Raw genomic sequence first — 72,089 nt, 5'->3', positions numbered from 1 at the left:
TGGTAATGTTAGCTACGTGTTGGTATCATTAGCTACGTGTTGGTAATGTTAGCTACGTGTTGGTAATGTTAGCCACATTTTGGTAACGTTAGCCATGTGTTGGTAACGTTAGCTACGTGTTAGTAATGTTAGCCACGTGTTGGTAACGTTAGCTACATGTTGGTAACGTTAGCTACATGTTGGTAATGTTAGCCACGTGTTGGTAACGTTAGCCACGTGTTGGTATCGTTAGGTACGTGTTGGTAATGTTAGCTACGTGTTGGTAATGTTAGCCACGTTTTGGTAACGTTAGCCATGTGTTGGTAACGTTAGCTACGTGTTAGTAATGTTAGCCACATGTTGGTAACGTTACCCATGTGTTGGTAACGTTAGCTACGTGTTAGTAATGTTAGCTACGTGTTGGTATCATTAGCTAAGTGTTGGTAATGTTAGCTACATGTTGGTAATGTTAGCCACGTGTTGGTATCATTAGCTACGTGTTGGTAATATTAGCCACATGTTGGTAATGTTAGCTACGTGTTTGTGTGATGCACCTTTTATGTGGTAACACAATTGGGATTTTATACAAAATATGTTATTATAATAGTTGAGAGCATTCCTAAGAATCGCAGCTTTTATTGTGTTGTACAGCATTGATTGGGGGGGAACCAGGTAAAGCGGAACCAAAGTGCGAGTGGGGTTGCATTGCGCCGCCTAGAGTGACGGACGCCTTACTTTTCTCTCATATTCAGATTGAGATCTAAAGATGGCGGTTCGTTCATTCTCTCGCTAACAAAGAGATTCTGTTTTCCAGGTTCGTACTCAGTGGTAAAAGCAAGAACCGTGGGGTGTGTTGTAGCTGTTGCGGGTTGGAAGTTGAATGTTTGGTGGGTGGAGCCGAGGGGGAGAGCCGCGTTCGTGATCGCGGGAGAGGGCGTGTGTCGACTATAGCGCGCGCAGTTGCTCTGCATGTGCGTATTGATACTCAATGTATGGGTCGGTGCATTGGTGTCCTCACTCTCCAACGGTGCCTTGTTTCGAGTTTTTAAATATCCTGACATGTTGTAAATATGTTGAGAAAAGAGAGAGATGTTAAGATGTTTCCCTATGTGTATTATTCATGTTGTGACTGAAGTCATGTAAATATTCCTTTATAGCCGGAGAATGTTTGATGATGCACTTCTGAAGTTTAGCAGAAAACCAATAACTATAAATATAGATAACTATATAGCTTGAAGAAGGACTTATCCTGGTGATATGATTGCATTTATTATTGCACTTTAAGAGAGGGACATTTATTTTTGTTAAGACAGTATTTTAAAGATGAACGTTGGTTACTGCCGTTACTTCCCATTTGAAACCGGTAACATTGGCAATGTTAGCCAAGTGTTGGTACCGTTAGCTACATGTTAGTAATTTTAGCTACATGTTGGTAACGTTAGCCACATGTTGGTAATGTTAGCCACGTGTTGGTAACATTAGCTACATGTTGGTAACGTTAGACATGTATTGGTAATGTTAGCCACCTATTAGTAATGTTACCCACGTGTTGGTAATGTTAGCCACATGTTGGTAATGTTACCCACGTGTTGGTAACGTTAGCTACATGTTGGTAATGTTAGCTACGTGTTGGTAACATTAGCTACGTGTTGGTATCATTAGCTACGTGTTGGTAATTTTAGCTACGTGTTGGTATTGTTACCCACGTGTTGGTAACGTAGCTACATGTTGGTAATGTTAGCCACGTGTTAGAATCATTAGCTACGTGTTGGTAATGTTAGCTACGTGTTGGTATCATTAGCTACGTGTTGGTAATGTTAGCTACGTGTTGGCAATGTTAGCTAAGTGTTGGTAATGTTAGCCACATGTTGGTAACATTAGCTACATGTTGGTAACGTTAGCTACGTGTTGGTAACGTTAGCTACGTGATAGTAACGTTAGCTACGTGATAGTAACGTTAGCTACATGTTGGTAATGTTAGCCACGTTTTGGTAACGTTAGCTACGTGTTGGTAACATTAGCTACATGTTAGTAACGTTAGCTACATGTTGGTAATGTTAGCCACGTGTTGGTATCATTAGATACGTGTTGGTATCATTAGCTACGTGTTGGTAATGTTAGCTACGTGTTGGAAATGTTAGCCACATTTTGGTAACGTTAGCCATGTGTTGGTAACGTTAGCTACGTGTTAGTAATGTTAGCCACGTGTTGGTAACGTTAGCTACATGTTGGTAACGTTAGCTACATGTTGGTAATGTTAGCCACGTGTTGGTAACGTTAGCCACGTGTTGGAATCATTAGCTACGTGTTGGTAATGTTAGCTACGTGTTGGTATCATTAGCTACGTGTTGGTAATGTTAGCTACGTGTTGGTAATGTTAGCCACATTTTGGTAACGTTAGCCATGTGTTGGTAACGTTAGCTACGTGTTAGTAATGTTAGCCACGTGTTGGTAACGTTAGCTACGTTTTGGTAATGTTAGCTACGTGTTGGTATCATTAGCTACGTGTTGGTAATGTTAGCTACGTGTTGGTAATGTTAGCCACATTTTGGTAACGTTAGCCATGTGTTGGTAACGTTAGCTACGTGTTAGTAATGTTAGCCACGTGTTGGTAACGTTAGCTACATGTTGGTAACGTTAGCTACATGTTGGTAATGTTAGCCACGTGTTGGTAACGTTAGCCACGTGTTGGTATCGTTAGGTACGTGTTGGTAATGTTAGCTACGTGTTGGTAACGTTAGCCATGTGTTGGTAACGTTAGCTACATGTTGGTAATGTTAGCCACATGTTGGTAACATTAGCTACGTGTTGGTAACGTTAGCTACGTGTTGGCAATGTTAGCTAAGTGTTGGTAATGTTAGCCACATGTTGGTAACATTAGCTACGTGTTGGCAAAATTAGCTACATGTTAGTAACGTTAGCAACATGTTGGTAATGTTAGCCACGTGTTGGTAACGTTAGCTACATGTTAGTAATGTTAGCCATGTGTTGGTAACGTTAGCTACGTGTTAGTAATTTTAGCCATGTGTTGGTAACGTTAGCTACGTGTTAGTAATGTTAGCCATGTGTTGGTAACGTTAGCTACGTGTTGGCAATGTTAGCTAAGTGTTGGTAATGTTAGCCACATGTTGGTAACAGCTACACATAGCTAGCTACACGTAGCTAGTTAGCTACATGTTGGTAATGTTAGCCACATGTTGATAACAATGTTAGCCACGTGTTGGTAACATTAGCTACATGTTAGTAATGTTAGCTACATGTTGGTAACGTTAGCCATGTGTTGGTAATGTTAGCTACGTGTTGGCAATGTTAGCTAAGTGTTGGTAATGTTAGCTACGTGTTGGTGACGTTAGCGACATGTTGGTAATGTTAGCCACATGTTGGTAACATTAGCTACATGTTAGTAATGTTAGCTACATGTTGGTAACGTTAGCAATGTGTTGGTAATGTTAGCTACGTGTTGGCAATGTTAGCTAAGTGTTGGTAATGTTAGCCACATGTTGGTAACATTAGCTACGTGTTGGTAACAATAGCCACATGTTGGTAATGTTAGCTAAGTGTTGGTAATGTTATCCACATGTTGGTAACATTAGCTACATGTTAGTACTGTTAGCTACATGTTGGTAACGTTAGCTACATGATAGTAATGTTAGCCACATGTTGGTAACAATAGCTAAGTGTTTGTAATGTTAGCCACGTGTTGGCAATGTTAGCTAAGTGTTGGTAATGTTAGCCACATGTTGGTAACATTAGCTACATGTTGGTAACGTTAGCTACGTGTTGGTAACGTTAGCTACGTGATAGTGACGTTAGCTACGTGATAGTAACGTTAGCTACATGTTGGTAATGTTAGCCACGTTTTGGTAACGTTAGCTACGTGTTGGTAACATTAGCTACATGTTAGTAACGTTAGCTACATGTTGGTAATGTTAGCCACGTGTTGGTAACATTAGCTACATGTTGGTAATGTTAGCCACGTGTTGGCAACGTTAGCTACATGTTAGTAATGTTAGCCATGTGTTGGTAACGTTAGCTACGTGTTAGTAATGTTAGCCACATGTTGGTAACGTTAGCTAAGTGTTGGTAATGTTATCCACATGTTGGTAACAATAGCTACATGTTGGTAATGTTAGCTACATGTTGGTAACGTTAGACATGTATTGGTAATGTTAGCCACCTATTAGTAATGTTACCCACGTGTTGGTAATGTTAGCCACATGTTGGTAATGTTAGCCACATGTTGGTAATTTTAGCCATGTGTTGGTAACGTTAGCTACGTGTTAGTAATGTTAGCTACGTGTTGGTATCATTAGCTAAGTGTTGGTAATGTTAGCTACATGTTGGTAATGTTAGCCACGTGTTGGTATCATTAGCTACGTGTTGGTAATGTTAGCTACGTGTTGGTAATATTAGCCACATGTTGGTAATGTTAGCTACGTGTTTGTGTGATGCACCTTTTATGTGGTAACACAATTGGGATTTTATACAAAATATGTTATTATAATAGTTGAGAGCATTCCTAAGAATCGCAGCTTTTATTGTGTTGTACAGCATTGATTGGGGGGGGAACCAGGTAAAGCGGAACCAAAGTGCGAGTGGGGTTGCATTGCGCCGCCTAGAGTGACGGACGCCTTACTTTTCTCTCATATTCAGATTGAGATCTAAAGATGGCGGTTCGTTCATTCTCTCGCTAACAAAGAGATTCTGTTTTCCAGGTTCGTACTCAGTGGTAAAAGCAAGAACCGTGGGGTGTGTTGTAGCTGTTGCGGGTTGGAAGTTGAATGTTTGGTGGGTGGAGCCGAGGGGGAGAGCCGCGTTCGTGATCGCGGGAGAGGGCGTGTGTCGACTATAGCGCGCGCAGTTGCTCTGCATGTGCGTATTGATACTCAATGTATGGGTCGGTGCATTGGTGTCCTCACTCTCCAACGGTGCCTTGTTTCGAGTTTTTAAATATCCTGACATGTTGTAAATATGTTGAGAAAAGAGAGAGATGTTAAGATGTTTCCCTATGTGTATTATTCATGTTGTGACTGAAGTCATGTAAATATTCCTTTATAGCCGGAGAATGTTTGATGATGCACTTCTGAAGTTTAGCAGAAAACCAATAACTATAAATATAGATAACTATATAGCTTGAAGAAGGACTTATCCTGGTGATATGATTGCATTTATTATTGCACTTTAAGAGAGGGACATTTATTTTTGTTAAGACAGTATTTTAAAGATGAACGTTGGTTACTGCCGTTACTTCCCATTTGAAACCGGTAACATTGGCAATGTTAGCCAAGTGTTGGTACCGTTAGCTACATGTTAGTAATTTTAGCTACATGTTGGTAACGTTAGCCACATGTTGGTAATGTTAGCCACGTGTTGGTAACATTAGCTACATGTTGGTAACGTTAGACATGTATTGGTAATGTTAGCCACCTATTAGTAATGTTACCCACGTGTTGGTAATGTTAGCCACATGTTGGTAATGTTACCCACGTGTTGGTAACGTTAGCTACATGTTGGTAATGTTAGCTACGTGTTGGTAACATTAGCTACGTGTTGGTATCATTAGCTACGTGTTGGTAATTTTAGCTACGTGTTGGTATTGTTACCCACGTGTTGGTAACGTAGCTACATGTTGGTAATGTTAGCCACGTGTTAGAATCATTAGCTACGTGTTGGTAATGTTAGCTACGTGTTGGTATCATTAGCTACGTGTTGGTAATGTTAGCTACGTGTTGGCAATGTTAGCTAAGTGTTGGTAATGTTAGCCACATGTTGGTAACATTAGCTACATGTTGGTAACGTTAGCTACGTGTTGGTAACGTTAGCTACGTGATAGTAACGTTAGCTACGTGATAGTAACGTTAGCTACATGTTGGTAATGTTAGCCACGTTTTGGTAACGTTAGCTACGTGTTGGTAACATTAGCTACATGTTAGTAACGTTAGCTACATGTTGGTAATGTTAGCCACGTGTTGGTATCATTAGATACGTGTTGGTATCATTAGCTACGTGTTGGTAATGTTAGCTACGTGTTGGAAATGTTAGCCACATTTTGGTAACGTTAGCCATGTGTTGGTAACGTTAGCTACGTGTTAGTAATGTTAGCCACGTGTTGGTAACGTTAGCTACATGTTGGTAACGTTAGCTACATGTTGGTAATGTTAGCCACGTGTTGGTAACGTTAGCCACGTGTTGGAATCATTAGCTACGTGTTGGTAATGTTAGCTACGTGTTGGTATCATTAGCTACGTGTTGGTAATGTTAGCTACGTGTTGGTAATGTTAGCCACATTTTGGTAACGTTAGCCATGTGTTGGTAACGTTAGCTACGTGTTAGTAATGTTAGCCACGTGTTGGTAACGTTAGCTACGTTTTGGTAATGTTAGCTACGTGTTGGTATCATTAGCTACGTGTTGGTAATGTTAGCTACGTGTTGGTAATGTTAGCCACATTTTGGTAACGTTAGCCATGTGTTGGTAACGTTAGCTACGTGTTAGTAATGTTAGCCACGTGTTGGTAACGTTAGCTACATGTTGGTAACGTTAGCTACATGTTGGTAATGTTAGCCACGTGTTGGTAACGTTAGCCACGTGTTGGTATCGTTAGGTACGTGTTGGTAATGTTAGCTACGTGTTGGTAACGTTAGCCATGTGTTGGTAACGTTAGCTACATGTTGGTAATGTTAGCCACATGTTGGTAACATTAGCTACGTGTTGGTAACGTTAGCTACGTGTTGGCAATGTTAGCTAAGTGTTGGTAATGTTAGCCACATGTTGGTAACATTAGCTACGTGTTGGCAAAATTAGCTACATGTTAGTAACGTTAGCAACATGTTGGTAATGTTAGCCACGTGTTGGTAACGTTAGCTACATGTTAGTAATGTTAGCCATGTGTTGGTAACGTTAGCTACGTGTTAGTAATTTTAGCCATGTGTTGGTAACGTTAGCTACGTGTTAGTAATGTTAGCCATGTGTTGGTAACGTTAGCTACGTGTTGGCAATGTTAGCTAAGTGTTGGTAATGTTAGCCACATGTTGGTAACAGCTACACATAGCTAGCTACACGTAGCTAGTTAGCTACATGTTGGTAATGTTAGCCACATGTTGATAACAATGTTAGCCACGTGTTGGTAACATTAGCTACATGTTAGTAATGTTAGCTACATGTTGGTAACGTTAGCCATGTGTTGGTAATGTTAGCTACGTGTTGGCAATGTTAGCTAAGTGTTGGTAATGTTAGCTACGTGTTGGTGACGTTAGCGACATGTTGGTAATGTTAGCCACATGTTGGTAACATTAGCTACATGTTAGTAATGTTAGCTACATGTTGGTAACGTTAGCAATGTGTTGGTAATGTTAGCTACGTGTTGGCAATGTTAGCTAAGTGTTGGTAATGTTAGCCACATGTTGGTAACATTAGCTACGTGTTGGTAACAATAGCCACATGTTGGTAATGTTAGCTAAGTGTTGGTAATGTTATCCACATGTTGGTAACATTAGCTACATGTTAGTACTGTTAGCTACATGTTGGTAACGTTAGCTACATGATAGTAATGTTAGCCACATGTTGGTAACAATAGCTAAGTGTTTGTAATGTTAGCCACGTGTTGGCAATGTTAGCTAAGTGTTGGTAATGTTAGCCACATGTTGGTAACATTAGCTACATGTTGGTAACGTTAGCTACGTGTTGGTAACGTTAGCTACGTGATAGTGACGTTAGCTACGTGATAGTAACGTTAGCTACATGTTGGTAATGTTAGCCACGTTTTGGTAACGTTAGCTACGTGTTGGTAACATTAGCTACATGTTAGTAACGTTAGCTACATGTTGGTAATGTTAGCCACGTGTTGGTAACATTAGCTACATGTTGGTAATGTTAGCCACGTGTTGGCAACGTTAGCTACATGTTAGTAATGTTAGCCATGTGTTGGTAACGTTAGCTACGTGTTAGTAATGTTAGCCACATGTTGGTAACGTTAGCTAAGTGTTGGTAATGTTATCCACATGTTGGTAACAATAGCTACATGTTGGTAATGTTAGCTACATGTTGGTAACGTTAGACATGTATTGGTAATGTTAGCCACCTATTAGTAATGTTACCCACGTGTTGGTAATGTTAGCCACATGTTGGTAATGTTAGCCACATGTTGGTAATTTTAGCCATGTGTTGGTAACGTTAGCTACGTGTTAGTAATGTTAGCTACGTGTTGGTATCATTAGCTAAGTGTTGGTAATGTTAGCTACATGTTGGTAATGTTAGCCACGTGTTGGTATCATTAGCTACGTGTTGGTAATGTTAGCTACGTGTTGGTAATATTAGCCACATGTTGGTAATGTTAGCTACGTGTTTGTGTGATGCACCTTTTATGTGGTAACACAATTGGGATTTTATACAAAATATGTTATTATAATAGTTGAGAGCATTCCTAAGAATCGCAGCTTTTATTGTGTTGTACAGCATTGATTGGGGGGGAACCAGGTAAAGCGGAACCAAAGTGCGAGTGGGGTTGCATTGCGCCGCCTAGAGTGACGGACGCCTTACTTTTCTCTCATATTCAGATTGAGATCTAAAGATGGCGGTTCGTTCATTCTCTCGCTAACAAAGAGATTCTGTTTTCCAGGTTCGTACTCAGTGGTAAAAGCAAGAACCGTGGGGTGTGTTGTAGCTGTTGCGGGTTGGAAGTTGAATGTTTGGTGGGTGGAGCCGAGGGGGAGAGCCGCGTTCGTGATCGCGGGAGAGGGCGTGTGTCGACTATAGCGCGCGCAGTTGCTCTGCATGTGCGTATTGATACTCAATGTATGGGTCGGTGCATTGGTGTCCTCACTCTCCAACGGTGCCTTGTTTCGAGTTTTTAAATATCCTGACATGTTGTAAATATGTTGAGAAAAGAGAGAGATGTTAAGATGTTTCCCTATGTGTATTATTCATGTTGTGACTGAAGTCATGTAAATATTCCTTTATAGCCGGAGAATGTTTGATGATGCACTTCTGAAGTTTAGCAGAAAACCAATAACTATAAATATAGATAACTATATAGCTTGAAGAAGGACTTATCCTGGTGATATGATTGCATTTATTATTGCACTTTAAGAGAGGGACATTTATTTTTGTTAAGACAGTATTTTAAAGATGAACGTTGGTTACTGCCGTTACTTCCCATTTGAAACCGGTAACATTGGCAATGTTAGCCAAGTGTTGGTACCGTTAGCTACATGTTAGTAATTTTAGCTACATGTTGGTAACGTTAGCCACATGTTGGTAATGTTAGCCACGTGTTGGTAACATTAGCTACATGTTGGTAACGTTAGACATGTATTGGTAATGTTAGCCACCTATTAGTAATGTTACCCACGTGTTGGTAATGTTAGCCACATGTTGGTAATGTTACCCACGTGTTGGTAACGTTAGCTACATGTTGGTAATGTTAGCTACGTGTTGGTAACATTAGCTACGTGTTGGTATCATTAGCTACGTGTTGGTAATTTTAGCTACGTGTTGGTATTGTTACCCACGTGTTGGTAACGTAGCTACATGTTGGTAATGTTAGCCACGTGTTAGAATCATTAGCTACGTGTTGGTAATGTTAGCTACGTGTTGGTATCATTAGCTACGTGTTGGTAATGTTAGCTACGTGTTGGTAATGTTAGCTACGTGTTGGTATCATTAGCTACGTGTTGGTAATGTTAGCTACGTGTTGGAAATGTTAGCCACATTTTGGTAACGTTAGCCATGTGTTGGTAACGTTAGCTACGTGTTAGTAATGTTAGCCACGTGTTGGTAACGTTAGCTACATGTTGGTAACGTTAGCTACATGTTGGTAATGTTAGCCACGTGTTGGTAACGTTAGCCACGTGTTGGAATCATTAGCTACGTGTTGGTAATGTTAGCTACGTGTTGGTATCATTAGCTACGTGTTGGTAATGTTAGCTACGTGTTGGTAATGTTAGCCACATTTTGGTAACGTTAGCCATGTGTTGGTAACGTTAGCTACGTGTTAGTAATGTTAGCCACGTGTTGGTAACGTTAGCTACGTTTTGGTAATGTTAGCTACGTGTTGGTATCATTAGCTACGTGTTGGTAATGTTAGCTACGTGTTGGTAATGTTAGCCACATTTTGGTAACGTTAGCCATGTGTTGGTAACGTTAGCTACGTGTTAGTAATGTTAGCCACGTGTTGGTAACGTTAGCTACATGTTGGTAACGTTAGCTACATGTTGGTAATGTTAGCCACGTGTTGGTAACGTTAGCCACGTGTTGGTATCGTTAGGTACGTGTTGGTAATGTTAGCCACGTGTTGGTAATGTTAGCCACGTTTTGGTAACGTTAGCCATGTGTTCGTAACGTTAGCTACGTGTTAGTAATGTTAGCCACAAGTTGGTAACGTTAGCTAAGTGTTGGTAATGTTAGCTACATGTTGGCCATGTTAGCTACGTGTTGGTAACGTTAGCCACGTGTTGGTATCGTTAGGTACGTGTTGGTAATGTTAGCCACGTGTTGGTATCGTTAGGTACGTGTTGGTAATGTTAGCCACGTGTTGGTAATTTTAGCTACGTGTTGGTAATTTTAGCCATGTGTTGGTAACGTTAGAAATGTATTGGTAATGTTAGCCACCTATTAGTAATGTAACCCACGTGTTGGTAATGTTAGCCACGTGTTGGTAACATTAGCTACGTGTTGGTAACGTTAGCTACGTGTTGGTAATGTTAGCCACGTTTTGGTAACATTAGCCACGTGTTGGTAACGTTGGTAACCTGGTGCGGGCTTAACCAGGCGAGGCACTCTTTTTGTTTTTGAGTCTGAATTTAGCCATTTAATTTACAACCTTTGCATTGAAAAGAGTGCCTGAGATCATTTCGTTTTTTATGTCCTCCCCTCGTTCTTTATCTCCTTACTCTTTCAGGTGTGATTACAACTACCAGTGTTGGACTTAGCACCGTCTTAGCTGTTCTACTAGTCAAACCATATGATCAGATTCAAGTTTTGCAAGGATAAACTGGTAAGTTATAGTAAAGTTCAGTGTGTCACGGTTTGGTTCTGCTTCCTGTTTTATTTTGTAGTTTCATGTCTCTTGTGTCCCTGGGTTAGCTTCACTTCCTGCCTTGTCCTGTGATTGCCTGATTGTTTCCACCTGTGTCCAACCACCTGCACCTCCCTAGTGTATTTAAGCCCTGTGTGCCTGTTGTCCCCTGTCGCGTCATTGTCTATGTCAGTCTACTTGTCGTTGGAGCACGTCCTGTTTTTTGTTTGTGAATAAAGAGCATTTTTACTGTACAGATTTTAAAATATCTTCAAAGTAAAAGTCCTATTTTTGCTAGTTCCAAATCACCATTTCTCAAAGTTTGGAATAATGTGCAATAAAAAGGCTCCCCAAAAATTCAAGCCGAAGACGTACATATATCAGTAGAATACTCTAATGACTACAAATTTACAGAATTCTTTGTATATACAAGTTAAAGATTCTTGGAAGTAAACATTTGTACAAAAAGTTTGGACAACTCTAATCTTAAAAATAGCTTTAAGTGGGTTATTTCACACACAAATCTTAATCATAACATTATATTTAATAACTTAAAAGGTTTTAGAACTTTAAATATATAAAGTCATGAACATCAAACATGTTCACAAATACCAAACACAAACAGTCAAATACCAAAACAATTACAAACAAAGACAAAAATTCCAATTTGCCTTCTCTGCATTTTTAAGACTTTTGTAGCCCATGTGAAGGTATTGGCTGTGGAACCAGCGCAAACAGCTGTCACACAATCTAAAAAAAGAGACAATTCCTTTATATATTTTCAAAGTTCTAAAACCTTTTAAGTTATTAAATGTAATGTCTTGCATTTTACTTTGAAGATATTTTAAAATCTGTACAGTAAAAATGCTTGATATTCATCATGGTAGTAGTCTAGGAGGTCCTTAACACAGGTACATTGGTCTTTGCCTGGAATTATTGCTAAATCTGTTTTTATTGCAGTCCAAACTTTGAGAAATGGTGCTTTTGAACTTGCAATTATAGGGCTTTTAGAAATCTCTAAAAATGTACAGTAAAAATATTGCATTTACTGTACAAGAGTAGTCAGACTAGTCCCTAACTCACATACTTCAGTCATTGTCCAGAATATTTGATTGAATATCTTTTATTCCGGTTACTTGCTCAATACCGTAAATGTCCGCATAAACGTGCACTAAAATTCAAGTGTCGGCTGAGTTGACCACGGATATCCGAGTGTCGGCTGAGTTGACTGCAGTCTAGAGCTGCCGAAGTGGGAACCGCAAGCCCTAGTATTTCCAAAAAACCCTCAATATGTGTCAAAATAGTATCTGCAGATAACCCATGTTGATCGATTTGATCTGCTAATGCTAGCATGCTATCTCGGAGCCCACCGATGTCTTCCATTATGTCAACACTCTCACGTCCCTTAGTCAGCCTTTTTTTGCACGCGGCTCTGTTGTCTGTTCTGAATGTGAGAGATAGCCGCGCCCCCTGATTTGCATATAAGAACATGAAATGAAATACAGTGCCATTATGAAATACAGTGCCATTATGAAATAATGTGGCATTATGAAATAAAGAAATGTGTACTTATGAAATAAAAGTACCATGAAATGATTAAATGTATTTAATATTTATGTATTTATTGCCTCTTTATTTATTTCACAATGCATTTCCAATGCATATTTCATTTATGTATCTATTTATTCATTTATTTAATTTTGAATAAAACGGCATTCCATATTCAAGCAGAGCATCCTGAACCGCTCCGCTTCCTGGATCTTGAATTATGAGAGGCTTTATGTAATATTTCCTGATGTAGACTGAAATATATGCCAACCTATTGTAATACATTATGTCATGGTTTTGGGCTCTTCCTGTCCCTTTTCCTCCCCCTACTGGTCTTTAGTTACTCATACATTGTTTCCACAACTCATCAGCTGAATCCCATTATCTCCCCCCCTTTCACACTAATAGTTGCACACCTGTTCTCTATGTTGTTAATTATTTCTGCTATTTCTAGTCCCCCTTTTCCTCTGTTCTCTGTCAGATTATTTCGCTACCCAAGCAGGAGGCACACTCGCCATCTCGTATGCTCAGCCTTGTCCTGTTGCATCCTGCTTTTCACCGTCCAGACTCAGCGTCCGGCCCCGTCGATTTGGAGGAGTCCCAACTGAACAGCCGCCACCCCGGCCAGTCGACTTTGTCGGGAATGACGGACTGACCTAACCCTAACCCTTACCTAACCTTAACCCGAGAGACTTTCTGTTTATTTCTGGAGAAGACCTCAGTTGTCGTTTTTGTGCCTGCCTTTGCGGCTACCCCTCAGTTACCACCTTCTGATTAAAGATCATTATTTTCCCTGCATCCCGCGTTTGGGTCCTCTCTCTCCACATCACAATTATACCTTATTTTTTTGCAATGGAATTCTGGCAACTACGGTTGCCGGCAATTTGCTTTGAACGTTGAAATAAAATACCGTAACTCGTACAGAAGTATTGTGTTTAGAAATGTAATAATTAGAAATAGAAAGGCTAATTAGGTTCACAGAATAATTGCTGTTTAAAAAAAAACAACGAATTGTTGTACAAACAAAAGTGGGAATTTTACGGGTGCCAAAAATATACAGTAGTCTTGTATGGTGTCACTGTATTTTTTACGGTAAACCTCTGGCAACCACAGCTGCCAGTAATTTACCGTATATTTTGCCGTAAAGATTTTTTTTTTTACAGTGCAGTATTATTTTCGGGGGAATTTTCGGGTTTGACAGCGAAGTAAATACTAAAGATTCAACAATTCTGAAAATAGTGCGTATATTTTGTGTTTCGGAAGAAAACGCACAATCTTTATTATACATCTTATTATATTTTATTTTATCTCAATAAAAGTATTAGTGCATCTGCAAAAGCCCCAACTTGATTCGATTAAGGGGAAGATCAAGGTTTGGGTTGACATAAGTTAGTTTTTTGACGATGCTTATGCTTTAACAACACAACTAGGTCTAGAAAATATGATTTGGGTTCAAATAAATATGCGATAACCATTTATTAGTTTCCTGGCCTAAAAGTATAGTATGCATCAGTATATCAAATATGCACACAATGTAAAAATAAATAAATCACCACAATAAAATCAGTAAACATTACTTTATTGAAAACATTCGGTCCAGCATTTTCTGTTATCAAATAAATATGCAAACAGGTTAAAAAACTGAAAATACCACAATGAAATTAAGTTTTACGAAGATAAAGTAAGTAATTGATGTTCAGACATCTGTGAAATTGGAAAAATCGTTAGTTCATAGGTCAGTGGAATAATGTATTGGCCTCTGCACAAATTACTTTATTTCAAACATTGTTTTTTTGTGTTTTCTCAACAAGGCTTTCTTTATTCATCTGCATATAAAACAACCTGATACTCTACTGTAAAGAAATACATAAAAATAAGTAACATAATGTGAAATCAGCAGCTAAAATATGCAATTTGATGGAAACATGAAAATTATTTTAAAAAACCTGATTTTTTTTCTTCCAAAAACAACTTTACATTAAAGGTAGTTTCTAAAAAAGAAAAGTTCCAGGCCTCTATCTGATAGCATCAGTGTTCCAGCGCTTGTCAATCCCAGCAGCTGGTGGAGCACTGGTATGAGGAAAATGCACTTCAGCGGTCCCAAATCAAAGACGAACATCACAAGCCTTTTCTTTTTTTTCTTTTTTTTACCACAACTCTACATTCGTAAATTTGCTCAGGGCATCGGTTCATTCGGATGCAAGGGAGTTTAAACCTTAGCTCCGAATGCTTTCAAACTTGGCGAAGGTGCCGAGGAATGATGCTGCATCTGTCTGATGTATCTGCAGAGAAATAAAAACACTATTACTTAAAGTCTGTCCTGGGCCCTACACTGTTCTCATCTGCTGCTTTGGCTGCTTGTGATCAAATCGGTTCGGACTTAATTAATTACAGAGCTGTCTGCCTCCATCTACATACTGGAAGATGAGTTTATGACTGTGTGTGTGTTTAGGAGAGAGTAACAGATGATAAATTGAGTGAGCTGTGCTTTGTCAAAATAATGAAACTGACAGACAACTCACAGGCACGAGCACAATGCTTGTATAGAAAATAACATTTTTATTCAGTATGTGATGCACGAGAACATGGAGGAAAAAGACAGCATGGATGTAAATAATACATACATGACATTGAATACAATATATAATGTACACAGAGAAGATGTAAAAACAGAAACGGTACAAAGAAAATTGGAACTCAGGGAATGTAAAAGTGTGAGAAAAGGGAATGTCATGTGCGAGTGAATGCGACTTGTTTTACAATGTGCTCACAGCTGATCTACCATTCTCTTCTTCCATTCATTTAGGGTTGTTTCACCTACAAATGCAGCCTGCCACCAGTGAGCGTTATTAGGCTGAGCATCTCTTCTGCAGTATACACAAAAAGACTCTCAGATACCTGTGATTATTTGAACCGCCCAGGACTCGTTTTATTGTCCTGTTTGTGAAACAAATCCTTTTGGTTTGGGTCTTCTTCTAAAGAAAATCAGCCACAGCAAACAACTAGGAACATCTATATCTATTCATGAAGGTGAGTCATCGATGGCGTGTGTTGACAGATTGAGGACACACTAAATGAACACAGCAATTGTTGACCAAAAGCCAATAAAAAAAAGTAAATAGGAGAAGCTTTATTTTCATTTATTTTACAAAGCATCAGTAAAATCAGGCCTGAAAGATAAATTACCGTGAAAAAAATCATCCTTTCAACTTCTCCTAGTATAAAGGTCTGTTTTAATACAAATATATTAAGACAAACAGACATGAATTAAATATGTTTACCAAAAAATTAAGTCTCTTTGAAAATAAAAATGTCTGCAGGGAAGTTAGTCAACATATTTAAAAGGGAGGTTTAAATGAAGTTGCACAATTCTCTTGACCCATGATTTGGATAAGCAACAGCATGCAGTGTAATTAATATTTGGGATGCCTCACTACTTTTTATGTCTTAAGATTCAAGTATTAGTAGATGGGGGGTCGGGCGGGGGCTTTCGTATTTTATTGTTAGTAAGTTAATGTTTGTCGAATAGAAAAAAAGCATGCAAAAACCACACATTGTAACCTTTAACTCTTATCCAAATCAAACTGTGGATATTCCAACAGCTTTAAATTTATTAAGGTTAGTAATTCATTCAAATCTTTACCGTTTTATAAAATAAATCTCCCCAGATTAAAAAAATTGCGGGCATCTAAAGTTTGCTAAAAGATAATAACATGTGTGCTATTCATTTAAAAAAGACATGCTTAGAAATAAAGATGAAGATGTTTGATCACATTACTTTAGTTCTCAGTGAGGAATCAATAACAGTGACCGATATGTTTCTGACTGACATCCCAAAATGTAACGTTTACTAGAGAATAATCAGTAATCAGTCATTCTGAAAAGGCCCATCTCTTTTACAGTGAGACATAAATCCTGGGTTTACTGCAGTGCGTACAGAGCGGATGCGCTTCACAGCATTTCATCTCGTCCTTTGTGTTCATCTTTGCACATGAATACAGATTCAATATCCTGTCGTCAAAGGGTCCCTTCATCATCATCACCAGCAACATCATCATCATCAGCATCATGCTGGTGAAAATCTCTGCTCCGTTTTTTCATATGCGAGCGACGCCCGTTCGTAATGATCCAGGATTGCACTATTCTCAAGAAGTCTACATGATGGAGACAATGCAACATAATGTAGAACATAAGCAGACACACACACACAAAACACAACATGAAGCACACTTTACACAATTAAAGACATGACAGTACGTAATACTTTTTGTGACGGCTCCATTTAATGCAAGCATGAAGCTGCAAGCATAAATAATGCAAGATAATCCGTATTTGCATTTGAAATGTACCCTTTTTAATGATGAGTTCTTCTCATCGTTTACTTACATTTCATATTGATTCATCAAACGCTCATACTCCTATTAAGCTTATTGCAACCTCATGAAAGCACAGCCATGGAGCGTACACAGTAACTGTCACACACAGCCATAAATACTGTGCTTCACAATTAACCAAACATAACAAACAAAATACTGCATTGGACTTACACCATGCATGACTATAGAGGGATTCAGTAAAAATGTGTGATCAGTAAAGATATGCAAATTACAAAAAGATTATGTGCTTTCTTTAGTCTGTGCAAAAATCATGATCATTTCATGTAAATGTACGATTGCATCTGCTTTCTAAATTGTGCTTTAATATCGACTTAAGAATTTACTTCACCCTGAGTGATATAAATGATTTACTATGGGTCTACTGGGAGAAGAGTGCAGAGGTTAGACATATTATTTGATAACATTTTCAACAAAAGATGATTGAAAGAATCCATGCCAATGAATGTCCACTGAGTGATACAATGTATGTCCTTGGGAAGACATACAGTTGCCTTAAGCATCACAAATACTTCAAACAAACTTATTCGTAGGGCAAGATGGCTGCAAGCAAGAAAACCATCTTGGTGAAAATGAACAAATCAAAAAATAAATAAAACAATGTAAACCCTGACGATCACAGAAAATAAAAAACTAACTTACATCAAAGTATATACTGACTCTGAAAATGGTAACTACACAAAAACATTTAGAGATTTGGATTGTTGGATAGGGTAGCTTACCTTGAAATTGTCTCTTAGACCCTAGTTGTGTTGTACTCTGATTCATGTTTGCTCAAAGAGCCAATGAGGCAGAACCTGAAATGTCATGGCTCTTTCATTTAATATCAAATTCCGGTTGCATAGAGGTCAGAATGCATAATGTGCTACATATCAGCAAAAAACCCCCGTCATTAGTGCTTTGCTAGTCTCTGGGAGCCTTGCATGCAAAGAAAATGAATTAGAGGTGAAGATCACTCTGGAAAGAGAACATAGTGCATGCAGGAAAGTATCTTCTCCAAAAATGTTCTCTAATATTTTAACATAGTGTTCTTGTAAACATTTACTTTTCAAGCAGTCAAGGTGCGAGTGCACAATCAAATATATTTTTTAGATAGAACATCTTGTTCATGTCAATATTTTAAGCTATATAGAATAAGTTTGTATAATTTAAGTATCACAGTTAGGAATATTAATGCATGTATTAATAGTTTGCAATCATGTCAATGAAGTTAGTTGTCTTCATGAGGCACAGATTCAAGCCCTTTTGTTATCAATTCAAACTGGACTGATTTCAGTATTAATATCTTCTAAAAGGAGGTCTGTATTTGATTAAAGAACTGTAAGGAACCTCAAAATACAGTGGAATAATTGTAAGCTATGCATCACTGTTTGGGGCCAAACTAGCAGGGGCAGTGGCATGAAACAGAGGGCATATTTGTTAACATATTTAGCCCTTTGGCAAAAAAAAGCCTTTTTAATGATGGGAAGGGGAGAAAGAACAAGGATCAATGCATAAAAAGATACTTATCGTAATATTAAAAACAAACAAATATGAGAGGAAGGGGGAGAACAAAGCTAAGGGACAAACATAAACGTGTCCCACACACATTTCCAACATCCCCATAATTAACTCTACGGTTGCAGTCCCTCCCTCATCAGAAATCTATGGATACTGACCGCTGTACTGCCTTCTCGTGACGCGAAAGCCGGTGGCTGGTGGTGGGAACCTCTTCCAGGTCGTCCTCCGGGTCACATCCATTGTCCGCCGCCTCCTGCGAGTAGCTGTGCTTCATCACCAAGATGCTCCTGCGATTTCCAGTGGACGGCAGCAAGGGCCGCACCGCCATGGGCGGCTGCGGGAGGTCCGTCAACAGAGTGGCGCCCGCCGAGTCTCGAGCGCTCAGGTTCCCGCGACTCCCGCGCCCGCTGAGCGACAGCTGGGACAAGTGGGCGGAGCCGGGGTTGGAGTAGGAGCCGCAGTGGTGGTCGTGGACGCAGCGGGAGGAGGCCCGCCGCAGGCCGTGGTAGTTCTCAAAGTCCTCCGCCAGGTCGACCAGGTCGGCCGAGGCCGCCGCGGCCGCGGTGGCGCTACGCAAGGTGCACAGCTCGTAGTGGGGCGGCTCAAAGACCTCCTGGAACATGGTGGGGTCAAAGTCCTCGCGCCGAAGGATGTACTTCTTACGTGGCTGCTTGATTTGGACGATGACGGAGACGATCAGGAGGATGAGGACGATGCAGCAAGTGACGCCAATTATGGTCCCGTTTGTGTTGTTCAGGTTGTCAAGGATGTTGGCTTTCCTCTTCTCTGAACATTGGTAAAAAAGACATCACAACAAAAAAGCAACTTCAATGAGACCATTAACTGCAGGCTTTGAAATGCTTTGCAAAACGTGAAGCCCTCACACGTTCATTGATTGATTTCATTGATCCATCCACAGCTTAGCAACTGTAACTAGGCACGGCAAGCCTTTTAAGCTTTTGATGTCTCAGGTTTTTTTTAAGAGAGATACCGTTTTGGATGTTTTCTTTCTCTCACTTTTTCCCAAACTCAAATATATATGGAAAACATCTAAGAACCACCTAGCTCTCTTATATCCTTCTTTATAACTTTTTATTTATTTATCAACACCTTCACAGATGTCCTCTGTCAGTCTGATCAATGCGGTCTGCAATGGGTTTTTGTCATGAATTATTTTAACCAGTGTTTGTCAACCGTGGTTGAGGACTGATAGCAATTCGCATTTGTTAGTCAAAGCTGTCTTAAATAGCCAAAAAAAGTATCCTGCCCCATCCACATAGTTTCTTTCCACAACAACATGCCTCCATTGACTCATCACTGGAGGTAAGCGTGGTGGAGCTTAGCAAATGGTCATAAAGATCTCCGTTCAAAAAAGAAGATATTACGGCTCACGTGTAAAGAAATCTCAAACAGATGGACCCGATCATGTACAAGAGAAGCCCATGCCTGCCATCAGCTATTGAAACGACAGGCAAAAGGTCACATGAGGTTCATAACTATAGTGCATTTATCACGAGGGAAACCACAAAGACTGACTAGTGTGTGTGGAGAGGTCTGGCATTTAAATGCTAGGATGATCATGTTCCAAGACACTTGCTTCACGTGAAAGCAAAGGGTTACATTCAGAATGGAAAAGGAGTATGGAATGAAACTTGACATTTAACCACTGATGAAGACAAATATGGGCACCGCAGAACCACTACGCGTTACTACCAGCGCGGAGAAAAGGTGGAAGACAGAGTTCCAGGCTGAGAAACATGGACTCCAGGCGGAGGTTCTGCACAATTTCAAACTCTGAAGGTAGAGAGGTATCTTAGTCTAAATGAGGAATAGGCCGTGTGGGATTTAATTAAATGAGGTAATTTATCATTTGCCATGCTCAAGAGAGAGTTACGGGACCGTGGCCGGTAGTTTTTTTTTTTCCTAGGTGAGAGATTGCGAACATGTACAGTGCATATGTTTGAAGCAAGAACAAACTGCAGCACGACTTAAAGGCCTTAAAGTGACGCACAACAGCATAAACATAAGAAATCTGTTGCCGTGGGAGCGTCGAAGCGAGAGGGGTCTGAGGGGTCAACAGTAAAGAGCTCAGCAGTTCTTGGAGTTCAGTGATGGGTAATGAAAAGCCGAGGAACAGAAGAATGACTAATTGGCAATAAAATGCAGATTCTCAGCTAATTATTGGAATAGCATCATGCAGCATATGAAAATTCTGCATTAAATTCATCTCTCTTTGAGGAGCAGTCTAATATAGAGGGAGCCAGTGGCAAGAGTGGAGATCAATTTATAGATCCGGAGGCTTTAAAATTCAGAGTGCATGAGGAAGCAAAGTAAAGAGGATATCAGGAAATTGACGGTGTTGCCAGGTCACAGAATACGTAGGACTGTGCTTTCCCGAAAGCCACAAAAACAAGGACAAAAAAAAAGACCTAAAGACAAGACAATCAGCTGAGGTCGAAATTGTGAATCTGCACATAGAGTTGTACTAAAAATTATATATATATTATATATATAGAGGGTTTAAAAGTAAATGATAAAAACGTATTATAATTATATCAGACTCACCTTTACATTGGTTCTCATCCCAGGGGTAGACACAGTTCTGCAGGCCATTACACACCAGTGTGTTGTTTATGCACATGTTGCTGTGACAGAAGAAGGCCTCTGGGTCACATGGAGCTGGATGGGACAACAAATTAAAACACAATTGAAAAGTTGTACTATTTGTGGTTTTCTGATCATTAACAACAGCAGATGTGTAGGACACTTTAGATGCTGCACCGTAAATCAGTTTTTACAGCTGAGGATATGTAGCGGTGTGCCAGATTTTGAGGAAATACATTTGGATGGGCATTACTCAAACCAGACCTGCTCCCACCCCCCCCCCCCTCCTTCCATAAACCCATCTGTTCTTCATGAATTTTCATCCTCTCCCTCCTCTTCAAACATTTGCAAAGACGACTTGTGGATATGAATTTCTTGAAATGTGAGCATACTGTATGTGTGCATAGACCAGAAAGACAGCCACGGCATTTCCTCACCAATCTGCACACCGCACAAAACCCCCAAATAAAGCATTTCTATGCATGCAAGCCGTTATCTATTTGTCCTCCGGTGCACAGCCAAAGCCGAAGCAAATTCAAGCCAGGTCATGAACACGAGCGTGTCCTCAGACGCGGGATCTATGATGGCGACCGATCCGCTGGCCCGAGACATAGTGCTGCTTTCACAGTCCCCATCAGTAAGACATGATCGTCGCCTACGCTCGACAAACTGGGAGGAAGAGGGCCACGGCAAGTTAACGGCATGCTAACCGCTTGTCCTGCAGAGTGCAGTTTTACTGTCTACCGTTAAGTAATTGTAGTGCTCTCTCTTTATATGATATGGCACAGCCTCTGGCTATTTGACAGCGTAACCACAGTAATGTACGTTTTCATCCCAAGTGCATAATAATGCACACAAATAGAGTGACTTATCTCTATCTCTGCCTGTGCCTTCACCAACTCTTCTCTTTTTCTCCCCCTACCACTGATTGCCTCTTTCTCGCAATTTGATTAAACTTTTCATGCATTGGATGCCAAAGATCCAAACTATTTTTTCAATAACCAGCAGAGGGAGCCCACTCCTTCTTGTTTCGTCCCGTCTCTCCTCCACATGCTACAGGATGAGCCGATTTCGAGAGTGAGATCCAAACTAATCTCTTGCAAAATGAAAATCCCAGACGCTGTGCAATAAAAGTGCCTCTTTGCCTGCACATAAACATGCCGAGTCACTGCTAGAAGTATAAATGAACTCTTAGATGAGTGTCTGATGAAAAAAAAAGTCAGGGTGTCTTTGCAGAGGTGGGTTTCTCTAGCAAAGCGCTAGAAGCAACACTCGGTTATCATGATTGATTCTAATCAAATAACCATTATAGAGCTGGGTCGTTGTTCCATTCGACTGAAGTTGTGCTCTTTCTAGTAGGTGAGGAAGATATCTCTTTATTTTGCCTGATGTTTTTGTCCTTTTGAATTAAGGATCTTTTTTCTGCGCTCATGTCCAGAGAGGCATAATCCCTCACTTACTCTAATTTGGGATATTACAGTCAGTTACTGGTTATCTTCTACTCATTGTTGTTTTTAACCTTATAATGTTAGGTATACTTGTATCAATTATTTACAATATGCTCTTCACGGGTACCAACAAAACTGGTTGCAGTTTTTTGCAAAAAAAAACACAGCATGTTCCTTCCTTACTCCATTTATTACTGAGCAAAAACAGTGGGCTGTGTCAGCTGATTAGGTGGATTACATTTTATTTATTACTTTTTATTATGTACGTTCGACATGGAATTTCCCCAAGCGCAGGATTTTCCAAAAAGCCGTTCATCCATTTCCATCCATACAGTCATCTCTGCTTCTTGCTATAGATTTTTGCACAATTCCACAATCTAATGTACTTTTAAAATCCCAAAGTAACCAAGATAAAAAAAAATCCTTAGAGAGATGATATAATCCTAGTACACAAAGATCCAGACATTAGCAGACTGTGTTTGTTCTTAAACTCTTTCATGCATTCGGCAAAGAAGCTTTGAAAGAAACGAGACGCGATGTGTGTAGTGAAGCCAGAGCAAATTTCCATCTGCAGCCCCGGAGACGGGTATCAGTTGATGAGGCGTAACAATGCTGACAGACGTGATGTCACATGAGCACATTTATCACCTAGGACATAATTGCTTCTTGGGTAAAGATAGGCCTCACTTTCTCATACTTCACATTTGTAATCTCACACTAAAGTTGCGTCTTAGGAGGAGTGTGTGTGTGTGTGTGTGTGTGTGCAAACAGAGCGAGATCAGTAGTATCTGCAGGTGTGAGCACGGACCATAAATGTGGATGTTTGCATTTGGGACCACTGTTGTTCCCATTGCGGCATCTTATTGGGAGTCAGCAGCTGTGAATGACTCTCTAAAAACTGCAGATCCCACTGGGAACCAGCAGCTGTGAAGAAACGTGGGATTTACTGTACAAAGCGCTTATTGGAAAACTGCCCTGCAAATAGAGAGGGCGCCTGTGAAAGAGTACAAATGCTCACTCACAGTAGCTACACACCGTCTCCCTTTCACCATTATTAACCTCTGTAATGCATGGTAGACATTGTACCTCACCTTACATTGTGCCTTCTGTCAAGTACACTCGATTGCACATTTTCTTTGAATAACACTACATATTATTTTTTGCATTATCATAAAATGGTGTTTTTTAAGTTTTCTAAATGAGCTCCGGTGCAAGTGAACAACCTGATATATGGATGTTGACAGTTTTTGGGTAGCATGTGTTTGTTTAATGTGGAATCTCCCTTAAAAACGTGATCTTGCAAATGTCATCTTGTGGCATCTTCTTCGCCTTTGAGTTTCTTAGTGAGCTGTAATGTAGGATGATTATCTAATTAATCTATTTCTAGTATTTGTGCCTTTAAAACTCAATAAAAAAACTATATCTAGGAAGAAATTCTCAAACCATGTACAAATAATTAAAATGCCATTACATATAATAAATAAATCTTGCCCTGTGACAAAATAATGATTATGATTACTCCACCATTTTCAATTTACTGCGATGCATTCTAATTAAAAAAGTTACATGCTGTCCATCACTAGACAGCAGCCAAGTATTTTACTAGACTGTATTACCTCTCTGGTACACCTGTTCATTTACTGTGGACGGGATTGGTGCAGTGCTGCTGAGCTGTGGTGGATGCTGCTCTAAAGGCTGAGTCCTGGCTGGGGATCGCCTGAGTGACTTAAGCAGAAGCGTTGCCCTGGCAACAGCACATCCTGGCCCTGCTTGGTGAGAAGGCCTTACAAAAGGGGGCACTGACTTCAGAATGCAAACAAATAATACTAATGCTGTTCACTTCATCTGCAGAAGCAAGACCCCAAATGAATTGTATTATTACAGAATACACACAGGACCAATACAGACAGGTTGTAGATATGCGAGGAGTAACAATGGATTGTCTTTCAGGGTCCGATCATTCGTTAGATTAGGTGTGTGGGCCTTGTTTGTGACACTAAATCCAATTGACCACGCTGGCAAATTCAGTTCACTTTAATTAACCTGATATATGCAGTACATATATTCCTTAATCCAGTTGGCACTATTTCTTTTTTTCTCCAGAGCCATAATCGAAATTTGATGCCCTCAGGCAACAATAAAGCAGTCTGAAAGAAAACATGGTGTTTCCTTTTGCAATCATGAAAATTAAATCATTGCATCTGCATTATGTTTTTGAAACTCATAGAATTTATTAAAAAAAACAACCTTTTTACTGTTTTCATAAAGAAAAGAAAATATCCAGTTTGCTGTGAGAGACCTCTTCAAGTTCATAAAATGAAAAGATGCAATGTTTTGTAGTGCTGTGTGTGGGTGCAGAAGTAAAATGCGCCGAATGAACTTGACATACTGTATGCTCACAAGCCGGAGACCCTCTTCATTCACCTCACTAGTGCAATGAATGCCTTCTGCAACCCCTGTCAAACTATGAGCTCCATCAACGAGGAGCCACTGAATGAGAAAGAGGACCAGCTTGTGTGCTTTATTGGCTGGAGAAAATGGGTAGATGTGAATGTACTGCTGTTCCCCCAGATATTCCTTTTCTCTCTCTCTCTCTCTCACTCTCTCTCTCTCTCTCTCTATCCGTTCCTGTATCCATCTATTAAGAACGATGCCCTTAGTGCTGCAGGACCAAGCTAAAATCCACCAATACTATCATATTCGCAGTAACCCACAGGCTGTATTCTCTATAATGGAAATCACAGCCCTTAGTTTCCTACTTTCTGCTATTAAATTGGTCATTAAGATAAAAAATGGAAACATCTGACAGCACCTTTTCTATTAAGGCCGTGCAATAGAAGTAGCCATAAACATGGTCGCTGTGCCTCCATCCACCTTTAACGTCTACCACTAGGACAGCGCCGTTTTATTTTGGCATCAATGCCACTGCCACAGAGCAGCACTTTGATTTAATAAAGCTAATCAGTTTCCCTCAGTAGGCGCAGTAAACATGTTTTGAGTGTGAGTGTAGAAATCTTACGCTCTTGGTAGGTGGTGTAGAGGATCCGAAAGCGGCTTTTGCGGCTCGCCTCGTCCGCCCACATGCGGATGACGCCCAGTGTAGAGACCAGCATGATGTCGTTGGCCACCGTGGAGCAGAACTTGTTCTTCAGGTCTTCCACCGAACTGAGACGAGTCAGGAGGAGATAACACATCTGTTGTTTAACATCGAGTTACATGGCTCTGAATCTTAATGTGAAAATCAGTTATCTACATTATTTAACAGTATGAATGGTTGTTCTAGATTATTTTAAGGCCCAACATCATGTAATCACAGCTTTAAATATGCCGTAGTTGATCTCAAGATAACAGATTTGATTGTTGGGGACATATTTTTTTTAAGCGTACTGCAGTTAATGAGTAAATGAATTCTTTATCTAAAAGATATTGAATATTGTTTTCTTTAATCTGTCTTTAAATATCTCATGATCTTGACATAAAAAGAGGTTTTACAAGTGAAGTTTGAAATAGATGGATATTTTAGAGAGCACACTTGGTAAATCAATTGCCAGCAGATACATTCCCTATCTTAGCATATTATAAGCACTAAAACAGGGAGAAAACTAATGGTTTTATCAGGGATTTGTGCATGGCTATTTCCTGGCTGGGTGTGGCAGCTTCCAGACAGAAAAAATGTGTATTTACAAAATGTCTGTATTATTCTATAAACCTGGTCTTGAATAAAAATGTTTCTCCTTGTGTCAGAAGTTGATTCCTGTAAAGTAATTAATCTTATTTCAGTCTTAATTTCCTTAGGGTGCCACCCATTGAGTTAATGACATGGACTGACTATAGGGCAAAGGAACTGTATCTTTTTAAAACAATTAATTTAATGTGAGGACATTTAAATATCCTGGATTTGAAGGATTTAAATATTTAAACCTTCAAAAGAGAAAGCCCAATGGTGAGTTGTTATCTCAAGATAACAAGATGATTAAGTCATTATCACAAGATAAAGGGCCTAAATGGAGTGTGCGACCACGGCCACTTTGAGCTTCTGTATAACTTACAATTCATCAAAAGGAGAGATTGAAAATGTCCCACCTGCCACCATCATACACTGCTACAAAGTTGCGCTTGCATTCGTTGGAATTGGCCATTTCATAGTCGAGAAAACGCAGGTAGATCTGTTCAATGAATGAAGGGAGAGGGGGGGGGACACAGAAAGAAAAGCTCAGAGATCAGATGAGGAACCAAAACAAAACCAAAAACCTTGTTAAACTTTAAGGAGACTTTGGACATTTTGCCACAAGCTCTAGATTTCCTTTGGAGAAAATACTCGTGTCATTCTTGCACAGCTCATTTGAGACCGTTTCTTTCAAATGTATGAGTTCCCATCATACACAGTTTATAACAAAGCTTTTTAAGCCTTGATAGCTATATGGACTATTTTATTACCGTAACGATCCCTTACTGAGTGAAATATCCACCTTGGTAACCACCTTGACTCTTCACAACAGCTATTCTAGGTGAAAGTATGACTTCCTTATCGCCTCTGCATCGTCTGTCACTCATTCATCAGGCCCGAGATCGCACAATCACGGCTTCGGTTCTGGTTGGCTGTGCACAGCGCTCACCATCATTACGGTTAATGAGTGGATCGCTCCTGAAATGTGACGCTCCAAATGCCCAAAGATGAAAGCTACAGATGGAGCAGGATAATGGACCTTGGAATGTCAACTTGGCCTCAACAACATGACAAGTGGAATGGATTGGAGGGGGGGGGGGAGCTTTCCGCTTCCCGTGGGATAAGCATATTGAATAACTTCCATCTTATGAAGATTTGTCATGTTCAGCAACTCTTAAGGCTTTTGTCAAAAGAAGAAATGAAGGACATTATTTTGGTCTTCAATGATGTAAACAGAGATATACCTTTCCTCAAACGCATGTTTAAACGGCCGCATCAAGCACTGGAAGATGCTCTGAAAATCATTTCTTGACATACTTCACTGTAAGGGTTCTGTTGGGGTCTATCCAATAAAACATGAATTATCTGCAGAGTGCCTTTTAAAGGGGATAGAACTATTGAGGTGGTTGATATACAATTTGGTTTTGCAGACATGATAAATAATTGTCACGGATCTGAGAGGAACATTCTTTGACATTGTAGGAAGTTACATTAATAAAATGCAGCTAATACCTGAAGAATTGAAGAATTTAGTAGGTATTTATTGATAATGTTTAAAAATGGTTTAATTCCATGTGGCATTTTGCCAAAGAAGTCAGATTTCATGTGTCATCTTTAAGGTCATGGCCCTATGAGCATGTTGATTAGGTCACTTGAACAAATCGTTCTATTGTCAGCTAGCGGCAGCCAAATGAAGCATGACATTTTCCACCGAGAGCACAGAGAATGCAGTTAATGCAATAGAAAGCAAACCCGGGGATACTAATTACCAATACAAAGCATTGGTTATCAAGTTTACGCTTAACTGTTTCAATAGATATCAGCTTGACCACGATACAGTTACTGGTCATGAGCTTGGTGGTAGTGTTGGGGAAATCCTTTGCTTTTTTTTGTACACACTTCCATTGTCCCCATAGCATGAATTTTACTGTCTTTTTGAAACCATTGATTTTTAATCAACTGTCACCAATAGTTCAACAATTTATTCTGTAAAGTATTTAAACATGTAATTGATTAATTGGCCAGAGGATTTGTAGACATTCATGGTTTAGGTACTGCATCCTTCTGTCCAAACACGGCCAATATTACTACTTATTCAAAAACTGATGAACTGAAAACGCAGTCTTCAGTTCCAAGCGTAAGTCAATAGCACTTCCAGGAATAGATATTCAAACAAATACATTTGTTTGTGTTTTCCTAGAGCTCCAACTAGACTTTTGTTGACAATTATTTAGCTGTGAGTAATAAGGTGTACACTTTCTGGATAAATCTCCATGAAGGTTTTTTACATTTATTTTCCCTGAATCTGCTGTTATAGCTTTGGTCACAATTTACAATTTACCAAAGTCGATACTTTGGTTTATGACTGAATACAAAAAAGCTGATGACATTCCCACCAGTCTCGGTGTAATTTGTGTTCTGGCATGTTAACACATTGAACCAAGATGTGGCAAAACGGTAAAGCCGACCCCTGCTTCTAATCATCCTGTGCTGTTGCTGCGCAGCATGATGACAGCTGTTTCTGTGGCTGTTGCCTCTTGGTCCTGTCATTACCTATATGACATATTATAGACCTGCACTAATGCCCCAATACTAGTGAATAAAGTATGTTGTGGTTTATCTGACCTATCTCAAGTCTTTTCACAGCTCTATGCATCAATGATGAGCTTTCTGATGATGCTGTATCTCTCACGTTGCAGCTAATGGGCATTGTTTAGGTCAAATAGGGTTGTGGATCAATAGCAGCAGTACGCCAGAGATATTATGTTTTATGTATTCATACAGTGAATAAATGCAGGACTAAAACTAAGGCACTCTTTACCTGCTGACAGTGTGAACATAAAAGCCGTAAAGCTTGTACAGGACAGATGTAAATGTGGTTTTAGGACAGAGCTGCCATTGTAACTGCTGGTAGTTTTCAGCATAAACTTGAAAAAAAACAAGGGAAAACAAGTATTTTAAATTATTCTTTTTCCCGGAGGTGGCCAAAGTGATGAAAGAAAAATAAGCATTTACACCATACTGCCATCTACATACTTTCATGTTGTAAAAGATGACAGCCTTACGGTCTTCGATCAGAAAGTTATCATTTTCATGACATGAAATGTAAATGGTACCACAGAATGCATCCTTTCCATTTCACACAGCCTTGGAAGAATAACGACTGCAGTTCTTCACGCCTGTGTAGTAATGTCTGGTCATTGCTCGCTAGACCATCAAAAAAGGCCTTATTATGTCAGGGTAACATGCAAAAATCAACAAGTACACAAATACTGGAAAAGCTGTTTTTCTAAAGCTCTTGTCGCTGAACTCTTCCAACTGGCACAATACGAAGAAAAATCAGTCTGCAGATGGCATCACAAAGCCAAATAATGGTAATGGATCACATAGATACAATCACCAATTTGTAAGGCGAGAGATTGGCTCCAGCAGGAAAATCGCCTGCCTCCTCATTGATTCTGCAGCGTCGAATAATGACGTGGGATCCATCACTGACTGAGGAAGAATATGTTCTCACTGTTGCTAAAAGGAGTTTGTGCTGTTCACTGTATTCAGTGAGAATGCACATACTTGGGCTGACGGTGTCACTCGGTGCAGGCAGGCGCAATACAAACTGTCACACAATGTAAAACAGACACAAGACACAAGCAATGGTTCAGGAAATACAGTGATTGTTATGGGTCCGAACTAGTGACTTAGTTGTAGAGGAAAATATTCCTCTACAGAGCGAGCTGTACAAAACAGAAACACCAAGAAGAAGAACACTATGGCATTGGAATTAGTGCAGTGTCACTTCTAGTGAAAGCACGTGGTTATTACCAGTATTGCTTTCAGACAGTTTTTTCCCTCAGTTACCTTTCACGACACAATCCCATCTGCCATAGCGCCACTGGACTCGCCCCCTATACATTCAGATCCCTAATAAAATGCATTACTAAGTATATATATATTTCCCTTATCCCCACCTTTCCCGGTTTTCCTCCTCCATTGTCCCCCTCTGCTCCCTTCTCTCTGGAGCACTCCGGTACGGTCTAATTAGAGCCTGCGGTATAGGATGTCATTATCTCTCTGCTGTTTCTGGCACACTGGGTACAGTACAGTACTGAATCAGCACAGGGAAATGAAAGCATGCAGCACATACGCTGATGTGGTGGGGGTGGGGGGGGGGTTGTCCTTTGCACTCCTCACTGCAGTAATATACAGTAGGCGCTCTCTTTCTCTCTCTCTCCCTCTATATATATATATATATATATACATGGTCAGTGATTGAGGTTGAACAGTGGATATGGGAGCTTCAGGACTGTGTGACTGAAGATGGAAAATGTGCGGCCTTGTCCATCAGTGCCAGTAACTGTCAGCCTTTGGAACACAACTTGTGTGTGAGGCAGTCCTGCAGGGCGAAATATGACATTGACTCAAACCAAGGAAAATACATCATACTAGCAGGCCCGAGCCTCCTGTCGCTATGTGATGCACACACACACAGGCACACACACACACAGCCTTACTCAAAGACTTGTGATCCTCCTTGGTGCTGTGGCTGCAATGTGGAATTACACACTCCGCTTTGAGTGATTGACAAATTAATGCTGCTTTTTTGCGTGATTGTGTCATTTCCAAAGGGGCCACGGTCCATCCTAATACCTTTTTCACAGTATTGTTAGCCTCTATTGGTGCCGATGATAAATATAAATAATAGCTCTACAGATGGATCAGGCAGTCATAGAGTTCCTGTGGTCTTGGGGCCTGAATCTAAAGGACACAAAAGGAGTAACCAAGCTTTAGCTGGACTTATGAAAACCACAAAATGTTGTCAGATGGAAGCTACGCAGCTTTTGTGCCCATTAATTACAGTCACACCAGCAAGGCATATAATAAGTAGATGTGTGTGTGTAAATGCCTGTGTAAAAACCTGCATAGAGAGGGATGCAACAAAGTTGAATAGCTTAACAATGTGGGCCGTGTGAAAAGGTCTCTTCTGTGGCCAATGAAAACATCTCGTATCATTAACGAGGCCTGAATCACTACACAAGTGGTGTGGGTTAAGCTGACGTGGCAACAGCTATTACTCACTCCTGTGACACAGAACCAAACCCCAGTAATACAATCATACAAAATATTTTCAATCTATGGATTTTATTTCTCACGGTAACACTCAATGAGGTTTCTAAATACGTCACCTAATGATTCAATGTAAAAGGTATACAATAACAACGTAATTACAGCAGCATATATGTGCAATGTTTGGACTCTTCATATGTGTTAATATATATAATATATTCGGCTTTGATGATGCAGCCGGGTTGGCCTCACGTGCATTTTAGTGCATTTGAGTGCATTTGAGTGCTGGTAAATGTTGCAGCTGATGGCGAGGCCCCAAAGGAGGCAATTTCATGTTTAGCACGTTTTCAAACAAGCTTCCTGAATATCCAAGAAATCATAAAGATTCTTCATTTAAATAAATGTCTTTTAAATTGCATTCTATTGCTGAATAAGATAATGTAGTGGTGTTTGAGCCAATGGCACACTGATGAAGTCTCTCGCATTTGCAGCATTATGACCTGGGTGTCTGTGTTGAGATTCCCGGGAAAAATCCCTGGAAGTGCTCTCAGGGAAGTAAGATCCCAAAACGCACCTGCAATGTGGTTTTATCACTGAGGGCGCCGCCAAAGAGAACAAAACTCGGATCTCAAAAATGGTAACATTAAGCTATTATAACAACAAAATGTAGACTTTTTCCATCAAATCAAGGCATGCAAATGCACTAAGAAGAGATTTTTCAGGAGTAGATTGATGGCTGGCATTGACTCAACTGTGTACGTGAGTGTATGATCGAGCCACATGAGAAGTTCTAGCTTTTGGAAAATGTGGCCTTTTCCTTTACTGCTGTCGCTCCCCCCTCGGGCACCCTCTAATCATGTAGCATTAATGCAGCACAGGTATCTGGCAGATAACGCAGCATGTCCAGTGAGTGTAAGTGAATGTAATACAGGTGTAGACATGTGCGTTTTTAGGTCAGTGTTTGTATTTGCACGCAGGGCCGTGTGGAGAAAACTGGCGATGAACACAAATGCAGGCCGTTGCACAGCGACACTGTCTCATCAGGCGTTATGTTCCCTAGCCTCTCACTGTCTGTACGTATGTCCAGTTTAACCCCCCCACCCCCTGCTCCCTCTCTTTCCATTCCTCTATTCCTCTTGGCAACAGCTTGCCGATTAAAAAATGGGTCAGACCCTAAGAAGTATAGCCCAGATCTACTAGTCTAGATCTGTCTGACCCTGGCAGAGGAAGATGTTCCCCCACAGCCACAAAACCTCCCATTGGGAGACCGCTGACAGCTGCACCCAAACAAAGCCTCCTGATGCAACCTGTGATCTCACAGCATATGTGAAGGAACGTTGAATCGAAACTAGAAATTGAGCGGAAAAATATGTTCTGCAGTTTTGAAGTTGAACCTGAATGTTTGTAATGAATAACTGAAGACATGCACGTTTTTTTTCCCCCCACCCTATTGGTTGTCTGATTTACTTGCGTTCATCTGTAATAATCCCAGCTGATAGGAATACAATTCCCCTTAAACTTTGTTACGTGTCACATTTCAAAATTTGGCACATTGTTTTTGCCACAGTCGGACGGGAGTGTAGCTTAGCTTCACTGACCTTGGAGCGCGGCGGAGCGCGGATGTACCATTTACAATCCACGGCCTCTGTGGCATCAGCCTTCCCGTCTCTGGTGATCTGAAGGGACTCAACGATACCATCCGGACCAACCATGTCATACTGACAAGCTGAAACACATGCATACGCATAAACACACACACACACACACACACGCATGCATACACATATGTACACACATGGACTCAAATTCCACACAGGTACAAACGTTTACATTATTCGAACAAATGAAAGGCAAATAATATACAAATAACTGGAGGAACAACATCATGAATTATGCTTATTGAGATCAAAAAAGTGTAACCAGTGAGACAAAGACAGAGTGAGAGAGAGAGGAAGAAACAAAGGCAGAAAGAGAGAGAGAGAGAGAGAGAGAGAGAGGGGGTATACCTACAGGGCAGAGGTGGGGGGACTCCCATGTCTGCAAAGTCCGGATCTGAGGAGAGAGCAGAGGATGGAGGGGGGGCATTCATTATTAATACATGGTTACAAAGTCAGGATCCTCGCAGAGGAAATTCAACCAGCTGTAACAATGTACACAGGAACTTCCAGACAAATTGCTGCCTGAATTATTTTTGCTTTGCTACACTTCAGTGGCCTTAGAGACACGTGTTGACATGTTGTCTGCCGCTTGTCCCCTGACGCTGGAGCTTTGTGAGAAGTCAAGAATCATGAGAGCTGTACCAAATGAAATCACAATCAGCGTGATGCTTTTTATTCTTCTTCTTGGTGTTCTGTCTGGATGGAAGAGGTGGCTCTATTAAGTAAGTAATTAAATCCTCATTGAGGTATATGTGTGTAGAAGTCTTCATCAGGCGCACGTGAATCCTTTTGGAAAACCTACTTTTAAATGCCTCTTATAGTAAACCAAATGCAGAAAATATAATCACCACAGCATTTACACTCCCTTAAAATGATGTCAAATATCCTCATTAGAGCTATTAGTTCAAATCTGGAATCAACCAAAATTGACTGCTATTAAAGGCTTTACAAGCAATTTTGAAGGATCACGGACAAACTCTTGTGCAGAGGACCTTCTCTTGGGGTTTCATTCAGCATCCTAATCACTAGAATTTGCAGCTGTACTTTATAGCCACATTTGGAGCGATTTGAATTAATTAGGTTTAGTATAATAGGACCAGAGACGTTTTTCCTAGACAAAGTAGCTGTGCAATCATGTTTTTCTTTTTCGGGGGGCATTAGAGCCAGTCCTACTGAACGGGCACGACAAAAAGGTCACTGTTGACTTACAGGACTGATTACAGTGCAAGTCCCGATGAGAATACAAAGGGGAGTGACAATAAATACGAATATAGACTTCTCTGAGTTTATCTTTGTTCCTTTTGCACTGTCAGAACAAAACAGGACTGAAGCTTAACGGAGATGAATGGAAGAGAAAAAAATGGAAAGAAACATCCTCAGGAAATGTTTTAGCAGACCCTTGGGGACTACGAATCTAATCCTTAACCAGACTGTAACACTGTATGAAAAATAAACTTCAACAAAGTTGAGGCCATTCGGTCGGTGGGCTAAACAAGGGACCTTTTGAAAGTCAGCTTGAAGCATAAGGTATTTAGACATTTTTGTTATTGTTTATAATGTTAAATAAATCACATCAACAGGCCCAGCCCCGCTGAGGTGTGCTACTTTGTCTTGTTAGTGAAACATCACATTCTATCTATCCCCATAGATTAAATACTGCTCCTCGGATGAGTTGACGCAAGACAGAAAATTGACTCCTGAACAATCTGCACAGTTCTGTCATGTCATGGGTCCTGTGTCTGCTGTGCAGGGCCGATTGTATACCATCCCCAGACAAAATGCATGGTTCTGTCTCCGCTTCCAACACAATAAGAGCAAACAATAATGCCAACTATCAATGTAGCAGGATCCTTTTTCTTTCGACCAATCTCCGAGCCAGTATTCCACCATAATGACCCGGTGTGAAGCCTTGTCGCGAGGCTCTGACGTACGGCGCTGTTCTTCACATACACCCCCCCCTAACCCCCCTCCTCACCATACAATACATTCCTGCAGAGCAGTAGTGCTTTAAAAGATTTGCCGTTAGCTAAGAGCTCCGGGCTGCATTCATTTGAGGACATGGCCTGCGGAAATAGGAATAAGAAAAATAAAAAAAAGAGGCTTCACATTAAATCTGATTGTTCGAGACATGGCTCCCACTGGCTGAGCTCAGTGCGGAAAAGTGAGGTCTGATTGCGCAGCGTGAACATCCTTCTCTAAATGTCACTTTTTGGTCGGTATTTTTGCCCTAATTTTCCTGTATAGACATTGAGTCAGAGCTTTACTGTGTATGCAGGACACGAGGGGCAAGAACACATCGCAACTGCACGTCTTGTGGATGTAATTTTTGAATGAAATGGCACATTAGGCCTGTAATCAAAGGAGAGCGATTCTTGGCCCGATTTCAGCGGTGCTGCAGTGGAGAGTCCGAAAGAGTCGACCCTCCCCTCAAGGCAAAAAGGAAGAAGAGCCCGTTGAATGCCTGTAACAAATCCAGCAAGGCTGAGCGAAACCCTCAGTCCTTGGCACTTTTAGTACCAACATGGGACATCGTAAAACATTCATGTAAACACAAAGGCGGTCAGAGGAGGCGCTTGGAATTTACACAAACGCTTCTCCTGAGGCACTACAGTGAGACACTACGATTCCCTTTATTAATTGTTGCTTTCAACTAAGGCTCGATCCACACTGTAGGAAAGCGGGAAAACGTAAACGTAACAAGGAGTACAAGTTGAAATGTCTGGAACCATTGTAACGATTACGGTAAGGAAGGAGTGCTATTGAATTATATGAACAGAGTGGAGTGAGACACATGCCACTTGACAATTGTTTTCTCTCTTGATCCATCTGTTGATTGCATTTATAATGCTAGAACCATTAAAAACTGGATTGACCTTCTAGATAGAGTCAAGCAAGCTATTTCCAGGTGAAGCTAAGATAAGCTATGATGTTTCCTTATTCAAATTCATATTTAAAAGACAGAGACAAGAGTGGCCCTGCTACTTTGTTTGTAGCTTTATAGCTTCCGCCTTCCCATTTCTTTCCATGTTACCCTCCGAGGAATGCTAGGAGCGTAGCGAGCAGGTGGGCCCACAGGCCAGCGGACAGCAACGAGGGATGAGAAAATCAAAGTGGAAGACAGTTAATGAAACAGTGACCTAGAGGTCACCTATGCAGGTTGCGCTAGAGATTTATTATTGGGCTTTGCCATCACTTAACCCACCACGATCACAAGGCCAAGCGTCCTCGGAGGAATAGTTGCGCACACACACACACACACACACACATCCACTTTTGATAAAGAGTGTATAGGTTCCATTAATAGGCTCCGTTGCCCATAAATGCCTCCCGTGCGACCCTTGACCTTTATAGACTCTTGCTCCTGAATTCCAATCAGGTGAGTCCTGTCCCCTCTGTCATCAATCAACCCCTCTCTCCTTCGCTGGCCTCTTTGATTCATCGATTCAATCAATTACACGCATTGATAAAATGATTGATGTACTAAATAAATTATGTGTACAGAAGGTGATTTAACCTTGCCTCAGACTTACCTCGGTCACCGTGTAATATTTGATTACAGCAAGAAGATCTCCGTATGTTGCTGATAAATATCCTAATAACACACCACTATACACTGCAGCATAGTGTATGTGCTGACATGTGGGATATGTGCCTCCATTGTATTCACACTGCAGCTTCTGTGTAGCGGTCCTCTCTCTGAATGCTGAATGGTATAAATGGCTTTGCCTTGCTGAGCTGAATTCAGAGCACATCCACACAAGGCCACACCCTCTCTTATCTACATGAGGCTTAACTAAGAGTGTAATCTACTGGAGATTACTGTGTTTACCCTTAGCAACCAATAAAATGCTCACTTTAAAGCCAAAGACTCTTAAGTTGCCCGACAGCAACGTTCCTGCACATATTGAGCTGCTCAAAAACGAAAAACGCAGCGAAAAACCTCCACGCCGATGTACAGAGCACGTACATGTGAGTAAGCAAAGCCAGAGAAATGAGATGGAGCAGGAATTACCGAAATGATGCGCAAATGCCCCCAACAAGATAAAACAAACTAAAATGTGCTGATGATATTGCTTTAAAACACTTTATAATGCTGCCTTTGGGATGGTAATTCATCAGGGCAGACAAACAAAGATAAATATTAGGAATTTGTTGTAGTAAAATAGAAAAATCAAATGATGATTAGGCCTGATTGGCTCTATTTGGCACTGAAACTCTTTATTGAAAAAGCACAAACCAACAAAATAAAAAAACGAGCATCGTAGAACTGTCAGGAGGCTTTGATTTCTAGTAAATGTCCAATCCCAGGAGTATTGCTCTTAATAAAACCGGCACAGTGTTTTATTAATGAGACACACGACTGTTCATTCGGAATCGTACATTAGGCTCCATCGCGTCCCTTCATTATCAGCTGCTAAGCCCCATGTGTATTAAAAGCATATGAAGGAGACTCATGATTATCAATATGTGAGAAGACAGAAACACGCAGAACCAGCCCACACACAAAAACTCAATTTCCCAGTGGCCTCATTTCCTCTCAGCTGCTCAGCAGTGACATTTATATAAGCATCTGATTAACAATCTCTGCTAAAGTGGTTGATCAAGCCGTTGAATGGCTGTCATTAATCACACCAGACACAGCTGTGGATAGAAGTGAAAGGCAGATGAAAAAGTAGAGAGATGTAGTAGGAAAAGGAAAGATTTTCTAGTACGATTATTCCCATTCCTTTCAATAACGGTTAAAGCACAATTTTGGCAGAGGTGATTGTCACCGTCTGATTTCCACTGTTCCCTTGTTTTCGAGTGTGTGTCTGCAGTCTGCAGTTTTCGTTCCAGCAAGTCACCCAGCTTTCAACTCCCGGAACAAACAGACAAACAAACACGTTGTACATACGGGACGATTCAAAAGCGCCGCCGAAGCAAACAAAAGGCTATTGTGAAAAGCCTGTTTTGATCAAATGGTGCGGTGAAGATTAACCATATAGCTAAAGCCCGCTCAACAGGGCTTTGTTGACCCTGCGGATGACGACCCAACTGCACAGAACAGTAGCTGTGAGAAGAGGAGGCCACGGGATCTGCCGGGAACTGATAGGATTCAACGCGCCCTGGGTGTCATGGCCAGTGAGCTGGGTGCGTGCCCCACAGAGCGATTAGCAGCGGTGTAGAACTGTACTGACCCAGTCCACAGAGGAAAAAGTACAGGAGTGTGTCTCGTGCTTTGTGCACCAAAGTTACACCAATCACAATGTTCCTGCCAGCTGAACTCACATCCAAAAGGGCATTGACACAGTCAAAGGACCTCTGGGTGATCGCAAACCTTATTTCAGCAATCTGTGGCACGATTGCCCTTGAGCAAGGCACTTAACCCCGAAACTGTATCTGCCAGTGGCAGCATCCAGGTGGTGTGATTTTAAAAATAACAGGTCATCCGTCTGTGAGGACGAAACCGTCACAGCATTTCAGGTGGATTACAAGAACGCCGCGATCTCTGCCCTTGTGCTTGAGCTAATCAGTCATGTGATACATGTTCGATCTCCATGAGGGAAGCAGCTGTAGGACAGTTCTTGAAGACAGACGGGGGTAGAGTGTCTCCGTCAAGGCCGGGCAAACACCGACCTCTCTAACCTCAAAACCAGCCGGTGGTAAAATGCTTTTGTCTGATGTGTCCCCTTGGACCTGTCAGATGAACTAAAGTACACCTTCATTAACAAAACATGTACTTATCATATGTGTATATACTGTATATACAGTATATGTATATAGTATACGGCAAAGAGAATATCATTAGCCATCACTTCTCATGGATAAGGTATCTAAATTCAAATTCTAAAGCTCGAGACAAGTTTGAACAGAGTGAGTAGAAGATGACACGATTTATTTTAGACGTACTATCTATGGTGTTCCACTACATGTAAGTGATTTGTTATGACAAATCATTGATATAATAGGACGTTATCATACACGCATATGTGCAGCAATAGAATTTTCTACAAGCAATGTATACAAAACAATGTGGTGTACCATTTTTGATTGGGTGTTGAGTATATTCATTTCCTTAATTAATTTAGTTTTCATTGACTAAAATGTCCCTCTTGGGTCCAGTCCGTTGAGCATATTGACGTTGTAAAGGAGAAAACCTCTTGTTTGTTAATTAATCTGCTCAATTGCCCATGAATCCATCTCTCTCTCTCTCCTCACATCTCCTTCTATTTCATTGCTGTAAAATTACTGCTAGAGGCACATGCAGTTACTAATACACACTACATGTACCTGCCATATTGAATAAAAATGTGCAACAAGATTTTGTTTTTAAGAGCAACACGGTGAATTTGGAACGCTGGGATGGCGTTTCACCTCATCTTGCACCTGATGGATTTGATAGAAATCTGTTTCTGGCTGTGTGTCTGTGTGAGTGTACTCTTTCATCGCCTCCATTAGCCTGACTGTTAACGACTCTCCTCGACTCCTTCCTCCCAGAAGAAGGCCGGTGGGAAACAAAGACAAAGGCACATAGCCGCGTTACACCTGCACCTTGCAGGTCCTTTGTCCTATCTGAACGTGTGTGTATGTGGGATTGAGCATTGGTAAACTGCACTGGTGTAGTGGCACCTTAGCAGGTGGGTGTGCGGCAAGACCTTTAACTCTTGTACTGTTGGCTGGTTTTATTTGTTTTAACAGGTCAATCATTTGTTTTATTAAGTAGCAGCGTAATTCTTCACGACTGGAGTTTCATGAACCAGAACGTACAGGAAGGAGCAGCTTGCTTGTTAAGTGATCTTTAAATCTCAGCAGATGTTCAGGAAACAGCTCTGACCAGTTAGAACACAGCGGATGCTGGGATACTATCATAGCTAATGCTCCACCTGGGGAGGCTCTCTCCTTGCTTGTCACCATTGTAGTCCGATATAAGCATAATATGAAGTTTAATAATGTTCTTTGCTGCATTGACTTCATTTATATAACTTATATAATCTGCAGGATTTACTGAGTTGAAGTGCTACTGTTTTCATATTTCTCCACAGAGTTTGTAGGTGGGGAAACAACAGCACGGAAAGGGACTTTTGCTGCTTGTGCTTAACCGACAGACAGCGCGTCGCCTCCTCAAGGGCGGAACAACCGTTACCCAAAAGAAAGCACTGCCACGAAGGGTTAAACTCTCTGCAAAATCTCTGCTGCTATATGTCACACTTTATATCATTAGCGCACAACACAGACTCACCAGCTGGCATGCAATAATTGAACATGAGCATGATTGATTTGTCTCAAAGGGAGGTTGCCTTAGTTGTCTATATGGATCACAATTACACATTCTGCAATGATTTAACATGTCTTTCATAAAAATATAAAAAGAGCTTTCAATTCGAAATGTTAAATTGTATATTGGCATCTGCATGCTGCACCATCATTGTAGTGCAAGTTAAGTAAATGTATACACCACATCTAAATAGAACTAAAATTAACCAAGTTCTAGGGTGGATTCAAGTATATTGGGACATTTTTGTAAGGGGTTGCTTCTTGTTTGATGCTGACCACACACCCCTGTGTGATGTCACCTATGTTATGTCGTTATGTCATGTAGCTTTAGTTATATGCTTCTTAAGCAAAAATATATAGTGTATGTGTGTGGTGTATATGTATATACTGTATATTGTGTGTGTGTGGTGTATATATATACATATGTATATGTGTGTGAGTGTCAACTACACACAGTATATGCGCAAGCGCACTTGACTACCGTATATGACAGCATTAAAAAGTACAACCCATAAATATATTTGTCAACAATAACCAACATGGGACAAAGCACAAAATATATACAAGACCACACAAATGAATGGTCTAAAAAAGGCAAGTAAATAAAAACGTGTCTTATGGCTTGCTAACGGTGTTATAAAAAAACTATTATCTTTGGGCTTATTGGAAATGTAGTTTTTCTCCCGGTACCAGGGTCTCCACACTGAATCCAAAACTATTTCCGTTGGACACCGCCAACCACCCTGAATACAAAGAATGGTTTTATATGTTGTGTTACTTTGTGTCCTTAGTTGTCATTTTGAAGCATTAAAATCATATGAAGTACTGTTTCGTTGAAAACTGGTAATAGGCTAAAGTGTCACACTTCCACGTGGCGCTATAGAGCTGTTTCTTAATACGCTGAATTTGAGTTGTCGAACAAGGCAAAGGCCTCAAAAGTGTGATTGAAGTGAACAATAATAGGGCTTTCGCCCGACTTTCAGTCGGTTTTCAGTTGGTTTTAGGGCTGCAACTAACAATTATTTTGATAATCGATTGATTATTTTTCGACTTATCAATGAATTGGATTTTTTTTAAAAACAGCATCAAAAAGCTTTAATTTGCGACCCTTTATTCAAAAACAGAACTGCAAATTCACGTTGCAAAACTACTTCAGAAAGTACAGGTTGCTCCTTGAACATATTAATTCATAAAAAACCCCAAATACAAAACAGAAAATTCACTTGAAGCGTATTCATTGATTGACATCACTTAAGTCAGCATCAGTCGGGTCTGCAGACCTCCAGATTAACGGGTTAAGACAATATTTGCGGTTGTCAAACTGTTCAGTCCAGGCCACATTGAGGAGCTGAATCAGGGAAAGAACGTTTTAATGCCACATCCGGGATACTGTAGATGGGGCAGCGTCTGATTGTTAGCCACGAATGACTGTGCGGCCTTGTCAATGGGGAGTGCAAACTTTGTTCTCTGTGCTCACAAACTTTGATTGTGTTTATGTATTAGCTACTTGTGTGTGTCTGTGTGTGTGTGTTTATGTAAAATGCAGGGATGGCTCAGGGAACCAATTCCTGATGGAGAATTTAGCTGTCCCCAGGCATCACAGGTGTTTTTATCTAAGTGACACCCCAATGCAAGACACATTCCATCCAGGTTCCATTTGGGCAACCATGCAATAAATCAACACAACATCCCCACTCTGCCACTGATTACAGGGAGAGAGAGAGAGAGAGAGAGAGAGAGAGAGAGAGACGCAATGACATAAAGGGACAGAATGATCTGCAAACAATGCAGCCCCAAGAAAGGTATTTTGAGAGTCTGATTGCTTTCTTGAGATACTGTTTCATTTCGCCGTCACGGAATTATGAGAGGTAGCAGACCCCTGTTTCAATTTTCACTGCCGCTCTGAATCTGTTCCAGAGTACCCAGGGGGGGAATCAATGGCTCACAGACTTGTCTACGCCAACAACTGTCTACAATTTGACCCAGCGGGGTGATGAACTGCCGACAAACGCACTTTCGCTGGTGGCTAATACAAACACAAATGGGTTTAAACGAGGAATGCAATACAGTAACGTTGTTTAAGGTAACAATAGTTTGATTTAATGATGGATTTGCATGGGGGAACGTCAGCCTTGAAAAAGACCGAATCAGTGTGCAAGCAAAAATGAAGGCGAGTGGGGGTAGAGGCATCTAAATCTGTGTTTGGAGAGAAATGGAAAGACTCAGAGATTACAAGAGAGAGATTAAGAAAGAGGGAGAGAAACGCAGATTGAGACTTTGGCCTCAAAAGCGCACGGTTTCTTTCCATTTCCCATCACCAAAGTGACTGACAAATTGTTGAAAAAAAAAGAAAAAAAGAAAAACAGTAAAAGGATTTACAGCTGCATTAAGAAAATTACACCACCAGTGCAGCACAACAAGCGCTGGAAGGGGAGCTGGTCATTGGACCGTAGGCAGAGCAAGCTGTTAAATCTACGGCTCTTGTAACAATCACATCTGTGAGCCGTGCTGCATACATTTCCAACGCTCATGTTCCATTTGAGAACGTAATCCCTTACAAGACATGGACTACTACAAAAGCTACTCCGAGGCTCTGATTCTGGCAACGTGGCTGGCAGTAAGGGTAGTACACAATTCATAGAGTAACACACTGAAGAACAACCGAAAAGAGAACAATGAGCACTTGAGAAAACGGCAAATAGCAATGACATTTTTGTACAATAATGAGTGATAAGTCATCAGTGGCTTTGTTGAATGGCGGTTGGAATCAGATTATTTTTCCACTTTTAATAGTATATTGCACTATTGGTTTATATATCCATGCATATTCTAAAGTAATCAACAGCAGACCACATTACAGTGATTTTTAACATTTTTTCTTTTTAGAGTCAGTATACTCATCAGTCGTCGGGATCACTTCAAGTCTTCTGTAGCTCTGAAAGAAGCTTTTGTCGAGCCTAAGTAAATAACCCTCACCAGAGAGGATGTTGACTACGTAGATAAGGTGTACGGAAATGACGCACTATAGAAAATGCTGGATCCTGTCTGTCTTTTGAGAATTAGATATCCTCAGGACTGACTCACAGGCCATATTGGCCCTTTACTTTTTGGAGAGCAGTAAAAGCCTGAAGTGAATGATGCTCGAATGCTCTCTAAAACTGAGGGGACCTGAGGACATGTGAGTTATTTTACTACTAACAACACTTATACTGTGCATACACATGTGTTGTAATGGTTAAAAAAATACTATTACAGCAAATACAAGTCTGAAATCCAACAAAACCTGCAGACAAGAGGGGGCTAACAACTTGTGTGCATAGTTCACAATCACATTTGCTGTTAATAATGTATTGTTATTGTTTTTTATCATATAAAACATTCTTTGTTAACAATGTTACGTCTTATGTATATTCATTTTGTGCTCTATAATGTTGTTAAATTGTAATATTACATGGTTGGAGGCTCCACATTTTCCCCCACTACCTGCACTGGGATTTTTTATCATTTGAAAAACTAAACTAATATCCTAACATCCTCTGTGATTAGATGTTGAGCTGCCACAGGACCTTTCTCCCTTACAAGCTCCCAGCGTGGCTTCTTCACAAACAAGGAGACGCTTGTTGTTTAGGTTGTCACCATGGAGATGCAGCTTCTTTTGATGCCCCAACAACTGGCCTCTCTGACCACAGTCACACTGCAGGTAACCAGCTGCTTTCACCGCTGTCTGCTGCGACACACCGGCTGTTAAATTGGCTTAATCAGAATGAGAGTGTTCAGTGTGCTGGACTACCCGTGTTAAGCCTGAGCCTCTCTCCACTGAGCTCAGAGGATTATCCATGCATGGCGGTTGTCTGTTCAATCAGTACTGGAAACAGGAGCTGTATTAGAACAAATGAGGGCATTTTTGACTCTGCTGTTAATTCATTCCACGTTTTGATCAGACTGAACTGGATTGATTTTTTTTAGTTTTTTAGATGATTTTGTGTTCACAGCAATACATATTGTAGTTGATAGATTTACCTCGTCCCTTCCAAATAATAAGCAGATACTAAAAATAAATAGACTGTACTTGCTGTTTTATGGGCTATTGTCCTTTTCAAATACAGTCCAGCGCTCTCCCTTCAGGACTCGGTCAATGCAGTCGATTACCTAAATCTCCTTTAATGCTAAATTTAGCCAATCCTGACTTTGCATCGAGGCCATAACTGGCAGGACATATTTACGCCAGTCAGCAAATTATTCTTGGACAGACTGTTCGACTGAGTGACTGGCAGCGAAACTGCCAAATGGCTTCACACCAACTGGAACGCTCATTTCGTTGGGTGTCATTTGGGGGAAAGGGAAATTCATTTTGTGACCAAATATTTTGTTAATTCTCCCAAAATGTCACAATAAATAAGACATTGCATGCAATTGCAAGGTAAGTTAACCGTGGTTAACCATGATGATGAGAAATACCCAGGCTGATTTCTTGCAGCGTAGCACATTTTCAAGCCAAATAAGTAAATGCAGAGAAAGACAGGAAGGGGGGGTTACAGCGAAAGGGCAGGGTGGTACTGTACTCACATACAGAGGATGTTGTATGTGTACAGACTGTAAAGCCCTCTGAGGCAAATTTGTAATTTGCGATTTTGGGCTATACAAAATAAAATGAATTGAATTGAATTGAATACTAATATAAATTACTATTAAATGATACCTGCACAGTGAAAACTGCATTTACAACCGGCAACTCCAGGTTTTACCTTTTCAAAACAATTCCCATCGGGGCTGACTGGAGGCTAACGGAGGGTTTTTGAAAAGGAAAGAGCTGAAATGCATCAATAATGAATTGAAATGGGAACAGCCTTTAAAAGCCACACATTTCATCCTTTTAAATATTGTTTAACCTTCTAGTTATTTACTGTAAAAGGGTTTTACTTGTGTCGACTCAAGTGCTCATTACGCACGTGAACCAATTGCAAGTGCAGAAGCCCCACATTTCTTCTTTCTTAAAACTGTGGCGTTACCTCGAAGAGGGCCAACAAATGAAACATCTTCAAGGTGCTGCCATGTGTAAAAAAAATCCAAGAAAAGCATTTCTCACCTGGGCTCAAAGGGGAGCCGAGCCGGTCAGAATTCTTTAGTATCAATGTCGCTCCCGCACTGATCCGTGTACAAAGGCTCAGCACTTCTGTGCTTACACATTGCTGGTTACTCTGCTTTCAATCGCATTTATTGTTTGCCCTGGGAGCCAATTATCAATACAAAGAGTACTGAGATATCAGCACTTCAAAGCCAGCGTGCGCACGCATGGATATAAGTATGAAACACCAAAAACTTGGGTTTCAAGCAAGGAGTGAAAGTGTGTTTAATTTCTTTTAAACATTAGAAAGCCACAGAAAACCTTAACATGTAAATTCCTTTGATCTTTAAGTTGGAGAGGTAGAGAGCACATCTGGTTTACATTAACACAAACATTTAGCCTCACAAAGGCATTGCTGCTGAAAGTTAGAGGAGAAGATTGATAAAAATGTATTTTGAATTTAGAAAAAACAGCCAGCAACGACGCCGTGAAAACGGGGGAAAACTGCTTTCATGATTGCGAAGGTGATGAAATCTGCCAAGCAGAACCGTTAAAACCAATATAACCGCTTACATCTCGTTTGGTTAATCAGTCCGAAAACCCCCACAATCAGCCTGTTGTGGTGTTTGTTCGCTCCAGACGGGGCGAGGCGCGCCGTTTCCTTCTGTCTCCCGACTTCATGATGAGCCGAGCTAAACAGCAACAAAATGACGTCCATTCCGTCCACTTTCTCATACGGACACAAATAGACACATCAATATACCTCTACTCACTGCAGTGACACCTGATTAAGTCCCTGTCGGCACAGCAGCAAATATCAGCATGCGCATTGAGCAAGTGATGAACTATCAACAGAAATCCACCCGCACCGCTGTGTCCGTCTGTTGCGGCCTCATTACTATCGTGCCGTAAGAGAAAAAGCTGCTTCAGGCCTCGCACAATCAATTTCAGTGCACCCTTATCTCAGCAGACGACCGATCACTTCCAGCACTGTGGACTTGATTTTTGTTGAGAGGATGGCGACACATGAGGTTGTTATGGGGTTGTGGTCAATCATATTGCAGGAGCTGCTGGAGGTTAGGGGTCACGCAGGAGCCTCACTCATTTCTTTGAAGTCTGTATATGTAAATATATATAGGTACATACATTAGTACCCACACTGCGTGTGTATGACATTTGCGCGCAAACTGTGACTTTTGGCGTCGAGGATGTTCCAGTTTGTCGTACCGCTGGTTATTATTGCCTTCGTGACGGCTGTGACACGCGCCCATGGACACCTCTTTGTTGACAGGCTCATCATTTCAGGCGGCGGAGGCCACTGAAGCGCTGCCAGATTGAACACTGCGACGGCTGCCGGACAATCACATCCAGATCTGTTCAGTGCGGCCCGTCTGACAATCAGACAAGTACTCACACAAAGAAAAAAGAAAAGGAGAAAGAAGAAGAAAAAGATCCTACCAGTCACTTTGCATTTTTCAAGAGTTAGCTACAGCTACAATGCATCCAAGTTGTGTGGCTGCATCAACACTTAAGGCTTTGATCTATGCTTCTTAAGATGCGGCTGAGGCTGAGGCTGACTGTACACTCTGATATCTATGTAGAAGAGGAACCATTGTTGGAATAAGTAATGCAGCATTCAAATATATTCTACGATCCTCAACAAAATGCAGAAGCAGCATTTTTACTATAGTAATCGATAAATCTTCTGTTATACACCTACGGTGCAAAGAGGACTGATCCTAAGACTTTGGTGATTGTTAGAGTTTGCATCTAGTGTCCATTGAAAGTTGAGATTTGTGGTTTCGAGTGAAATATCTACTAGTGGATGGATTGCTATGAAAAATTCAGTAAACACATTACACACCTTTCAAGATAGAATGTAATTGCTTTGGTGAGCCCTTGACTGCATATCCATGCAATCTTCTATAAATTATGCAATTTAATTCTTTAAAACAAATATACTTAACTACTAGCCATAGCTTTTTTCCATCGATAATTCTAGCTCGCTAATTTGATGAAATACAAGAAATGGCGGACACTGTAAACATCAAACTTTCTAATGACAATTTAAAGCATTGTTATTACTTACTACTTTTGATTAAAAGGTCAGCAGTTTATGTGGGCCCATGAGTAACAGCATTTGGTGAACTATTCACCATAATCTTGACTGTGCCATTAGGATGTGTGTGTATCTATACGTGTCCCCTGCTCTTACTGTGTCTCCTTTGGAGCGTATTTACTTATTTATTCAGCATCTAGTCTCAATAGATGTGATTTGATTTATTATGTAAAATAAAAATAAAAAAATGCTTCTACTGTTGATAAAAGGAGAAATTCTGTTGTAGTGGCAATTAAAGGTCATCTATATACAGTATTTTTGATATAATGTTTTAAGATTGCATAGTTTTCAATGAAGCTTTTACTTTGCATAATAATGTTGGTTTCAAAACTGTTTACTTGTTTTAGTTGCTAAAACAAACCGCTTACTCATCCTCCATACAATGCAGTAAAAGTTTGGTTGATTTTAATCCGAAAACAATGAAAATGAGATCCTTTTTTACAGGCCCTGCGTTTTAGTTTTAATGCCTTTGCCCTCTATCAGCTCCTGCAGTACACGTTTAATATCCTCCTGCAGCAATGCTCTTCAGGGAACTCCTGGCTGACTTTGTATCCAGAAACCTAACTTCCTAAAGGTGATGGTGTTGACAGGGCACCTACGTTTTCTTAAATAAATCATGATAAAAAGAGCCCAACCTGACCTTCAACAGGATGCTGCAGAATTTGGTTTCAAAATGAGTCCTTCTTCTCTTTATGGAAATTCTTATATGTTTGTGTGTAGGAGTGTGTGTGTGTGTGTGTGTGTGTCTGGGTGAATGGAGAGAGACAGAGCGAGCAGCTGTCAACCTGTCAGCTCTTGTCTCTCCTGTCCTGTCAAACTCTCCCTGCGTGTGCTTTCTATCTCATGATGCCGTAACCAAAAATGGGCTGGGAAAGCCTTTCATTCCCCCCCGTCTCCTTCATCTTCCAGCACCTGACCATCATTCTTTTGTCCGAAAGGCACTCATGGAACCACTGCATGACACACTGTCGACTTTTTCCACCCATCAAATCGGGTGTCTGACACAACCATTGTCTCGGTGACTGTTTAACATCCGATGTCCTTGAGTTCATGCGTTTGACCAAGTGTTTCAGCGCATGCCGCGTGGATAACGTGTTGTCATTGTGAAGGTCTACGGTCACTGGCCTCGGACCCCTGAGAGGGCCGACAACCCAGAAACAAAGATTCCAGACTCCAGACCCTGACGGTTTCATAATTCTTTCATGTCACACACATTCCGGGCATCACTTTGAATCTGGGATGTTGCATCGTTAGTCACTTCATGTGTCAAGAGAGCCAACGTGTCAGCGGGATCTAAAAGGTCACATGGATTTAACATGGGTGACATTTTTCCTCCTGTCCTGTTTGTGTGAGAATATCTTTCAACTCAAATCCTATAAATCAATAAAGAATTATTTTTATTTAATGATCACGCTGAAAAAGCTGGTATAAAGATTACAGCAACAACATAGTTTTTAAATGACCTCTAAAGCCACTTAGACGTCTACATTGTTCACACGCCTGCATGTCCCTCATATCAAATAGTGGACTGAACTTTTTTAATTTGTATCACAAAACTTTTGTCAAAACCAGATGGCAGCTTGATCTGATCTTTAACATGACGATGTGAGCATGTTTTGGTTCACAGATGATGGATATTACCTTTAAACATGTCTTCCTTTCTTACCAGCTGTGGTAAGGTCCTCCATCTGTTTCTCATGCAACAACAAGGCCACGACTTATCGATATGACAAAAAAAACAAACTGTTTTGCTTCATGCAATTTTCGGGTTTTTTTTCTTCCATCATGAGCATTAGTGAAGCAACTGTGTATTTTACAGTAAGTATACACTGTGGCTTCAACATGTACAGTATAGTACAATAATTGACTCTACTTGTACCCCTGCACCGTTTTTTTGTGAGTAAGTATTAAACCCATTCCAGGTTCAGCTTGCCTCTGCAGGAGAGATCCGCAGGAGTTTAAGGTTTCTGCCCCGAGCTTGCTGAAAGCACACACTTATCATGTTGCGCACACTGCTGGACCTCCACCAGAAAGATCCTGCGGGAAACTATTTGAAGTTATAATAATTTATGATCTCCACTGAGATCCTTTTATCCGTCATTATCCTTTATTCTGGTGGAGTTTCTGTGACAAGCTCTCCTTCCTGCGTGTGTTTGTGTTTGGCTCCAAGTATGTGTGCGTTTTTTCAGTAGGGTGTGCTTGTTTCTGAGGTGACAACAACAGAGCAAAAGAAGTACGAGTTGAAAAAAAGGTAATGGATGAGTCAAACAAGTGTTTTTTCTAAAATTTTCTTAACTTCATAGGCCTTTTTTTCACCGGCCCTTCAGATTTACTCTTTCCAAAATAAGAGAGCCCGTGCCAGCACAATAAGAAGGCAACAGGAAGCTAGCCAAGCACTAGCTCCCAGCACTAGCTTTAAGGGTCTAAGCAGCAGGAAAGCAGTATTGCATCATAGCCTTCGCTACGTGCCCGCCAAATTTGAGCATGAATAAGTAAACACAGCAAGATCTGTCCACTTCTTCCACAGCCTCGGGCTTTAAACCAGAATACTTCTGACACCTGCTATGATCATTCATTATCCTTTCCTCACATGCATTATTTCACATGCGTCAAGTTAAAATTAGTTTTATCTATTTTTTATGGGTTGGAATGAATAAGTGAAATAAAGCCCACTTGTGGCCGACGCGCACAGAGTGCCAGATGAGGAGATCAGTGCTTGTTGAGCTGTTCTGGCAGTGGTTCCCCTAAAAAGAAAATCACGTCCCAGCTCACTTGTTAGAAAACAAGGGATCCACGTGGAGAGAAGAAGGACGCCTAAAACTGCACCATAAATGGTGCAGTTTAACGGAGACTTTTTAACAATGAGTTTAATCCATGTGGAATGGTTTAGGAGTCTTGTAATTTCGCCGTGCTCATTGTGTCGGTGACTTCATTAATATCGTACTTACGCTGCATTAGGAAGCTTTCTTGCATTAACTGCTTTTTGTTAAGTTTTTCACACAAAATGAATTTGATTTCATTACAAAGCACCAATTCCCCCACTGCTTATTTCTCCTAAGGTGGTCTAATATAAAACAACTGTGTGTGTGTGTGGGGGGGGATTAAAGGGGCAGTTGACTCCTTCAGCCCAAACGACTCGTGAGCGGGAAACATTCCTGTTGGCCCTTCTAATGTTTGATAAACCCAAATAAATCTACACCTTAATTCCAGTGTCCTTGACAACAGCATGCTGAGCAATCAGCAGCTCACATACAGTATAGTGCGTGGTTACTCAATACAACTTATATATTTCAATATTGAAATAAGAAAAATGAAATGGCATTAACATTGTGGTTAATGGAGAAAAAAATTGATTGATGTTAAGTCATCTAAATAAAATAAAGTTTTTTGCACATATGCTTTGACATTTTCCGCTGCTTTAGGGAGTCAACAACTATTTGCTTGAATTAACTACTGAACTGATGGGATTAATGAGGCAAATTATCTTGAGTTACAGAGGAAATCTTTCTTGCTATAATAAAGTCTGTCAATGAAGCAGCAAAAGTGAAGACGGAGTGCAGCGGCTTTGTGAATCATCCGTTTGTACACACAGGCCGCGTCAACCAAGAGCAAGTGATAAGTGAGAGAGAAGCCCAGCTTGGTGCTGAGAGGGAGGAGGTAGGGTAGAACCTGTCTATGTCAAAAGTGGCAGCAATAACAGGCTGACACACACAAGACCGGGCGAGAAAAACTGGTCTTGGATGTCGAGAAAGTGAGACAAGGAGAAAGACAGAGTAAAAAGAGAATGAGGAAACCGCAGATGGTCGGGAGTCAGGGTGCTGGCGAAAAAGGAAGGGAAATTCAAAGAATACACACCATTTAACAGTGTGGAGAAATGTGAAAGGGGAGTGATGGGGAATGGGCAAAAAAATAAACTGATCGACCTGCATAGAGATAAGAAGGAGAGACAAATGTGAAGGACCGCAAACTCAAATCAAGTAAGAGAAGCAGCTGATTAATAGTGATGTGACGATTTGAGGTGGGCGTGTGTGTGTGTGTGTCTGTGTGTGTCCCTGCATGTGAGAGCTGATGAAGGATGGCTATCTAGAAGGAAAGGGGGGGAAAGGCAAAAGGAAGAGAGAGAGTGGTGGAGTGCCATCCTGTGAGGAACGGCTTCTGTCTCAGCAACATAGAGAGGAGCAATCAATAACTATACGGTTAAAATGTGTGTGTGTGTGTGTGTGTGTGTGCGTGTGTGTGTGGGGGGGGGGATACGTGTGTCACTGGCGCATTGGCCTGTGCGGAGTGCTGCATCTACCACAGTAATGTGATAGAAATATGTGCTATGACAATGAGTCGTGAATTTGTGCATGAGCGTTCGTTCCGACCACTGCGGGAGACAAGAGGATGTCTCCAAATCACTCTGATGATTCACTGATATTTTATTTGGTGCCACCATCAGGTCCGACTCGTTCTGTGAAACATCTGCCTGGTGTAACATTTGCTGATTTAGGCTAACGGGCTAAAACTAAGATTGTGAACGCCAAGAGAAAGCTGCTACAATGGCTGGCGACTCGCGCGCACAAATAAGTTAACTGCATTCCTCATTCCTCACGAGGCATCATTGACTATGTTGATTTGTAAACACTTTTAGGAAATTATTTTAATTGATTAAGGCATTTTAGATTGCTTTTCTTGCACGGCTTGGCTATAAACTGAAGTCTGTGATCAATATGCACCTATTATCTCATCCATAACCTCTGCTTTCACAATATGTCAGGCCTAAATACAGACAAGAAGGGGGGGGCTGTAATCTCACGACACAGCAGCATAAAAACAAACTCTATTTCCTTATGGGGCACAGTCCGAACTACAAAGCTCCATTTAAGAGAGTCAGCATATGGCTGAAGATGATATGCAACTATGCGATTCAAAGTGAAGCAAGCAAATCTGTTTCTGCAACCAGCAGAGGAGAAAAAAAAGAGCACAATTCACATAATGGCTTTTCATCCCTAACATGGGCTCACTGTGCAGAGTGACAATAGGTTTGTTTTTTTAATTATGAAAATATGCTTTCATTTATCACTGCCAGGAAAGCAAACATCGCTCTACAACCAAATCGACAACGTTTTGCACGCACAACACAATGATTCATGATGCATTAAAGTGTATCCGCAGCTATCAAAAAGATGAATCTATATACTGTATATACAGTGCTTTTATTTCTGTATGTAACCTTTGAAGTCTAATATGAAATGGGGAGAAACGCTCTGATCTCCCACAGAAAATAACCCTTTTGGTCAGATTCGTTGCAATCAAAAGGGCCGTCTGTTTCTCAAAGTGTGTCAGGGGGAATTAAGGCTCCTGAATGAGAAATCAAATCACACAGCATTTCCTTTCATCTTCTCTTGAATCGATAGCATGTCATAAAGTATGTTGGAGAAGGCCTCGCAGCATTCTGGCATAATTCCCCGACAGGGAATGAGAGCTTCTTCTTTCTTTCCCACAGTTTCAAACAGAAAGGGAGCTTCTTGCGACACCTTTGAGCTAATTCCCAGAACTTTCAGGTTTTATCACAGTCAAATTGACACGCTGAGATAAGACCTTTGTCAGAGTATTTGACTCTACAACGCAAACATTTCCGTCATCCAATTTAGTCAATTTAGGGCTTTCCCCTGCCTGTGTGTTTGATGGGTGTCCAGAGTGGTTGGCAGCGGAGTGGAGACTGCGCTTTGATGTTAACGCCCAGACTGTTAGACTATTCAGGTTAAACCCCATTAGTGTGTCCCTGCCTCTCCCTTTCTCTTTCTTGCACAAATTAACTAAGACAGGAGCCTAAGAGGAATGCGTGTGATGGCAAAAATACGAGGTTGCTCCGGCAATGCATGAAAACCTCTGTGGGAGTCAAGAAGTGGAAGATACATAACCAGCGTTTGATGACTTTTATATTCATCTCAATCAATTGAGATAGATATAAAAGAATAAATAATCTGCAGGTGGCCCAGGGTTTGTTATCAAAGATTTACATATGCAATTTCAGGCTTTAGTCACCATAAAAGATTGACAGATGTGTCGCTCGTCACCACCGGAGACAGCTGGTTCTGTGACTGTGCCGGCGGAACTGAACAAGAGCCGGATCATAGAATAATGAATGATTTGTCAAGAAGTGTGGCAGAGGTCGTACTCTACATGCACGGCAACGCAACGCCCCATTCACCGCTCCCCACTATCTAAATTGAAAAGAGTATTTATACCAACTTAGGGATCAGAAGTTAATGGAAGCAGTCATGCATCAATTGAGTTACATAAAAATGTCCGATGGAAACGGGTGAGATAACTACATCGTTCTAAAAGATTTTTAATTTTCTCAAATTGCCTTTTTGTGTCCGATCAAGGGAGTGTGTGAGAAGAGTGTGTCGAAGGCACATTAAAGTGGGCGTTTCAATCAGACATCAGAAGGGGTATTAATGGGGATATGTGCTATAAGAGTAGCATCAAAAAGAGCTCTCACTCCAATGAAAAGAAACACTCCTTTTGGTGAGCCGGCTAATCACATTTCCGCACAGGTTGCAGCACCGATTGCTGAAAGCAGAAAGAAGGGTGCAACAATAGAGGTGGGGAAGTGATTAAAATGGAGTTTGCACTGTTCATCCATTACTTAACATGTAATGAAACCTTACCGTTTAAGCTAGAGCACAACAGACATGCTCATTACAGTGCCCTGGTGTAAACTCTATTCACTTACTCTCTATCTAATGCTTTGCATATAATCCCATCCACCAGTATTTTCCTCCTATAAACTATTATTTCCGCGCCAACTTGCCTCTGGCTGACGAAATCCTACTCACATTTAATGAAATGAAAAAAAACAATCCCAATCAGGATTGCACCGAGCAACATGCAAAAGAGATTTTCAGATGTGGAAAAAAAATATATATTAACACTACGTTCACGGCAACAGTGTTTGCAATTACTTGACTTTGGGTACGGGGATGAATCCGTTCTTGGCAACGTGTTCTTAGCACATTTAAACAAACACAACTGAATGTGCTGACGCTGTGGGAAGCCAGTTGGGGGATCATCTACTTGGCACTGCGCTAAAGCGACTCCTGCAAGTTGGTTGAGGTTCTTCCTTGTCAGATGGGCTGGTATCTTGATGGATAGTGTAAACTTATTACTGTACATACTGCCTCAAACGGTGAATAAGATCGCATTTGCTGTCAACTCTGTTCGCTCCAAGATCGGAGATGGCTCGCATCGGAATCTGATCTGTTAGACCACATGCAGAGGATGCCTGGCTCACCTTGAGGTTTGGACCTCAGTAAGGTGTACACTGAATGTGGACACCAGAAAATATATGCATACGCATCCCAAGGGAGAGCAAATGGAAGACGGGAAATGGGCATAGATGAGATGCTGACTGAGTCGTGCAACCTTCAGATGTTGCACTTTCAAAATATATTTATTGATAATGAATAAATGTGGAATATGCCTTCATCCCCAAATTATACTAATACATACTCCGCATTGAAGTGTCAAGTGTAGACACAAACTGAAACTGTCACATGGGGGATTGCCGGTGCAGGCGGAAGCAGGACTCAAATGCAGGATTCCCAGACGAAGCGTGCTCTTTATTCGAAAAAACAGGACAACGTGCACCGACGGAAAGTAACACGGACACTGACGCGACAAAGGACAACTGGCATACAGGGCTTAAATACACAAGGGAGGTGCAGGTGATTGGACACAGGTGGAATCAATCACGCAATCACAAGACAAGGCAGGAAGTGAAGTTAACCCAGGACCACAAGAGACATGAAACTTCAAACTAAAACAGGAAGCGAAGCCAAACCGTGACAGAACCCCCCCCTCAAGGACCGAATTCCAGACGGTCCTAAAGGAGGGTGGAACCCAGAAAAACAGACAAGGGAGGGAGGGCGGGGAACCCGACAACCCCCGGCCGCCCAGGGGACTCCAAGGGTCGGCGGCACGGGGTCGGGTCCCTCCGGCCGGGATGACCACCGGACCTCAGGGTCTCGGGGGGTCTGTCGGGTCGGCGACCGGGCCTCAGGGTCTCGGGGGGTCTGCCGGGTCGGCGACCGGGCTTCAGGGTCTCGGGGGGCCTGCCGGGTCGGCGACCGGGCCTCAGGGTCTCGGGGGGCCTGCCGGGTCGGAGACCGGGCGTCAGGGTCTCGGGGGGCGTGCCGGGTCGGCGCGGCTCCGGCATTGTCGTGGCGGGGGGCGGCGAGCTGTGCGGCTGCGGCGTCGTGGCGGGGGGCGCCGAGCTGTGCGGCTGCGGCGTCGTCGTGGCGGGGGGCGCCGAGCAGTGCGGCTCCGGCGTCGTCGTGGCGGGGGGCGCCGAGCAGTGCGGCTCCGGCGTCGTCGTGGCGGGGGGCGCCGAGCTGTGCGGCTCCGGCGTCGTCGTGGCGGGGGGCGCCGAGCTGTGCGGCTCCGGCGTCGTCGTGGCGGGGGGCGCCGAGCTGTGCGGCTCCGGCGTCGTCGTGGCGGGGGGCGCCGAGCTGTGCGGCTGCGGCGTCGTCGTGGCGTGGGGCTCCGGCCCAACCCCTGACCCCACCCCCCCTTCAAGGACCGACTTCCAGGCGGTCCCAAGAGGGTGGGAGGGAGGGGTCATGGTCAGGCGCCGCGGGGCCGGAACCGGGGGCGTGGTTCTCGGGGCAGGAATGGGCGCTGACCGGGTTCTCGGAGCAAGAACGGGCGCTGACCGGGTTCTCGGGGCAGGAACGGGCGCTGACCGGGTTCTCGGAGCAAGAACGGGCGCTGACCGGGTTCTCGGGGCAGGAACGGGCGCTGACCGGGTTCTCGGGGCAGGAACGGGCGCTGACCGGGTTCTCGGGGCAGGAACGGGCGCTGACCGGGTTCTCGGGGCAGGAACGGGCGCTGACCGGGTTCTCGGGGCAGGAACAGGCGCTGACCGGGTTCTCGGGGCAGGAACGGGCGCTGACCGGGCGTCTCGGGGCAGGAACGGGCGCTGACGGGCGTCTCGGGGCAGGAACGGGCGCTGACGGGCGTCTCGGGGCAGGAACGGGCACTGACCGGGTTCTCGGGGCAGGAACGGGCGCTGACGGGCGTCTCGGGGCAGGAACGGGCGCTGACGGGCGTCTCGGCGCCGGAACGGGCGCTGACGGGCGTCTCGGCGCCGGAACGGGCGCTGACGGGCGTCGGGGACGGTGTTGCTGCCGCCGACCTCGGAGGTCCAGGACGTGGGGATCGTACCTGGCCTGGAGGAGGGCGGCCAGCTCCAGCACCTGCTTCCCGCGTTCGCTGAGGACTGGAGGCTGGGCGCTGGCCTCCCACTGAGAGTCCCAAGCGGTGTCTGGACAGCGGCGAGGGCGTTGACCGGGACGCCGCCCGGAGCCTGCTGGCGAGCCGGGGTCGGCGTTACGCCTGGCAGCCTGCTGCACGCTGCGGGGACCGCCGAGGGCCAGACGGGTTCCCAAAAACGGGTTCACAAAACTGAATCCCGCTGAGTCCTTCCATGGTCGCGTCATTCTGTCACATGGGGGATTGCCGGTGCAGGCGGAAGCAGGACTCAAATGCAGGATTCCCAGACGAAGCGTGCTCTTTATTCGAAAAAACAGGACAACGTGCACCGACGGAAAGTAACACGGACACTGACGCGACAAAGGACAACTGGCACACAGGGCTTAAATACACAAGGGAGGTGCAGGTGATTGGACACAGGTGGAATCAATCACGCAATCACAAGACAAGGCAGGAAGTGAAGTTAACCCAGGACCACAAGAGACATGAAACTTCAAACTAAAACAGGAAGCGAAGCCAAACCGTGACAGAAACATCTGATTTCATTCAATATGACCGAGCTTCACCAAGCAACAATCCCTGAGAACACAGGAAATGTACCACTTTATTGCAACATATCCAAGCAGAACAGAAAAAACGTAAATGCTTTGTGAGAAAGAACTAAAATGCCAGATTTCTTAAAATCACCTTTGTGTCAACCGTAGGGGCAAAACAACAGATGTTTGACAAGTAGCGTGTCAAGAGATCCATCGCTAGGAGCTGAAAGCTCCTCACTCCAGAGCTAGTGCCACTAGCAAATTAATATTTAAGCCCCGCCAAAGCCATGCTCTCCACACACTCAATTTAAGCATTTCCACTGAGCGCTTTCTAGCACAATCTAAGTTTCCACAGAGCTTTAGAGGCACAGCACGATAAAAACCAATGACCCTGAATTCCCTGCTGATCAGTCAATCCCTTTGCTGTGTGTAAATAAATGGCAAGTTGAGAATGTGTTTGAAAAAACAAGTGAAATTCATGTGGCACAAAGACAAATTATTTTTCCACAGGTATGAAACACCAGTACAGCCAGCACACATGAAAAGAGAGAGTGACATATCAAGTAAATCAGAAGCAAGACTTGACTGACTTTTGAAAGGATAAGAAAGAAAGTGTTGCCCAGAGGGAGTTAAAATTCTTAGTCAAGTCCGGCAGTTTCAACCTAATCTTTTCCAATTTAACAGAAAGAAAATGATGTCCTTTTGGTGCGCGGCTATCTAGGGAAGGGATGGTGATTTCAATCTCACTTGAGTTCTACATTTGGCCAGGAGAGCCCCTAAAGGACTATGCCTGAATATTTAAGATTGCTGTACATGGTGAGGGGGGTTGTGAATAGGTTTTGCAGGGAAACAAACGTTTTTTTCATTTGCAAGTTTGCACTTGTCCAAAAATGACTTCTTCCACAACAGGATTTACACAAACAGACTCAGCATGGGTGATCAATGCAAGGTGTTGAATATACAGATCTCAAGAAAGTACATTGAGACGCAGCTATTATTTAGTGTCAGTTCAAAATACTCCTATCCTGTGTAACATTACAGTCTTGAAACAGTTGAGTTACTATACATTTAATCAAGGATTTCCTCAAACAGTATGATCTGTTGTTTCAAAAAAATAGTGCATGCATGGAAGATAAAGAAAGTGTATCATTTTTTTTAGTATTGTGTTTTTCACCCGCAACAATCTAACCATACAAAGCATAAACGGTCAGGGCAATAAGCAGCTTCAAGGCGTTTTCATAAGGAAGTGCAGAAATGTGTGCCTGTGTATCATGAGGAGTCGTTTGTATGCATGTTAGGCACAAAAGCTTATTAGTGGCCACAAGGTAAAAGCCAGTTGGCATCCTTTTCTAGACGGTGGCGAGAAAAGCCACTGTCAGCTCAATGAATATTCAGGTACTAGCAGAGCCTTGAGGGGACATGAAGCGTTCCCAATCTTTTATCAGACCTGCGGGGACACAGCGTGGCTATAACCTATTCACAGCAGTCCAAATCTCGCTCCGTATCGCTGGATTCTTCTTTCTTTCTCTCTTCGCATCGATCCTCTGCTGTATAGAGCACGCACAGGCAGCAGTAAACTCTTTCTCCACATCAGCTACCTCAAGCTGTAGATTTTCCAGCGTAGGGAAATAATGAAAGCCACGGCGGGTGGCCATGTGCGTCGCATTGTATTGGGGTGCTGTGATTAATCGAGCTTGCCAAATGGAAAATGAAATGCCAGCAAGGCCATGCTGTTCAGCAGGCTGTTAGTGTTTGTTTGAGAGAGATGAACACATATGATCGACTTGCTGACCTTTCCAGGTCCTTGCCCTCTGCAATCTACCAGAATTACTTTGGACAACCAATGCAAGACGATGGTCCTAATTGACTTGCTCGGCTCCATTGGTGTAGGCTACGGTTAGGGATCTGAGAAGGAAATTAAAATGTTCTCTTGTACCCTACTGCACCTCAATTAACACAGATGAATGAGCAATTTGAGCTTTGACAAGGATGAATGAAGACTAAATGTGCGAAAGCAGCTGAAGGAAACCAACACCTCGCTGAGAAGGTGTTTATGTTTGTGGCACTCTCACCCTGGCAGTTCTTTTGGCTCGCGTGTGTCAAGGTTTTGGAGCTAACCTTCAGCAAAGTGAAGGGAAAACCACTGGAGAGAACTGGACCAAAATCCAGTTTTATGGCCCGAGAAAACCACGTAACAGTAAACATTCAAATTTGACCTGGTCTTTCCTGTTCACTTAATGGATCCACTTGGAGCAATATGGATCCTTCAAACAGAGCGGTGGAGAAATGGAGGGAAGCAGCAGAACGGTCATTGCAGGTCTTCCTTGGACATTGAGCCTCGGTCTGCTTCAGAATGTTGTTGTAATGGTATGAATGAGCGGGACATCAATCTTTCCACAACCTGCATGGATACAGGCTATTCTGTTCTGGCAGGTAGACATATTTTTGTTCAATTGTTATTACAGTGACTATTTCTTCCTTTGGTTGAACCTAGGGAACCATAGAATGAATGAATTATGATGGACTCAGACGAGCCGGAGTATTACAGTATTACATAACCCCCTTTTTTTTACAAGCCTATCAAAAGGTAATGATATGCATTAACCATCCCCTACAACAGTATATGACCCACGCTGAAGTTTCATTTCATTATAATTTGCTATATAGGGGTCTTATAGAGTATTGTGGGTGTCTTCTTGAATCCAAAAATCACTATTCTAAAATGTTTAGAGGATTACTCAAATTCTACATTTCCTAATCCCGTCATGGTTTTGCCGTCCCCAGTTGTTGAACGTTGACATAATTCTACTAGCGGCTATACGAAAGCAAGCCATTACCTATTAGATTACCTTGATGCCAAATCTGATTTAGCTCCCTTCGGAATCAGACATTTGCTCTAAGATGATAAGCCGCGGATTGAAAGTCCAATCCACTGCAAAAAAGGTTGTAAGAAAATGTTAGCGAAGCGTGTACGCGAAGAAAGCAGATCATCATTCAAACTCCTTTTGAGTCAGTTATTATACTTTTTCTCCTTGTATGTTAATACAAGCACTCCCTAGCATTCTGGTAAGATGAAAACAAACGCAAAACCCGTCAAGCACGGAAAGCAATCTGCTCTGCAACATCCTTTGAATATCAGGAGCAATAAACCAAATAAAACATTCCCCTTCCAAAAATGAAAAGACATTTTCAATCAACTCTTAAGAGAATAATTCTCCAAGACGTTTGAGGCCTCCATGTGTGCAGAGATAAAACGCACAGGTCAATCTCACTGCTACCTCATACAGCATAATGAAGAGAGTCAGGTGCTCAGCATGACAGCCAAGGATCCAACACGCTGATAGGCTAATGAAACAAAGAGCCCTAGGCATGTTGTTATGCCTGGAGAGTTAAGAAGTTGGGAGGAGAAACACTCCAATCCACCTAATTTCCAATGCAGTTCTGGAATCAAAGACCATATGGATGATGTGCAATTCAACGAACACGGTGTGAATACACAATAGGTTGTTCTATTGTGAACGTACCGCAGGAAGGACATTTGGGGTTTGGATAGGAAGGCAGCCAAGAGTGTGCTACGGATTGGAGAGATGCATGGTGTGGACAAACACACGCGGTCCGGCATACTGTAGCTACACAAGGGTGTTAATACGCAAGTATGGTGTGTGCAGTCAGTCGATACCTGACACAACCTTTTCACTGCAATCCCCGAAGCAGGCAACAAATAAATACATCCACACAAACAGCGTGGCTTACATTACTGCAGTCCTCAGGCTACAAGAGAGCGGCATCTTGACCCCCACGGCATCCGTATCTGAACGGCATGGCTGGGTAGCAAACTGCCCCAGAGAATAGGAGAAGGACTCAGGCTGAGCCGCTGATTGATCTGCAAGGTAATTGGCTGGGAGCGGCTGAAACAGCCGAAGGACGTAACTATCAAAAGTCCTGTTGGATAGTGAGTTTAGTTTCACGGGGTGATAAACTCTGACTGGTTGCCCCCTGAGTGAAGGCTGGGAGTCTGCTAAGCTGGTGAACAATTTGTACCGGGACTTCTCTGCAGAGCAGACTGGATCAAGGTGGAATGTCGGAGGAAGAACGGGAGAGGAGTCCCATAAGGCAGAAAGAGAAAAAAAGGTGCAGGCACACCAGAAAGTGGTTCAGAGTTGTTAAATGCAAGGACAAGTTGCCGGGGAAGTTGGTGTGACTAACAGCATGCATGGCCAGTTGGGAACATGCTGATGCTAGTCAGGGACCAGATCTCCCCATGGTAGCTAATGTTACCTGCTAAGGTTTGTTGTCAGTTGAATATTGTTTTGAGACACAGGGACACAATCTCAAGAGAGGCCTAGAAACATGAATTAACAGCTTTAGAAGGCGTTGCTTATCTGTATCATTGACTCTTGTTTCTTTGCTTGTTAACAAAACCCAAATAATTACTAATTATAAAAAAATGAATTCAACACAGAATCACTTTGTCTGTCAAAGTTCAACAAAGTTTCCAAAGCAAAGCCATTTTAATTTGTGATTTTGAATAGGCCTTGATGGGGGGTGGATGCTGAAAAGATATATCCACTTATTTACAATTTAAGAGATTTGTTTTGTCAAAGATGAAATGGAAAGTCTAATCCATATTATGAACGGATCTTTATCACAAAACATTTTAAGTTGACTGTAATTACTGCAATTTGCAAGTTATGAAAACTAAGAACCAGGTTGTAAAAGACTGGAAATATGTGGACACTACAGGGTTGCATATACCATATTGTCCTGGAGCTCCACAGAAAGTATGTTACACATGTATGTCAAGGTGGGTGCATAGGACATTTTGTTTCACTTGGATCTGGTGCATTACACATAGAGAGCATGAGCCATGCACGTCAGTGAGACATGCTATGAGAGAAGAAAAGAGGTAGTGTTAGCTGCAGAAAGAGAGACACAGGGATGAGTTCAGAGAGCGAGGGCGAAACTGTCCTATTCCACAGCTGCAAGAGGTGTGCCTGAAATGCTAACTGACTCCATCCATCTCCTTTTACTAAAACAGAGTCAGTGTCAAGGGACGGGTGTCTTCAGCTGAGCTCAAACGCAGCAACCGTCAGTCTTCCTCACTCACATCGGAGCACAGGAGATTCTTCAGAAAATGAAGTTGATGTGGCAATCGGAACTCCAAATCACAAAAGGGATGAGGGGCTCCACAGGTAAAACAAAGAAGATACTTTGTGTGCTTAGCTTAGTGAGTAATGCACACCTAGAGAGAAAAACCCATATACCACTAAGAATAACAGTCGCAGAGTAGAATAATGAAAATGTCGATTCACAAGGAATGACGTGTTTGCCTCATTCAGGCTAACACTCCACTCGTTGCAAAGATCTTGGGAGAAAATGCAACATTGGAGATTTCTCTCATTTCCTCTGCGCAACTTTGCGAGTCTCAACCCCTACCACTGCTGAGCTATGGGAAATGTAATTCTACTCCCGGTGACTTAGTTGCAGTGTAGGACAAGGTCTTTGTAGGATTTAGGTTGAGAGATGTCATAATAAAAATAGTCAAACCACAAGCTCGGTTTTACCTATTTGGAGTCATGATTACACAATTGAATGGTTTGTTTCTCACCTAAACCATATTAATATCATGTTGTTTAGAAAATATTTGACATTTCCATGATTTTCTTTTTTGGAAAGGACTATAATGAATTGGGATTGCTTATTGCCAATCTGTAAAATGTCATGGTTTTGGGGGACTTCATTCTGGGAGTCCAATGAATGCAGTTGAACAAAAAAGGAACTCAAACATTTAAATGTCGGGTTTTGCCATTGGGAAATGACATTGGAGGAAGATGTGACGCCGGGAAGTTGCTGAACTCTGTGTTCTGGCCCGACGATGGTGCCGCTGAAGTCAGTCCTTTCCGAGACTGAGGAGTCAATCTCTACAGTTCAATTTTCCCTTTTCGACCCATCTAGGTTCAATCTCACGGCTCTGCCTCCTTCATGATAGGCCCATATATCCTATTGAAGCAATAATCTTACATTTCAGGTGACTCGCCATAGCTTGGTTTGGGCAATTAATGGGTTTGATCTATCAGTGCCATCTTGATCAGAAATAAATTAGTCATAGCTCAGAATTCTTGATCAAAGATAAAATACAGTGGCAGTGCTACTGAAGGGGCCTTGGGTATGTTTTTCAATACAGGAACAGCATCACTTGTCTTTGGGTCAAGGAAATGTTGCTGACTGCCCTAGTCACCAGAGAGCAAACTCTGCCTCACCAGCGGGTCTTGGCTCTGCACACAGCCAGTGATCTAAGTACAGAAGCAAGATGGGGACAGTTTGCAGCTTTTCTTTGCTCCGGCTTTGGCTTTAGGTGCTGAAACACCACTTATTCTACCAGTCCACAGGGTTCTGAGGTGACGGCCCCCAAGGACACACCGAAGGCACAATGCTGCCAAAATCCCCTACAAAAAGAAATATTCACACCGTTGTTCCACCACTGTGTAATTTCCCTCGCTGCACATGTTGCATTCAACTTTTCTTTGTGCAAATTATAGTATATGGAAGAACAAAGGGCTGCCGGTCACAATGTAACACGTCGCCTTTGTCATCAACCTCCAGAGATGATGTAAATCCATTGACATCCGTCATGGGGGCCATGAAGCCTGTTAGATTACTGTCAATGACAGACAAATGAATTAGACTCATTATGCTTTGGTTGTGTTAGCACATAGACATATTTCAACAACTTGAATTTATTCGAGCAGAATAATAACACAGGAAGACTGGATGTAAAAAAAAAAAATCATCCTAGGTTTTATTATGCTGAGTCAATCACATCCTGTCCCTGGGGCTTCTGGCCCTTTCCTACACAACTCCACTCGTGGGTGATTTGCAACTTCTGTGTCAGCCTTCCCTCATTTAAATGACTGCGCTGTCTTTTATATGTGAACGTATGGAGCAGTAGAACGTGACGACACCTCCAATACACTTACTGTAGGCCCTGTTTGATGCTTCAAAGTGCCATTAGGATAACGTGTCGTGGTTAAGTGTATTGCATCCCTGCAGTTTTGAGAGAGTCACTAATGGTGCATCAAGACGCACTTAAAGGAACAGTTTGGCAAAAATGCATATCCTGTTTTGTGCCAAGAGCAAGATGAGAAGATTAATACAATTTCCATGTCTGAATGTTAAATATGAAAACCAGTTAGCTTAGTTTAAATCCAAGACTGAAAAAGTAGCAGGTTTGGCAAAGGGTCCATTGATATGTAAATTGTATCTTGATATCGACATCCAATACACAGACTTATGCATTTACACCTCAATTATTGACGGCTCTTATTATCCTGATTCTTCCTGTATTCTAATCAATTCGGTCAGGCAGGGTGAGTCAATAGACATGGATCATACCAGTTTAGAAGTGTCCCTGTTTTTGTGAGGGAAAATTTGCCAGTGACTGCAATTATCTTACCTTTTGGCATGCTTGAATAGGCAGGAAGAGGGAGTTGAGAAAGCTTTTACCTTGAAAGGATCGGTGTCCATTTCACCTTCCACCTTTTGGATTGCATTTGTTACTCGGCTTGACCGCCAGGCGTATGATCCAAATGTGTTATTCCCCATCCTGATTAAATATTCAGAATGCACACTAATGCAATCGTGTTAGCAATTCTAGCAATTTGCTTTGGAGGTTTTGTGCAACGGTTTTGGTGTTTTAGAGCGATCACAGATTTTGTGACAATTTGAACAAGCTAGATTTAGCGATTCCGGGTCTTTATCCTAAAAGCATTTTGACTCACAGACATGTATCGATCTTGTCATCTTACTCTGCAAAAAAATAAGCATATTTTGAAAATTGCTGACCTGTTCTTTAAAGAACTTTTTGGAAACCCCATTTGTCTTGTGGACAGAGGTATTTCCTACGTTTTAGTGTGACAGCCTCATGAATTACAGTAGTAAACGAAAGAGTGAAGGTTCAGGCAAGTCCCAAATGCGTGATTTCACAATAACGCTTTGGAACACAAGCACTGATCTCTGACACGGGTCTTTCTCATGATTGAAAGACCCCTCCACCTGCTGTCCAGCCCACCACTACATACTAGCTTTGCCTGTTTTTTACTCACACAGATGTTTAATTGTTTAATTCCGTGAGTCACACATGCAGCCTGCCGCATGGACTCGGGACAAAAACAAGCTGCAATGTAAAAAAAATTTGCTGTAAACAATCTATGACGCAAGAAGAGACCAAACATGAGGCATCTGGGTGTAATTTGTTTGATAAATAAAGTACGGATCACATCAATGGGACAGGCAAGTTCACTTAGTGACTGGATCTCCAGACTGTTGCACCAGCGTCTCTTACTTCCTCTGATGCCTCCAATAATCTGGATACGTAGCACGTATCCACGTAGTGGTTCACTGAAGTACCTCCACATATAATATGACCCTAGATATGATAAGATTCTTGTTTGTTCTTGCTTGTTCATCAACTGGCTTTCTGTACCATACGCATTAGTCACCAGGAGCACAAGAGGACAGAATGTGAAGGAGAGGTATGAGAGTTTTTTTTCTATCCGCTCCTAAAATGACTGAGGAAAGAGGAGGAGCTGATTCATGTCCCCTTTGTTGTCTCTTTGTTTCTCTTACATTCATCAGAGGAGGGCTGTGTGAATTAGCATGGTGTGTAGAGCAGCTGCAGATCAAGTATCAAGTCAGGCAAATTCAGGACTTTTATCTACTTTGATTATGTAGATCATATGCCACAGATATTCACTTTCAAGTTGAGGGGTGGGCATTTTGTCCTTCCTGTCAGCACATTTTCAATGAGTCTCCCAAGCGAAGCAGGCAAACAATGGAAACGATGCTTAAACCACATCTTACACAAAACGTAAACTGAAAGCTTATTTCCTGCCCTTAATAGTCAGAGCAAATACAAATTATCTTTCATTCGCATTGATTTAAGTATTTTTGTAGGGATAGTTTTTTTCAATATGCTTACTCTATTTAGATCTATATGACATTCATTAGGGAAGCTAGTTTATCAGATTTTCCGTAAAGTAATGCATATTTCAACACAAGGATACAGCTATATTAAATGTTTAGAAAAGACGTAGTTCAACATCATGGAAAATATGTCTATTTTTTTCTGGCCAAGGGTAAGAAAATGTTTACGGTGACTATGAAGCTACAACAACAGCAGCTGGTAAGCTAGCCAAACATAGAAACCATTATACACAGTATGTGCATACGATTCTGTCCAACATCTTTGCAGCTGATAAATGGGGATTCAAAACGGTCTACACACAAGGATGGATGATGCAAATGGAAGTGAAGTGGTTTGTCTTTCTGTCTGATTAGCAGCTAAGCTTTTTTGTCCTAAGTTAAGCTAACTGGGTGCTGTCAGTAGCCTACATTTTACTGAACAAACCAGCAACTTCTGGCTCAGAAAAGTTATGCCAATAAGAAAGTGTCTTGTACTTGCTTTTTAGGGGGCGGCTCCTTTTCTTTAGAAAAGTACTCCCTTTATTTATTATGTCAGTAAACATTGCAAACATTGGTTTATGCTCCCAAGCAGCGTATACTGTGAGGAGTTGCTACCTTACGATTGGAAAGTCAATACCTTCTATAAACACTACAACTTTTTGTGGTGTCTTTAAGTCACTCCTCCACAGCCCAAATGATGTTGCAAAATCAAGAAGGCAATGGCAAAAATCCAAGATGGCGACAGCTAAAATGAAAAACTCAAGATGACAAGCCAATGTCCTCTTCATATATGAAGTCTAAATGTTAAACTATTTGATTCATGGTAGCCTATATTAGAGGTAAAACACCCTCTATTAAATGATATTGTCTACTGGTAAATGTTACTCAACTAAATGGCAAAATGGCATTAAGCATAGTTGACAAAAATGATTCGGTTCAGATATTCATGACTGAGCAGAAATCTACACAACACATCCACACCCAACACTCAATTGGAACAATTTTGTTCTAATATATATTTAGCTTTTTTATGAAAACCCCTTATTGAAATCCACGAGACTCATTGTAACTGATAGTTTAACACTCATTTTTACACCGAACCCTTGGAGCAAAGGTTGCTCTGCCTGGAGTAGTTTTTCATTGGCAATTTAACTTTTACCACAGCAGCAGTATTTCTGCTTCATTCAGTAGATTTCCTTCCTTGCGACTGCACTTCTCCACTAATTCTAGAAAAAGAGCTTCACCATCCTGATGTCTTAAAGAAGAAAACACACACACTTACACACAGTAGCTATACAGTAAATCTATAGTCCCTCTTCATCTCAATTAGCTTTCTTTTTAATAGCTTGTCGCTAGTGGCATGTTTTTAAGGTAAAAGGTGCACTTACTGCATTACTAAGTGTTCATTTGAACAATGAGATAGCACGAACGGTGCAGTGGTTGTGGAGATAAATTGGCATATACTGTTTGTGCTTTCTGGCATTGTGCCTTCAATGCTCAAGCACACTAAAAAAGTTGGCAGGGTAAAGGTATGAAATTGTGGTTCCCTCCTGATTTCTTGTCATCAACCCTCAACCGAAGACGAGGCAAATTAAGGAAGCCAAGCTTTTACACACAACCGTAATTTCCACCATTGTGTCAGACAATGCTGATTAGTTTTCTACACTCTCTTTGCTTCTTCCACCCGTCTCAACTGTAGAGTGGTGCTGCTGATCTGAATTAAAATCTGAGCTGCTTCACATCGGTCCTGACGTAGAGAAAGTAGAAATAGCTGTGCCAGTCACAAGAGTGTCCCAGTCAATGTCAGTATATTACCAACGCAAATACTGAGAGTGTGCAGACAGACGATCAATAAAACTGCAAGAGGCTCCCACAAGGGCGAGTTTCCTGGGCGATGTTTTGTTATTCATTTAGAGCCTCCCGGTTAGGGCCACAAAGCACGAACGCACCACAAAGAGAGAAGTGAATTGACAAGAGAAGCAAGGCAAAACAGCAACAAAAAGTCGTACCTGCAGTGAAGTTGTAACTTGCTGAAAATCCCACCGCTTCCAGTTCCCCATCCGAAACAAATTTTATCCACAGATATCGGCCGCTACTCCTGATATCAGGCGGGCTGTGCTGACCACAGTAGCGTCCGAGTATCGGGGAGAAGCCAAACGGTCCATCCCGAACCTCGATGTTGTCAAATTTACATTCCCAGGAGGACTCGATCGAATAATTCTCATCAAAGTGTAGATCGATACACTGCCTTGGGGGTGCTGGAAGACAATACAAATAATTACCGTCCAGCACACACGATTGAGTGAAATATTAGTCAAGTCTTTTATTGACGAAGGTTCAACTTGTTTCATTATCAGCACGGCCACGCACTAAATACCTCAACAGTGGTTTTTAATCAATTTATCTCTAAAACACCTGAACTGCAATGGTTAATGTCCTCATTAATCATTTAGGTGATTGTAATCACCTGATTATCAGTACTGAACATTCAAATAACCCCTCCTTATGTGGAAAAACCCTCCACTGTCTAACAAACCAACAAATCGTATCCCTTTAGCTTTAAATCACATTGCTTCTTTAAATCAGAATATTTACCTTCAAGGATGTAAACACACTCTGTGTCTGGGGGGTATTTGTTTGGGTAATTGGGAGAAGTGAAGATCCCGCCTTCTGGTTCTTTCACCCACGTTCCACATTGACCAGCAGGCTTCACTCCAGAGTTGTTCTTCACTTAAGACACATACAGCAAAGAGAAAAGAAGTGAAAGATTAATGCTTTGAATTGAGGGATTCAACACACGCGACTTTGGTGATGGGGATTACCTGATGTATCCTTCCTTGTTGCTCCAGACAACCCAAGTATGAGAAGACTTGCAACAACTGTAAGAACAGAATGAAAAATGCATTTTGACGAAAGACTGTGAAATCCACTCATGATATTTCTTTCCTTTGTTTTGAACACAGCTTGATTTCAGCTGGGGGAGGGTTGAGTCGCCAATGACAACATTTCCGGTTTTAATCAATACTGCACATCAGCAACATGCTAATTAAACCTGTGTCTGACTGTGGCCATAAATATCCCCCGAACAGCAGACAATCCCTAAGATGATTGCAATAACAGCTAATTATTGGCATCTGTAATAAAAAATAATCTATTATGCTTATACACTCCAAATGGCTCAGACGTTAACCTCAATGACCATAGTTTAAAAATTGTGTCAAAACATATCCTGAGTGACTCATATGTTAGCCATAAATCTTAACCCCGCACCCCTAAAAACAATGAACTAATTAATTCATATTAAGAAATTAAAATATGATGAAAGAAAATGAACAATTCCAAAAAATAATTAATTACGATAAATATCACAAAAGATGTTAATAAAAACGTGATAATAAATATCTATAAATGGAAAAAATCCCACAACTATGACTTACAATCCCGCCAACAACTTATAGGCCGACCTTCAACATCGAGTTCACAGGTTGCAGATCGTCTGCATCACCTCGTGATATTTGATGTTTTCACATATGTTGAGTTGAATTCAGCGTCCTCTGATTAAAGGGTAAGTACACTTCTCTTCCGTTCGGGTACAAGAATGCAAATAAGTGTGCTTCAGCTGATGAACATGGATTCCTTACCGTGATGGAAGCTGTGCCCATGTACCATGTCTGTTCCTTTCACAAACGGCCTCAGACTCAACAAATTCCATTTAGATTCAGGAATACTTGAAGAGAAAACAAAAAGATTGAGCTGAGAGTTTCTGAAAATTCACTCCGGGAAACCGCTCGTGTCATCCAATCTTTCGGCGAAACAAAAAAAAGAAGCAAATCAACTCTTCAATTAAAATCTTCAGAGGAAAACAAAATATCCTTGCAGATTGAACTAATCGCCAGTTTCATATAAAACCAAAAACAGTTCTAAACACTCGGCCGATTTCCATCCAAGCGTTTCTAATACCCTTTGGTGCTTTTGATGCACTGAAAGGATTAATAGTCCCGTCATCAGCCCTTCTCTAATCGCTCCACCTTTGCAATCTTCTTTGGGGAAATATCAGGGACAGCGTTTGGTCCTCGTTGGTCCCTTTATCAGGAGAGGGGACCCTTCGGGGGCATGTAAAACCACGCAACACTCATCTCTGCAGCGTTTTCTTCACTCCTTTGCGGTGCGTAAAATCCCTCGAGGAAACGCCGGTTAGCCAAAAGGATAAAGAATGAAGTGGGTTGGCGTTTGTGTTCCGTTTGTCTCTTCTGGTCCCGAGCGCCGTCGGTGTTGCTTCGAGTGAATCCTTCTGCCTTCGCTTGCGTCAACTGGAGAGAGTCCCCGCAGCCAACAGGAGTTAATGTGTGATCTGCCTCCTCCTTCCCTTCATTCAACACCACCGCTGTCCAATGCGCCACAGTCCCCACGCACTCCAGAGGCACGCATCGCAAACTTCTCCCGGACACGACTTCAGCCCCGCGAAAGCACACACACAGAGAGAGAGAGAGAGAGAGAGAGAGAGAAAGAGAGACGGAGGGAGAGATGGGAGACAGCGGGGAGAGAACGCAACGCGAATGCGTGTTTAAGTGTTCAGTTGAACAATATGAGCACGTGCCGCAGGATTCCTCTCAGTTCGTGGCGATCTTTTGCGCGGCGACGACGCATTGAGGGGTAGCGCAGTGCGAGGCAATGAGATGCAAAATGGAATAAACAAGCAGAGAGACAAACATTTCAGGGAGCGAGTTCTATCAGATCAAACACGGAAAATAATTGTGTTTTTTTTAAAAGTGTTGCTTTAAGTGGAAGCATCAAAGCACATCTTTCATCCTGCGTTTGCTCATCCGCAGGCAGAGCTTTGTCTTTGCATTTTACAACAAAAGTGCCAAGCACCTTAAGGTTATCATGGTTTATGTTAGAAACGTCCTCACTCAAAACAGGAGACAGAGTTTACACCATCCGACTCCCCAACACACACACACACACACATGCCTCAAAGGTGTCCTACTGGACACTGGACATACGCGTCACACAGGTTTCATATCCTGAGGTCATCTTATCTCAGCTGACATGTCATACACACACCTTATTGTACAAACAAGACAGATGGAGTCCCCCGTCTTATCATGACCTGACAATATTGCAGTTTTTCCAACATTTGATGTATAAAAAAGGTATGTGTAAAAGGTATAGTTAGCCATCTGCTTATCGTACACACTGCCGTGGTCGCACGGCTGACGTATGGAGACAAACAACAATTCACTTTTGCACACCCCCCCCCTCCCCCTGGAAGCCGGAGTACCCGGACACACGGGGGCAACATGCAAACACAGAAAAGGCCGCTGGGTGGTTTGGAGGAACCACCACCCGCCCGTCATGCCTCCCAGGTAAGCATCTTCTCAAGAGAAAACAGACCCATTGGCTTCCTGAGGCGTGAGGAGCGTACAGGGTGTATTAACGGTCGGCCTGGTGACAAAGCTGATCACCGGGTGCCAAGGGACAAGTCAGGGGCTCAGGCTCCCAAAATAGTCCTGGCACCCTGTACACAATATCCATCTTCAGCTACTCGTGCTGCAGAAGCAATCTTGGAAGCAGTCCCCCATGAGCTGATGTACTGTTTATACACATTTTACTACTTTAGTAACATTTCTATTCCTTGTGGATGGTTGGCTGATGGTTGGCTGAAGCTGAGGTCTAACCAAACATAGTCATTGTATCAATACAATCCTCTTTCCTTCATTCTCTATGCTACTTGTTATACGCTGGATAATTTGGACCAGCTCCTGCTAATGAACCACCCTTGTCCAATCACTTGTCTCTCCTCCTGTTTTTTTTCTTCCTCTTAATTACATCCCGTCCCAAAGATTGGCCAGTTATCACTACTCTTAAAGTGCTTGGTTTTCAGGTAACGCAGACCAGAGGGACCGTGGTGACTTTTAGAACATGGGAAAAGGAAATTTCAGAAGCATTCAGCAGGACTGAAAATAATTTAAAATGCCATTTTTTCTATAAAGCCCATTATACGTAGATCTCTCAGTCTGAA

General features: G+C 41.9%; 1 protein-coding gene across 4 annotated transcripts; it reads right to left on the bottom strand.

Moving 5' to 3' along the window:
* Positions 1-14,101: 14,101 nt before the first annotated feature.
* Positions 14,102-70,740, bottom strand: neto1l (neuropilin (NRP) and tolloid (TLL)-like 1, like). Of its 4 annotated transcripts, none has more exons than XM_037455342.2 (12): positions 69,709-70,738; positions 68,890-68,946; positions 68,663-68,797; positions 68,077-68,325; positions 33,224-33,265; positions 32,812-32,939; positions 26,569-26,651; positions 25,505-25,650; positions 20,999-21,112; positions 18,592-19,219; positions 17,656-17,730; positions 14,102-16,693 (listed from the first exon to the last, which is right to left on the bottom strand). In XM_037455342.2, the coding sequence occupies exons 1-11, from the start codon at positions 69,734-69,736 to the stop codon at positions 17,670-17,672; spliced, it is 1,671 nt and encodes a 556-aa protein (XP_037311239.1). In that variant the 5' UTR covers positions 69,737-70,738; the 3' UTR covers positions 14,102-16,693; positions 17,656-17,669. The 4 variants fall into 4 exon arrangements, with proteins under 4 accessions (XP_037311239.1, XP_037311238.1, XP_037311236.1 ...); XM_037455341.2 differs by having other exon boundaries at positions 14,102-14,821; XM_037455339.2 differs by lacking the exon at positions 17,656-17,730 and having other exon boundaries at positions 69,709-70,740.
* Between the last annotated feature and the right edge of the window lie 1,349 nt (positions 70,741-72,089).

This window comes from Pungitius pungitius, chromosome 19, assembly GCF_949316345.1.
Source record: "Pungitius pungitius chromosome 19, fPunPun2.1, whole genome shotgun sequence".
NCBI lineage: Eukaryota > Metazoa > Chordata > Actinopteri > Perciformes > Gasterosteidae > Pungitius > Pungitius pungitius.
Note: the sequence above shows the minus strand (reverse complement) of the source record. Positions and strands in the feature narration are given on the sequence as shown.

Coding starts and splice junctions, on each gene's coding strand:
- neto1l (XM_037455339.2), bottom strand. CDS start 69,736: ATGGTACATGGGCACAGCTTCCATCACG. Junction 68,798..68,889: donor AACAAGGAAGGATACATCAG/GTAATCCCCATC, acceptor ATGTGTCTTAAG/TGAAGAACAACTCTGGAGTG. Junction 21,113..25,504: donor CTACACCACCTACCAAGAGC/GTAAGATTTCTA, acceptor TGTCCCATCCAG/CTCCATGTGACCCAGAGGCC.